Below are 71,144 nucleotides of genomic sequence, written 5' to 3' on the forward strand. Positions count from 1 at the left end.
CAGACCGACAAAAGTTATCCCTACTCAACGAACCAGGCGAATTCACACATTTCCCCAGGAACAACAACAGACCGACCATCATCGATCTGACATTTGTGAAAGGACCAGTACTGGACCATGATATCCGCTGGAACATCGACCGACATGGAGCAGGTTCTGATCACGGAAAAACAATCCTGCAATTACGAATAGAGAAACCCCCCACATCCCCAAGAGACTATGGCACCGAACGAACTGGGAGAAACTGGAAGAAAACATCTCAGGCCTCCATTTCCCCTCCGAAGCATGGGAAAGTCAGAACCATACAAAAAAATCGGTCGATTTCATCCTCGAACACATAGATAACCTAATAGATCAGGTCACCCCATGGAGCCAAGGACACCTCAAGTCCAAGAAGTGGTGGACCCCAGAGCTCAAGAAACTCAAATCCTCCCTCAACACCATAGAAAGGAAAGCCAGAAACACCCAAAAGGACGAAGACAGAGAAACCTTCAGGAAAACAAGCAGGAAATGGACCGCAGCGATCCGCAAAGCCAAGGCAGAACAAAGGGAGAAAGAACTCACAGAGGCCAAGGGAAGCGTCATCTGGAAACTAGTTAATAAAGGGGAAAAGAGGGATATTACAATCCCAACTATACAAGGTGAAGAAACGTTTGCGGGGAAGTGCCAAGCTCTAAGATCCCAACTCTTCCCCACAAATTGGACGTCCCCCAACAACCCTCCACTCCAAATCAGACCCCCCTCCTTTGACCTTAGTGACGATTTCCAGGAAGTAACAACAGAAGAAATTACATCCGCAATCAGATCATGCCCAACACACTCGGCCACCGGACCAGATAAAATCCCATATCCATTCATACAGGCAACTATCAAGGCAAACACCCAACTTTTCCAAGACATGTTCTCGGCCATGCTCCGACACGGAGTACAACCGGACAGATGGAAAGTGGCGAAATGCATACCAATCCCGAAACCAGGAAAACCCGACTACTCCTCGGCCAAAGCCTACCGACCCATCGCCCTGTTACAATGCTTCGGCAAAGTACTGGAAAAAATAGTGGCAACAAGACTATGCACCGCCGGAACCATCCTGGAAACCCTTAGCAAAGACCAATTCGGAGGCAGACCAACAATCTCGGCAATCAATGCCTTACTCCGTACCCTCACGCCCATCCAACAGAACCTCCTGATCAAACGGACCACAGGAGCCGCCACCCCGGACAAACCAGCGCTCCTCACAAACGACATACAAGGAGCCTTCAACTGTGTCGACCACCTCCTACTCGCCGAGATCATGACCCAACAAAGATTCCCAACATACCTAACGAGATGGTGTAAGGAATTCAACACCAACCGCAAACTCCAATTCCAATTCAACCACGAACTGGAATCACCACAACCATACACCTCCGGGCTGCCCCAAGGGTCCCCCCTATCGCCATTACTATTCATGATATACGCCGGGGTAATAACAGATCCCACCAACTCCCCCAAAGAGACAAACACCACCTACATCGACGACGACGCCCTTGTCCAACTAGCAAAGTCCCCCCTCTTTATTACCAAAAGACTCAACGAAAGAATGAACGAAAGAGTCAGGAAAGCGGCACCCCTTAACATCAAATACGAACCCCAAAAATCCGACTTAGTCTTTTTCAAACCCACAACATCGAACGCCCCAAACCCCAAGAACTCGGTAATAATTGCAGAAGAAGAAATCCACCCCAAAGACAGACTCAAATATGTAGGAGTCTGGCTGGACTCCAACCTCTCCTTTCGACCACACATCGAAGAAACTATCGCCAAGGGCCTCAGAACCCTAGGCAGCATCAGAAACATCGCCCACCTCCCCGGATCAAAAGTCAAATGCATTCACCACCTCACCGTCCAAGGTTTCCTCCCCACTATCCTATGGGGATCGGAGGCATGGTGGACGGGAGCCGACCACATCCTCCGATCACTATCCCCACTCTATAACGAAGCTGCCAGGATAATAACAGGCCTACCTCGCTGGACAAAAACCGAAAGACTACTAAAAGAGGCAGCACTCCCCCCACTTGAACTCCTCCTCAACTATAAATCACGAAAATACGGAACGCGCATCCTCTGCCACCCCGCAGACCACCCACTCAATGAAGAACTCATACAGCTCCTCCCCACCAGAATAAAAAATACCAAAGGCACAGGCCTACACCGGATCACATCACTCATGCTACCCTTCCAGGAACCAGGCAACCGCAGAGAGCGATGGATCCAAAACGATACTCTCACCAAACGAATGCTGGAAGAATGGAACTCCATCCCATGCACCAACTACCACGAACCAGGAGCCCTAAAAATCCAACCAAAGCGAGCAAAACTCCTCCGATCCAAAGCAAAACTTATACACCGCATACGATGTCAAGCTACCAGGATAGACAGACACGCAGCATTCACGGAACCCGAACCCTGCCAATGTGGCTTGGAACAATCCTCCAAACACACAATGATCGACTGCCCGTGATGGGCTCAAATACGAAGGCCACTTATGGATAAAATCCCAGGACCGCCCACGTGGGAAAACTGGCTATTTACCAACCTCAACGTAGACATGATTCTACAATTCGCAGCAAAAACAAACCTACTCGACTGGTACGAAATGGACGAGGAGGACCCGGAGGAATGATATTTCTTTCTATCTTTTTCTCCTTTTCTGTTCCGCCTTATGATTCTTCACGATGTCTTTCCTTTCCTTTCCTTTTTTTCGCTTTTCCGTTTTTCTTTTCCTTTTGTCCTTTCTTATGTCTTAGGCGGAGGCGTCGGCGTGCGATAAGTCATGTACTTCAAAGCGATATAAAACTATCTATTTATCTTCTGTACTCCTCGCAACACTAAAACTTTCGAACAACAACAATTTTTGGCCTGCCTTTCCGATAAAACTTTTACTCGAACACGATCCTGTATGTCAATAGACCGCGTAATCTATTGGTATCTTATCGCACATCTGTTCGTACGCGAAGTTATTCACGCTCTAGTCCCTGAGTTGTGATCTCCTCACCCCTCAACCCTCGCTTAAGCCTCGCGACCGTAGTGAAAAACAACAACCTGGCCTCACCAAGCCCACCCAACCCACCAAACATTGCGGGCAGAAAGAGGACTCTATCAGAAGTCTCTCCTAACCCAATCCGATCCGGAACATCAGTGATGTCCCAGCAAGCCTCGTTGAGCTCCTGGTTCCCAGGGGCCCCCCCTCCAGGAACCCCGGCACCCCCCCGTTTCCCCGACACCCAATCGACCCAACAAATACAATCCACCACGGTAAAACAGACCCAACTCGGTAACGAACCTTTTTCCATCTTCGCCGAACATACTCAATATAAGAACCATACGCCCCAAAATATGATTATATCCACCCCAGCATCGTTCCTGAAGAAACCCACGCAAGAATGGACTTGAACTACATCTCTTGGGTAGTTAGAAACGCCCTCACCGTAGTACTCGAACCCCTCAACCAAACGACCGAACAAATAAAAAGGGACCTAAAAGCCACCATTGAAGTCCTATCTGTAGAAATAGGGCATTGCGACATCGGTTATGTATGGAATTACTCATGTATAAGGGATGACTCATAGAAGGAACAGGGATTCAGACAAGGCTTAGTGTCAGGGACTATGTAATCAGGGGATCACGTGGTATTAGAATATCTGTATATATAGAGCGCTCAAACACCCACATTGTCGCTGGAACCTTAGCGGCGCAATAGTATCTTCTTCGCACTACAAACCTCATCCTCCCTCAAGGTCACGTGTTCAAACCACACTCAAGTCATTTTCTCCCACACTACAAACTTCAGGTTATGAGCCCGGGTTTTGCCAAATAAAATCCGCACAACACTCGCCACCGTCGCTTAACTCAATTACACTTCATACAACATCATGTCTGATGCTGGAGAATCATCCAAGGCCGTGGAGGTTAAGTCCTCAGACAACACGAGCCCCAGTAACATTCGCATCAAGTTTGATGGACTCCCAAAATTAAAGGGACAATCCAACTACCAAACTTGGGCGTCTGCCTGGAGGATTACATTCGATGCAGCAGACTGGTGGGAAGCATTGAGCATCGAAAACCCCTCAGAAGATGACACAGACCTCACCAAGGCCGAAATCAAAAAGGCCCGAAAACAAATGCACAGCCTTCTCATCGGAGCTGTAGCCGAAGACATACAACCAACAGTCGTCTCCGCCGAAAATGCATACCACGCATGGAAGGCGCTCAAAGACCTCTACGATCGCGTATCACCAAACACGACGATCACCCTCCTCAGCCGTGTTATAGACACGAAGATGCAAGACAACGGTAACTTAACCGAGCATCTCGAGACCTTCAACACGAACTGGAACACTCTCAAGACCAGGTGTCAGAGCGGCGACCACAAACTCGCTCAGGCCCTGCTACCCCTCACCAAATCCAACGAAGCAATGGCAGCATTCCTACTTGCCTCACTGCCGAAGTCGATGAGCAACGTCGTCGATAACATCCAGACCAAACAGGATGTTACATACGAAGATGTACGCCAACGGCTACAAAACCTACAAGAGGAAACCCCTCTCACTGGCAACAACAGGGTACTTCATACCAGGAGTACCCCAACACCAAACGGCAAGGAATGCACCTGGTGCAAGAAACGGAATAACCCGTACCAGGGCCACGAGTACAAGGAGTGTAGAAAGCTCAAAGAACAGAACAAGACAAGGGATTCAAACAGAAGGAGACCAGGCAGAGATAACTCAGCGTCGGTAGTTATCAACGAATCACCCACAACAGTATGCATGGTACGCACCGATACTTCACCCTCTCTGCCCCTTACCTGGATCCTTGATTCTGGAGCTACTTCTCACGTAACACCTTTCAAAGACCAACTCTTCAACATCCGTTCTCACACCAGCACAGTCCGAACAGCCGACGGCACCATCCACGCTGTCACCGGATTGGGAAGCGCTAGTTTCGAATGCTACCTTCCGAATGGAGATAAATCCACCGTTGTCCTCACCGACGTGCTGCTGGTCCCAACCATGGGAAATGTGGGATTGGTCTCAGAAACAATACTCGACGAAAAGGGGTTTAGAACAGAGTCAGGAGGAGGAAACAAATTGGTCACGAAAGAAAAGAAAGGAATAATTTGGGCGAAATTGGATAAGGGACTTTGGAATGTACAAGTAGTTAGCAATACAGTTCGCTTGACCACTTACTCTGAATGGCATCAAGCACTAGGCCACCCTGCGACACTAGAAAACTTGTACGAAGACATCCATAAGCTACCCCCCAAACCAGAAACATTCCATTGCAGTCAATGCGCACTATCAAAAAGTGTGCACAAGAAACCTGCACCAATTAGTACAAGATCCCAGCGAGCATTCGAAATAATCCACTCTGACCTATCTGGAAAATTCGGCACACAATCGCAAGGAAAAGCCCTGTACTATATGTCCTTCATTGACGACTATACCCGCTTCGCCTGGATATATCTGCTAAAACAGAAAGACGATGCGATAAAAGCCATCAAAGACTACGTCACGAAAATCGAGAAACAGTACAATACAACAATACTGAGATTTAGAACGGACGGTGGTGGTGAATACGTCAACAAAGACACAATGGATTACTTCAACCTACAAGGAATAGTCCACGAACAGACTCCCCCATACACTCCTGAATCAAATGGAGTTGCAGAACGATTCAACAGGACGATAACAACAATGGTCAGGTGCATGATCATGGACCATCCTAAATCGTTATGGGGTGAAGCATACTCAACAGCTGTCTACCTCAAAAATAGGCTACCCCACAGTACGCTAAAGGGAAAGACCCCCTTCGAAGCCCTGAAAGGTTCAAAGCCGAGTATCCAACACCTTCAACCATTCGGAAAGAAATGCTATGTCCACATCCCAGAAAACTCTAGGCCAGCAGGAAGCAAACTAGCACCCCGAGCACACGAAGGAATCATCGTCGGATACTCAGACAGTACCAAACATTACCGCACCTGGATAGGATCACAAAATAGGTTAGTTGTAAGTCGAGATGTCACATTCCCCCCTCCTGAATCAGGGGAAGTCTCCGTGGAACTCGACTACACCCCTATCCTGAAACCAGAAGCGGCACCTGCACCGACAGACGACGGATATGAATCAGAAGACAGGCCTGATCAAGAACCCGAATCGTCAGCACTCGAAGAAGACCTTGAAACAGACGCAAGTAGACTGGGGGCCGGGCTTACGAGGCCCACTCCTGGACGTCACCTCGAACAAAGTAATAAACAGGAAGCTAATCAGGAAAACACAGAAACACCTCCCCCGGAACCACCAAGGAAATCGAAACCTTGGAAACCAACAACCGAAAAGGAGAAAGAATCTGAAGTCCCGCATCCTGTCACAACAAGAAGATCGAATCGCATCCGTGAAAGAACGGAGAAACAAGCAGCACTTGATATCGAAGGGAAAAGGAAGGAAATCCGACTGAAAATATCGGAATTAGGAACCACCTATGACAAGGAGGTATCAGAGATACTAGCCGATGAAGATATGGACGAACAAACCAAGCAACTAGCAATGGAAGCAGCCAGTCTAGACCACAAAAAGGACAAAGCAAAGCTCCAAAGCCAGTACGACAACCTGGATTCCACCATACATCGGGTACACCTAGTAACTGAACCTACCACCTTCAATCAAGCAATGAAAAGCGATGATCAACACCTATGGAAGAAGGCAATACAGACAGAGAAAGACGCCCTCGACAAGGCCCACACCTGGGACATTGTCGACAGACCAACCAACCGAGCAGTAGTCAGAGGAAAATGGGTATTTAAGGTAAAACACAACGCGGACGGAACAATCGAAAGATACAAAGCTAGATACGTCGCCAAAGGCTTCACCCAAGTACAGTATCAAGACTATGATGAAACCTTCGCCCCCGTTGCCCGATACGATTCCCTAAGACTCCTACTTGCACTAGCCGCACACAACGGTTGGATACCACAACAAATGGACGTCAAGTCAGCCTTCCTATATGGTATACTTAAGGAGGAAATCTACATGGAACTACCTGAAGGCTACAGGCAGGACCACAATGTTTGTAAACTTCGAAAATGCATATATGGACTAAAACAATCACCCCGTGAATGGTACGCTTGCCTAGCAGACTCCCTTCAACGGAAAGGATTTGTCCCAGCCAAATTCGACCCATGTGTCTTCATACATAAGAAACACCAACTATACATATCGGTGTATGTTGACGACATCATGATATTCGGACCCGACTCCCCATTCAGAAACGAAATCAGACAACTACTTAAGGCAGATTTCGAATGTACGGATCTCGGTAATGCGAAATTCCTACTGGGAATAGAAATAACGGTAACAAAGAACGGTATCACGTTGTCACAACTAGCATACATCAACAAAATCCTAGACAAATTTGGAATGAATAACTGCAAACCAGTTGGGACACCACTCGAACCAAATCTGAGTATTCGTAAAGGAGAACCAGAAGATCAAATCGAGAAACCAACTGAGTATCAATCCATAATTGGATCACTCATGTACGCCAGCATAGCAACCAGACCTGATATCACCCATACCGTTACTGCCCTCTCTCAGTACTCCTCATGCCCAACTGAGGACCACCTACGAGCAGCCAAACGAACTCTCCGATACCTCAACGGAACCAAAGACTGGAACCTGTTCTACCCGAAAGGAAACACTAGAATACTCGATGGTTTCTCAGACAGTTCCTACGCTTCAGACTTAGATGACAGAAAATCGTTCTCAGGATACGTGTTCAGACTAGGAAAATCAGCCATAAGCTGGAGAAGCTGGAAGCAGAAATCAGTCGCAGTCTCAACAACAGAAGCCGAATATATGGCTCTGTCCCTAACAGCTCGACAACTGGTATGGATTCGCAACGCCTTATGCGAACTCCAACAACAATACCAATGCAACATCCACGCCGACAACATAGGGTCCATTGAACTCTGTCGGAACCCACGTATCCACGACCGGTCCAAACACATCGACGTTCACTATCACTACACCCGTGAACAACTCGAAGCCGAAACCTTCAAACTCCTCTATGTCCCAACCGAAGACAATGTTGCAGACATAATGACCAAAGGACTACCGAAACCAGCTCACCAAAAATTGTCAGAATTGATACGATGTGGCAAGTGAGGGGAAGTGTAGAAATAGGGCATTGCGACATCGGTTATGTATGGAATTACTCATGTATAAGGGATGACTCATAGAAGGAACAGGGATTCAGACAAGGCTTAGTGTCAGGGACTATGTAATCAGGGGATCACGTGGTATTAGAATATCTGTATATATAGAGCGCTCAAACACCCACATTGTCGCTGGAACCTTAGCGGCGCAATAGTATCTTCTTCGCACTACAAACCTCATCCTCCCTCAAGGTCACGTGTTCAAACCACACTCAAGTCATTTTCTCCCACACTACAAACTTCACTATCCACCCAAAACGATTCCCTCAAACACACCGTCGACGTCCTGGCCAAACAAATGTTTGAAAGGACAAAGAATCAAGACAAAACATCCGAAAAACTGCACCGCCTCCAACATCAGCTCACCAACCTCTACAACAACAGGCCCAATAACCAAGTAGCTGCCGAAGGAAGAGCCGCCGCAATCTTTGCCGCCGCCGCAATCGTTGCCGCCGCCGCTGCCACCATCACCGCCGCCCCCACCACATCAGCCAACCACCCCAACCATGCCCAACAATCAAGAGGGAAAGCTAAAGAAACACCGACTCCAGCTGCACCGAAATTCTATGCATCCATCGCAGCAGGAAATATTAACCCCGAATTCACGACTGTTACAAACAAGAAAAAAACCAAGCCCAAAGCAGATCCCCTCTTCAAACCTGAAATTACTAGACTCAACTGGGAAATCGTAATCGAAACAAACAAGAAACTTCCAGTTACTCCGTCGGACATCAGAGCTAAGACAAATGCAAAAATCCAAGACCCCGACTGCCAACTTATCGCCGTCCGGAAAGCAACCAAGAATAACATAATCCTGGAATCAAAGTTCGCAACCCCAGCAACAAAAGTCCTTGAATACAAAAAAGAAATCGAATCCACCCTAAACGAACTAAAAATACCCTTCGTCGACATCCGAATTAACTCCAGATGGTCAAAATTCATCCTCCATGGCATCCCCACCTCCATAAGCGAAGCCTTAGACGCAGGACAATGCCTAGCATCGGAAATTAGAAACAACTACGGCAACACTTTTGAACTGGCACAAATCCCGAGATGGCTATCAAAACCAGAAGCCCGAATCGGAAAGTCACACTCTTCCATGATCATTGCCCTCCCTGGACAATTCACCAAAGAAAACCTCGGCCTCCGATACCTTACCCTCTTCTACAGGAACTGCAAAATCGACAGTTACCTCCCAGCAAACCCAGAGACCCAATGTGCCAAATGCCTTGAATACGGCCATAGACAGGAACGCTGCTCCAGCAGCGGAAGATGCGGACACTGTGCCGAGAAACACCAAACCAAAGACCACCCATGCACAGAATGCGCCGGAGGTCTCAGATGCTCACACACACCTATCCGATGCTATCACTGCAAGGCCCCCCACAAAGCAACAGACGCCAACTGCCCAGAACGAACCAAAGTCCGAATCACAAACAGACTCGGACCAGACACAAACCCAAGCCCGCTACCAATTCCCGTAGTTATCCCGGCACAAGACCCCCCACAAGAAGATGCAGCCATGGATAACACCCAATGAGTCACACCAAAAGAACCATGGCTATCGCACAGCAACTGAACTGTGCGAAAAACGAGCTCACAACAAAGTCAGTAGTGGAGGAAGCAGAACAGGACCACAACATACTTTTCTTTTGTTACAGGAACCATGGGACAATAAGGACGGCCACCCACCGGAATCCCCCCTTTTCTATCTATTCACAGCCAGCAACAAAGGCACTAAAGCCGCCACATACATCAGAAAACACGCCAACCTAAAACCAAAACACCACTACACGCACAACAACTTCATCGTCTCCGTCACGGTGAAAATCCAGAACCAAAAAACACAAATTCTCAACATATACTCACCAGGGCGGAGCGGACCCTTCGCAGAAATCTCCCGACAAATAACCACCATCCAAAACTGCCTCGTCATGGGGACTTCAACAGCCACCACCAATTATGGTATGGGCATAGATCCCATGACTACACCAACACAATCAGAGCAGACAAACCCGGATCCAAGAAACTAAAAAGATGGATTGACCGACAAAAGCTATCCCTACTCAATGAACCAGGCGAATTCACACACTTCCCCAGAAATAATAACAGACCGACCATCATCGATCTGACACTAGTCAAAGGACCAATCCTGGACCACGACGTCCGCTGGAACATCGACCGACATGGAGCAGGATCCGACCACGGGAAAACCATCCTACAACTACGAATAGAGAAGCCCCCTCACATCCCCAGGAGACTATGGCACCGAACGAATTGGGGAAAACTGGAAGAAAATATCTCAAGCCTCCACTTTCCCCCCGAAGCGTGGGAAAGCCAGAACCACACAAAGCAATCGGTCGACTTCATACTCGAACACATAGATAACTTGATAGACCAAATAACCCCATGGAGCCAAGGACACCTTAAATCTAAGAAATAGTGGACTCCAGAGCTGAAGGAAATTAAATCAACCCTCCACACACTAGAAAGGAAAGCCAGAAACACCCAAAAGGAGGAAGACAGGGAATCCTTCAGGAAGACCAGCAGGAAATGGACGGCAGCAATCCGAAAAGCCAAGGCAGAACAAAGGGAAAAAGAACTCATGGAAGCCAAGGGGAGCGCCATTTGGAAACTAATCAACACGGGGAAAAGAAGGGACTCTACAATCCCAACTATACAAGGTGAAGAAACGTTTGCGGGAAGTGCCAAGCTCTAAGAGCCCAACTCTTCCCCACAAATTGGACGTCCCCCGACAACCCCCCACTCCAAATCAGACCCCCCTCTTTTGACCTTAGTGACGATTTCCAGGAAGTAACAACAGAAGAAATTACATCCGCAATCAGATCATGCCCGACACACTTGGCGACCGGACCCGATAACATCCCATACCCGTTTATACAGGCAACAATCAAGGCAAACACCCAACTCTTCCAAGACATGTTCTCGGCCATGCTCCGACATGGAGTCCAGCCGGACCGATGGAAAGCGGCAAAATGCATACTGATCCCGAAACCAGGAAAATCCGACTATTCGTCAGCCAAAGCCTACCGACCCATCTCCCTATTACAATGCTTCAGCAAAGTACTGGAAAAGATAGTGGCAACAAGACTATGCACCGCCGGATCCATCCTGAAGACCCTTAGCAAAGACCAGTTTGGAGGAAGACCAACAATCTCAGCGATCGATGCCCTACTACGGACCCTTACGCCCATACAACAAAACCTCCTAATCAAACGAACCACAGGAACCACTCCAGACAGACCAGCACTCCTCACAAACGATTTACAGGGAGCCTTCAACTGCGTCAACCACCTCCTACTTGCAGAAATCATGACCCAACAAAAATTCCCGACCTACCTAACCAACTGGTGCAAGGAATTCAACACCAACCGAACACTCCAATTCCAATTTAACCATGAACTGGAACCACGACAACCATATGCCTCAGGACTACCCCAAAGCTCCCCCCTCTCCCCAGTATTATTTATGATATATGCCGGGGTGATAACAGACCCGACCAACTCCCCCAAAGAAACCAACACCACCTATATCGACGATGATGCACTCGTACAACTCGCAAAGTCCCCCCTCTACATCACCAAAAGACTCAACGAAAGAATGGCGGAAAGGGTCAAGAAAGGAGCACCCCTCAACATCAAATACGAACCTCAGAAATCCGACCTGGTCTTCTTCAAACCCATATCGTTGAACACCCCAACTCCCAGGAACTCGGTAATAATCGCAAAAGAAGAAATCCAACCTATAGATAGACTCAAATACGTTGGAGTCTGGCTGGACTCAAAACTCTCCTTCCGACCCCATATCGAAGAAACCATCGCCAAAGGCCTTAAAGCCCTAAGCAGAATCAGAAACATCGCACACCTCCCCGGGACAACAGTAAAATCCATCCACCACCTCATCGTCCAAGGCTTCCTCCCCACCATCCTATGGGGATCAGAGGCATGGTGGACGGGAGCCGACCACATCCTCCGATCACTATCCCCACTCTATAACGAAGCTGCCAGGATAGTAACAGGCCTACCCCGCTGGACAAAAACCGAAAGACTGCTGAAAGAGGCAGCACTCCCCCCACTCGAACACCTCCTCAACCACAGATCACGAAAATACGGGACGCGCATTCTCTGCCACCCTGCCGACCACCCACTTAACGAAGGACTTATACAGCTCCTCCCCACCAGAATAAAAAACATAAAAGGCACAGGTCTACACCGAATAGCATCACTCATGCTACCCTTCCAAGAACCAGGCAACCGCAGAGAGCGATGGATCCAAAACGACACCCTCACCAAACGCATGCTGGAAGAATGGAACTCCATCCCATGCACCAATTACCACGAGCCAGGAACCCTTAAAATTCACCCCAAACGAGCAAAACTTCCCCGATCCAAAGCGAAACTCATACATCGCATACGATGCCAAGCCACCAGAATAGACAGACACGCAGCATTCACGGAACCTGAACCCTGCCAATGCGGCTCGGAACAATCCTCCAAACACACCATGATCGACTGCCCACGATGGGCTCAAATACGAAAGCCACTTATGGATAAAATCCCAGGACCGCACACCTGGGAAAACTGGCTATTCACCAACCTCAACGTAGACCTGATTCTACAATTCGCATCAAAAACCAACCTACTCGACTGGTACAAAATGGACGAGGAGGACCCGGAGGAATGATGAAATGTTTCTTTGTTTTCTCTTTCCTTTTCTGTACCTTCCTTTGATTTTCATTGCTTTCCGTCTTCTTTTCTTTTCTGTCTCCTTTTGTTTTTCCTATGTTTTGGCGGAGGATCCGGCGTGCGATAAGTCCTGTACTTCAAAGCAATATAAAACTATCTATCTATCTTCTATCTACTCGCGCCCGACCGCGCGAGGGTATGGGAACCCCTCCCGTTTCGACATCCTGATTCTCGAATTGCTTCAGGCCCTGAACGAGACGTCCCCCTATCTACCGAGTTGAAGCCTTTCACTAGGAGCCGTCCTTCTTCTTACCCCTCCCCAAACCCGTCGGCGCCCCCGATCGCGACACCCAAACGACCAGCCCTTCGAGGCTACCCCTCTCTGTGTCGTATTGGCACTCTGTCAATAGTCTGTAGGTCAGCGCAGACCTATTGCCAAAGCCTACGATAATCCACGGTGTTAGCGACCTTACGGTCGCGAAACATTCATTCCTTACCTTACGCGAAGTCCCTTCGTTGGGCCTTACCCCGCTTTAAGGCCCTAGCCAGGCAACCCACTTTAACCGAGTCGGCTTCCCCGCTCACCCAACCCCATCGGCCCGGTACTACAACCGAGGCCACCCCATCAAAACACGGTCGGCACCAACGATTGCGACCACCCCATATACTACGGAAATCGAGTTCGAAGGTCACCACTGTAAAGACCACCAACAGGTAGCGGCTCACACTCACCCCATCTACACTTGGCCTCTGTGCCAGTCCTACCTTAACCCCCTGCTGCCTGACGAGCAGACTCCCAGGGACCCCATCGACACCCCCTCCCTATGCTTTCGCACCTGATGCTTCGGCGGTCTCTCGCCTCGCCTTTGTGCAGTACTTCCTATTAGGCATTGGTAATGATCCTGGTTTATGGTGAACGGGTATATAGACGATTGACTTTATGTTTGACGGAGAAGCTTTTGGGATTTCATTTCTACCGTAGTGTTGTTACTTTGTTCGTCGCTTAGTTTCTGTTCATCTACACCATGTCGCGCGATGTTTGTACCTACTTTTCTTTTGTCTTTGGCGGTAGTGTAGGCGTGCGATAAGCTATGTGCTTCTATGCAATATAAAATCTATCTATCTATCTTGTATGTACTCCACGAATACTACTTTGTTTTATGCCTCGTCAGAGGGTACAACTAGTTAGTCATACCAGGTGGGGCCACTCCATAGTCCATAGTCTCGAATACCTATTGCTACGTCTTCGCCTCGGTTGTATTCCTTGGCACTATAGTCTCTACGTCCATAGACCCCGTTACAAATAGGTAGAAAAGGGGGGATTCCGGTGGGTGGGCCTCCTTATTGTTCCATGGTTCTTGTAACAAAAGAAATAGTATGTTGTGGTCCTGTTCTGCTTCCTCCACTACTGACTTTGTTGTAAGCTCGTTTTTCGCACAGTTCAGTTGCTGTGCGATAGCTGTGGTCCTTTTGGTGTGACTCATTGGGTGTTATCCATGACTGCATCTTCTTGTGAGGGGTCTTGGGCCGGGATAACTACGGGAATTGGTAGCGGGCTTGGGTTTGTGTCTGGTCCAAGTCTGTTCGTGATTCAGACTTTGGTTCGTTCTGGGCAGTTGGCGTCTGTTGCTTTGTGGGGGGCCTTGCAGTGATAGCATCAGATGGGTGTGTGTGAGCATCTGAGACCTCCGGCGCATTCTGTACATGGGTGGTCCTTGGTTTGGTGTTCCTCGGCACAGTGTCCGCATCTTCCGCTGTTGGAGCAGCGTTCTTGCCTATGGCCGTATTCGATGCATTTGGCACATTGGGTTTCTGGGTTTGCTGGAAGGTAGCTGTCAATTTTGCAGTTTCTGTCGAAGTGGGTGAGGTATCAGAGTCTGAGGTTCTCTTTGGTGAATTGTCCGGGGAGGGCAATGATCCTGGAGGAGTGAGATTTTCCAATTCTGGCTTTTGGTTCCGATAGCTATCTCGGGATTTGTGCCAGTTCGAAGGTGTTGCCGTAGTTATTTCTGATTTCCGAGGCTAGACATTGTCCTGCGTCGAAGGCTTCCACTATGGAGGTAGGGATACCGTGAAGGATGAATCTCGACCACCTGAAGTTAACTCGGATGTCAACGAAGGGTATTTTTAGTTCGTTTAGGGTGGATTCGATTTCTTTTTTGTATTCAAGGACTTTTGTTGCTGGGGTTGCGAACTTTGATTCCAGGATTATGTTATTCTTGGTTGTTTTCCGGGCGGCGATTAGTTGGCAGTCGGGGTCTTGGATTTTTGCGTTTATCTTAGCTCTGATGTCGGACGGGGTAACTGGGAGTTCTTTGTTTGTTTCGATTACGATTTCTCGGTTGAGTTTAGTAATTTCAGGTTTGAACAGGGGGTCTGCTTTGAGTTTGGTCTTCCTCTTGTTCATGACGGTGGTGAATTCAGGGTTGGTATTTCCTGCTGCGATGGATGCGTAAGATTTCGGTGCAGCTGGGATCGGTGTTTCCTTGGCTTTCCCTCTTGGTTGTTGGGCGTGATTGGGGTTGTTAGCGGGTGTGGTGGGAGCGGCGGTGGTGGTGGCGGTAACAGCGGCAACGGCGGCGATTGCGGCAGCTCTTCCTTCGGCCACTGTTTGGTTGCTTGGCCTGTTGGTGGAGAGTTTGGTGAGCTGTTGTTGGAGACGGTGGAGTTTTTCGGAAGTTTTCTCCTGGTTCTTTGTCATTTCAAACATTTGTTTGGCCAGGACGTCGACAGTATGTTTAAGGGATTCGTTCTGGCTGGATAGGACTTCGATGGTGGCTTTCAGGTCCCTGTTGATTTGTCCGGTCGTTTGGTTGAGGGGTTCAAGTGCTACGGTGAGGGCGTTTCTGACTACACAAGAGATGTAGTTTAGGTCCATTCTGGCGTGGATTTCTTCGGGAACAATGCTGGAGTGGATGTAGTCATACTTTGGGGCATATGGTTCGTTGTATTGGGTATGTTCGGCGAAGATTGAGAACGGTTCATTGGCAAGTTGCGTCTGTTCTTCTGCGGTGGATTGTGTCTGTTGGGTCGATTGTGTGTCGGGAAAGCGGGGGGGTGCCGGGGTTCCGGGTGGGGGGGCTCCTCCAAACCAGGAGCTCAGAGAAGCTTGTTGGACATTACTGATGTTCCGGATCGAATTGGGTTGGGGGAGACTTCTGATAGAGTTCTCTTTCTGGCTGCAGTGTTTGGTAAATGAATGGATTTGGTGAGGCCAGGTTGTTGTTTGTTCGCTGCGGTCGCGAGGCGTAAGCGAGGGTTGAGGGGTAGAGAGTTCACAACTCAGGGACTAGGGCGTAGATAACTTCGTGTAAGAACAGATGTGCAATAAGATACCAGTAGATTACGCGGTCTACTGACATGCAGGATCGTGTTCGAGTAAAAGTTTTATCGAGAATGCAGGCCAAAAGTTATTGTTGTTCGAAAGTTTTGATGTTGCGAGGGTAAATACAGGATTGGATTGGATTTTTATATTGCTTTGAAGTACAGGACTTATCGCACGCCGGACCCTCCGCCAAACATAAGAGAGAAACAAAGGAAACGATGAAAGAAATTTAGAAGAAGGTACAGAAAAGAAAGGAGAAAAACCAAAGAAACCGATCATCATTCCTCCGGGTCCTCCTCGTCCATTTCGTACCAGTCGAGTAGGTTGGTTTTTGTTGCAAACTGTAGCATCAGGTCTACGTTGAGGTTGGTGAATAGCCAGTTTTCCCAAGTGGGCGGCCCCGGGATTTTGTCCATAAGTGGCCTTCGTAGTTGTGTCCATCGTGGGCAGTCGATCATGGTGTGTTTGGAGGATTGTTCCGAGCCGCATTGGCAGGGTTCAGGTTCCGTAAATGCTGCATATCTGTCTATCCTAGTGACTTGACATCGTATGCGGTGGATGAGTTTTGCTTTGGATCGGAGGAGTTTTGCTCGCTTTGGTGGGATTTTTAGGGTTCCTGGTTCGTGGTAGTTGATGAGTGGGATGGAGTTCCATTCTTCTATCATGCGTTTGGTGAGGGTATCGTTTTGTATCCATCTTTCTCTGTGGTTACCTGGTTCCTGAAAGGGTAGCATGAGTGATGCAATCCGATGTAGGCCTGTGCCTTTAATGTTTTTTATTCTGGTGGGGAGGAGTTGGATGAGTCCTTCGTTGAGTGGGTGGTCCGCAGGGTGGCAGAGGATGCGCGTCCCGTATTTCCGCGATTTGTGGTTGAGGAGGTGTTCGAGTGGGGGAAGTGCTGCCTCTTTCAGTAGTTTTTCGGTTTTGGTCCAGCGGGGTAGGCCTGTTATAATCCTGGCGGCTTCGTTGTAGAGGGGGGATAATAATCGGAGGATGTGGTCGGCTCCTGTCCACCATGCCTCCGATCCCCATAGGATGGTGGGGGGAAGCCTTGGACGATGAGGTGGTGGATGGATTTTGTTGTTGATCCTGGGAGGTAGGCGATGTTTCTGATTCTGCCTAGGGCTATGAGGCCTTTGGCGATGGTTTCTTCGATGTGTGGTCGGAAGGAGAGCGTTGAGTCCAGCCAGACTCCTACGTATTTGAGTCTATCTTTGGGGTGGATTTCTTCTTTTGCGATTTTTACCGAGTTCTTAGGGTCCGGGGTGCTTGATGTTGTGGGTTTGAAGAAGACGAGGTCGGATTTTTGGGGTTCATATTTGATGTTAAGGGTTCTGCTTTCTTAATTCTTTCTTCCATCCTTTCGTTGAGTCTTTTGGTGATGAAGAGAGGGGACTTCGCGAGTTGGATGAGTGCGTCGTCGTCGATGTAGGTGGTGTTGATTTCTTTGGGAGAGTTGGTGGGGTCTGTTATTACCCCGGCGTATATCATAAATAGTACTGGGGATAGGGGGGATCCTTGGGGTAGTCCTGAGGAATATGGTCGTGGTGGTTCCAGTTCGTGGTTAAATTGGAATTGGAGTGTTCGATTGGTGTTGAATTCCTTGCACCAGGTCGTCAGGTATGTTGGAAATCTTTGTTGGGTCATGATCTCGGCGAGTAGGAAGTGGTCGACACAGTTGAAGGCTCCTTGTAAGTCGTTTGTGAGGAGTGCTGGTCTGTCTGGGGTAGTTCCTGTAGTTCGCTTGATCAGGAGGTTTTGTTGGATGGGCGTGAGCGTGCGGAGTAAGGCATCGATCGCTGAGATAGTTGGTCTGCCTCCGAATTGGTCTTTACTAAGGGTTTCCAGGATGGTTCCGGCAGTGCATAATCTTGTTGCCACTATCTTTTCCAGTACTTTGCTAAAGCATTGTAGTAGGGAGATGGGTCGGTAGGCTTTGGCCGATGAGTAGTCGGATTTTCCTGGTTTCGGGATTGGTATGCATTTTGCCACTTTCCATCGGTCCGGTTGGACTCCATGTCGGAGCATGGCTGAGAACATGTCCTGGAAGAGTTGGGTGTTTGACTTAATTGTTGCCTGTATGAAAGGATATGGTATGTTGTCAGGGCCAGTGGCCGAATGTGCTGGGCATGATTTGATTGCGGACGTGATTTCTTCTGTTGTTACTTCCTGGAAATCGTCACTAAGGTCAAAGGATGGGGGTCTGATTTGGAGTGGGGGGTTGTTGGGGGACGTCCAATTTGTGGGGAAGAGTTGGGCTCTCAGAGCTTGGCACTTCCCCGCAAACGTTTCTTCACCTTGTATAGTTGGGATTGTAATGTCCCTTCTTTTCCCCGTGTTGATTAGTTTCCAGATGGCACTTCCCTTGGCCTCTGTGAGTTCTTTTTCCCTTTGTTCCGCTTTGGCTTTTCGGATTGCTGCCGTCCATCTTCTATTGGTTTTCCTGAAAGATTCCCTATCTTCGTCCTTTTGGGTGTTTCTGGCTTTCCTTTCTAGTGTGTTGAGGGTTGATTTGATTTCTTTCAGCTCTGGGGTCCACCATTTCTTAGATTTGATGTGTCCTTGGCTCCATGGGGTCACCTGATCTATCAGGTTATCTATATGTTCGAGTATGAAGTCGACCGATTGCTTTGTGTGGTTCTGGCATTCCCATGCTTCGGGGGGGAACTGGAGGCCTGAGATGTTCTCTTCCAGTTTTCCCCAATTCGTTCGGTGGCATAGTCTCCTGGGGGTGTGGGGGGGCTTCTCTATTTGTAGTTGTAGGATGGTTTTCCCATGGTCGGATCCGGCTCCATGTCGGTCAATGTTCCACCGGACGTCATGGTCCAGTACTGGTCCTTTGACTAAAGTCAAGTCAATGATGGTCGGTCTGTTGTTGTTTCTGGGGAAATGTGTGAATTCGCCTGGTTCGTTAAGTAGGGATAGCCTTTGTCGATCGATCCATCTCTTTATTTTCCTGGATCCGGGTTTGTCCGTTCTGATTGTGTTGGTGTAGTCGTGGGATCTGTGCCCATACCAGAGTTGGTGGTGGCTGTTGAAGTCTCCCATGACGAGGCAGTTTTGGATGGTGGTTATCTGTCTGGAGATTTCTGCGAAGGGTCCGCTTCGTCCTGGTGAGTATATGTTGAGGATCTGTGTTTTCTGATTCTGGATTTCCACCGTGACGGAGACGATGAAATTACTGTGGGTGTAGTGGTGTTTTGGTTTTAGGTTGGCGTGTTTCCTGATGTATGTGGCGGCTTTAGTGCCCTTGTTGCTGGCTGTGAATAGGTAAAAGAGAGGGGATTCCGGTGGGTGGCCGTCTTTGTTGTTCCATGGTTCTTGTAACAAAAGGAAAAGTATGTTGTGGTCCTGTTCTGCTTCCTCCACTACTGACTTTGTTGTAAGCTCGTTTTTCGCACAGTTCAGTTGCTGTGCGATGGCCGTTGTTCTTTTGATGTGACTCATTGGGTGTTATCCATGGCTGCATCTTCTTGGGGGGGGTCTTGGGCCGGGATGACGATGGGTATTGGTAGTGGGCTTGGGTTTGTGTCTGGTCCAAGTTTGTTTATGATGCGGGCTTTGGTACGTTCTGGGCAATTGGCGTCTGTTGCTTTGTGTGGGGCCTTCCAGTGGTAGCATCGGATGGGTGTATGGATGCATCTGGTGCCTCCTGGGCATTCTGAGCATGGGTGTTCCTTTGTTTGGTGGTCCTCTGCACAGTGTCCGCATCTCCCGGTTTGGTGGGAGCATCTTTCGTGTCGGTGGCCATATTCTAAGCATTTGGAGCATTGGGTTTCTGGGTTGGCTGGGAGGTAGTTGTCGATTTTGCATTGCCGGTCGAATAGGGTAAGATATCTCAGTCCGAGGTTGTCTTTTGTATATTGTCCTGGGAGTGCGATGATCATTGACGAGTGCGTTTTCCCTGCTCTAGCCTCAGGTCTGCTTAGCCATCTGGGGATTTGTGCCATTTCGAAGGTGGTTCCGTAGTTGCTTCTGACTTCTGAGGCCATGACCTGTCCTGCTTCATAGCCGTCTCCGATTGTTGTTGGGATTCCGTGTACGATAAATTTGGAACATCTGGAGTTGACCCTTATGTCAACGAAGGGGACCTTGAGTTCTCTTAGGGCTGATTCAATTTCTTGTTTGTATTCGAAGACTTTTGAGGCGGGGGTAGCAAATTTGGTTTCTAGCACGATGTTGTTCTTTGAGGTTTTCCTGGCGGCGATAAGCTGGCAGTCTGGGTTTTCGATTTTTGACTTGATTCTTGTTCTGATGTCGGAGGGGGTGACTGGTGATTCTTTATTTGTTTCGATGACTATTTCCCTGTTGATTTTGGTGACTTCTGGTTTGAATAGTGGGTCCACCTTAGGTTTGGGCTTCCTCCTGTTTGTGACCATGGTGTATTCGGGGTTGGCGTTTCCTGCTGCGATGGATGCGTAGGATTTTGGTGCTTGTGGGATTGGTGTTTCTTTTCCTTTTCCTTTTGGTTGATGTTGAGCATGGTTCGAGTTATTGATGGGTGCGGGGGGAGGGGCGGGGATGGTGGCAGCGGTGACGGCGGCGGTGGTTGTGGCAGTTCTTCCTTCGGCGGCCATTTGGTTGTTGTGCCTGTTGATGGAGAGATTGGTGAGTTGGTGTTGTAGGCGGTGGAGTTTCTCGGATGTTTTGTCCTGGTTCTTTGTCATTTCGAACATTTGTTTGGCCAGGGTGTCGACGGTGTGCTTGAGGGATTCATTTTGGACGGATAGGACTTCGATGGTGGCTTTCAGATTCTTGTTGGTTTGTTCGGTTGCCTTGTTGAGGGGTTTGAGCGCCACGGTGAGGGCATTTCTAATTACCCACGAGATGTAATTGAGATCCATTCTGGCATGGGTTTCTTGGGGGACGATGCTAGGGTTGATGTAGTCATACTTTGGTGCGTATGGTTCATTGTATTGGGTATATTCGGCGAAGATAGAGAAGGGTTCGCCGCTGGGTTGGGTTTGCTCGATCGTGGTGGACTGTGTTTGTTGGGTGGATTGACTGGATTGGGTGTCGGCAAAACGTGGGGGGGCTGGGGTTCCTGGGGGGGGGCTCCTGCAAACCAGGAGCTCAGAGAGGCTTGTTGGGACATGATTGATGTTCCGGTTCGAGTTGGGTTTGGGAAGACTTCTGATAGAGTTCTTTTCCTGCCCGCGGTGTTTGGTGGGTTGGGTGGTGAGGCCAGGTTGTTGGTTGGTTTCGCTGCGGTCGCGAGACTTAGGCGAGGGCTTGAGGGGTAGAAAGTTCACAACTCAGGGACTAGAGCGTGGATGACTTCGCGTACGAACAGATGTGCGATAAGATACCAATAGATTACGGAGTCTATTGACATACAGGATCGTGTTCGAGTAAAAGTTTTATCGAGAGTGCAGGCCAAAAGTTTTATCGTTCGAAAGTTTTGGTGTTGCGAGGGTAGATACAGGAGGTTCCGTGAAGAGAAAAGGAAAGGAAGGAAAACATGAAAAGAAACGAAACAACGCTCCCTTATATATCAAACCCTTAGTCCGTTGATCACTAATACTTCGCGTAACGGAAACCAAAAGAACATAAAAGAAAACCCATTACAAATCCTAGTTCGACTGCACAATACCTTCTCGTCACGATCCCATTTATCAACCGAGCCAGAACATAATATTGCTGTTACACAAGTCAAGAGAATCTGATTTAAAACATCATCAGTTTAAATACTACAGAATAATCGTTTAGCGCTGGCAATTTCTCCATACAGTGGTGGTAGAGACTGGCGAGTTAGTCTGCGATAAGAATCGGGAGGGGATTCTAGTGTCAGTTAGGGTCAACGGGGTCAAGGAAGTAGCAGCGTGATGGTCTCCTTGTAAGTGGAGAGGAAATGGTTATTATGGAACAATAGACAGCGTATATATAGAAGACATTGCGTATCAAAGGAAAGGAAAGAAAAAGAACAGAAGCAAGGGCGAAGACTTCTAATATACTGAAGAAAATCCCAATGATAACAAATCCACAGTGTCTCATACCCTTATGACAAACAGAACTCGATAGAACTTGATAGAACCTTTCTGACTAATACAACTCAGGCTCCTTGTAATCCAGTGTGTTAACTAACTTGAATCGACCCATGAAAACCGATGAGAGAGAATAAAGTGCAATGGTCAAACGATGAGACTTTATGGACAAACAACATTTTGTAATATTCAAAATACATAGATTAAAGAAAGAAAAGAGCAACGCTGCATGGTTAATTGGTCGAAATATGGGATCAGATGAACATGATTGGTCAAAATACGAATATATTGATAGAAATTACAACTTCAGTTGTCAGGAGACGAACTAGTCATGAGATATCGAGACGCTATTTTGAAACGAAAATTGTTTTTTGCATCTTCAAGTTGAGTATGTCTTTTGACGAAAAGATACAGGATGCTCGCCGTATACCGCCCAGACATTAGGCTATAGGTAAGCAAAAGTCATGGGGCATCTGGGGCATTTGGGGCATCTGGGGCGCTCATGTGCCCCAAGACGAGACCCGTTTTTTGCTGATGTACAACTTTCTCACTCTTACTATCATACTGTTTCTCTTAACCTGATCCCCAATACTGTACTCGTCTGTAGTCCTATACCCATCTTATTAACTTTCCTTATTTTAATATATTTTGTGTTGGACTTGACCATACCCGGGCCTTGCATAGCTAGGCTCATAGAAAATTTGTTGTTAGTGACACCTGACAGTGTTCATGTGAGAGGCTGTAACACATCCCTTCGTTCGTGCCTGAGATTCACGCTAATTAAGTGAGATAGTGTTTTGTACTATTTGGTAGGTGAACCATGATAGGTAATGTAAAGCTACCGTGACTAGAAAAGGGAAATTTCATGAAAGATGGGTGACAAACCATGACATTGGGGGCAAAAATGCTCCAGGGAGTCAGGGTTGAGTTCACTGAAGCAAGAATTTCTTTAACAGGTATATCTGAACTACCCTGAAAAGGAACGAAGGAATGACATCCCTTTTTTACGATTTAGGAAGTTAGGTAAGCAGACTTCAATTGTTGTAATTTTAGGATATATTAAAAATAGTTATTTGAATATTATTTTAATGTTAAAACAAGACCATTATTAATTGTTGATAATCCTTGAATCTAAGCTCGAGCTTTCCTAATGCTGAATCGAACTGGCTTGAGTGATTCACGTCTAAACCTCGAGTTCAAATCTTGAGTTAGCCCCGCTTGTACCCAACACAAGGCACTAGTCCCAGGAATGTCATTGGTACTGAACACTAATACAAACATTCAATAATTGGAGGATATAATAGATTTTCAGAAAAGCTTTCAGAATCATTTATTTGAATTGAAAATTGACACTTCCTTCCGTTCCACCCTCAGTCCCAGGCTAAGGGTATCAGAGCCCAATCCCAGCCCATCAGTAAGGCCACCGACGCAGTCCCGGCCGGGGTGCTTGAGTCCAGGTGCAGCCCAAGAAAGCGTGGGCCTATTGGAATCTCCGCGAGTACGAACTACGTGTAACCATGAAACTATCTCTCTCCCTCCGCTCTTTACTTTGGTTTCGCTCAGCCTGACCTACCAACTCTCACTCCCCTTAAGTATCTTGCGACTTGAGGCAAGCGGCAAATATAAGGACTTCCAGGAGTGCCGTGACCAGTTGGCTTAGAAGCAGCCAAACAAGCGCATAAACTAGGCCAGCTCCCTCCATTACTGTACCCTGTGAACGGCGCATACCAAGGTAGAAACATCGAATTATCAGCCTGGAAGATTCCACGAAAGCCCACGACTTATCTTCTGGACCACATATATGGCCTTTTCATGGGGTGCTTAATCATGATTTTAGATACTCTTGATACAACCCTAAAGATGATTATCAGCTACGTACGCTACGATGCCCTTCCTTAGGCCATTTGTCCTATATATTGATGAAATGGAGGCAGGCTCTTTTATAAGGCCTACTGTGTAGCTATCATAACGCTGCAGCTAACCCTCTGTGGAACAGACCTTTAGAGCTTCCTATGTCAACTTCGTTAGAACTGCATAAATGCGCACATATGCATCCTTTGAGCCTTTAACATATCTATCCGTATGTTTGAGACTGATGAAGCTACAGGCGAAAACATAAACCTACCTCTTAATTCGTAGTATAGCGGCATGTGATTCAAACCTACTCGTAAACCCTCTTACCACGTATCGGGCAGGCCGTTAAGTTAACACTTGAGTATCTAATTTCCACAGTAACAGTTGCCAAAACCCATCCAGCCCCGTAAAAACAAAAATTAATAGCGCCTTGTCAAAACAAAATAAATGGTTCATCAAGAGTATAAGAAATGTAGGATGTATAAAAATAAGGAAATAGAGTTTTGAGAGACATAACAATGGTGGGGGAAACTGTACAGTCGTACCAGCCAAAAAAAAAGAGGGGGGGGGGGGGGGGGGGAGTGTGATACGGTAAAAATGAACAGATGATTACAGGTATATGAATGTAAACTCCAAAATATAGACCGCATGAAACTGTACGCCAGACTAGCAATATGATAGGTTTCACAGCAGCTGAAAGAACTAAAGTATTGAGGTAGTGAGCTCAAAACAGAAGTGTGGATTATTCCAACATTAACATTTCCAATACTATGGCAGAAGCCATAAAACAAGCAGTACGACTGCAATAGTTACCCAAAAACAAGTCCAGAGGTTTCTGTGTTGAGACCTACAGAAACCGGTGTTACTGTAGTTACTCATTATTATCGCTTACCTCAATGCATTTCGGACATTTCCATTCGTCAAGAAGATTCTCTAGGTTAAAACAGGATTTGTGGAACCAGCGCCTGTCGCAAGTCTAGTTTGAAAGTTAGTGAGGCAAAACTAAGTCCGAGTGATTCAGGGGTAAAATAAGAGGCTACTATCCGCTTACCGAACCAACACAAAGAACCATCTGAGATCTCTCATACGGCTTCCCACAGGTACAAAATCCCAAATCTCGAGCTCCCCGCACAAATATTAATTGTTCATCATCGGGATCCCCATCAGAAGTTTCACCATCTAGGTCCATCGGGTCCTCCGATGGTGGCACGACACCTGGTGAGCTATCTAATGCAATAGGGCCAGCAAGTCCAAGCCCAACAGTAGAAATACCGGCTGAAGACCATGGGTTATTGCCCTTCGCGATAGCCATGCAAACTTTTAAACATTCTGCATCAATAACCCGATACTGCACCAGATTCAAACAATGCTTCCAGAATTCGACAAGGAGATTTGAGCTTCTAAGAATTTCCCCCATATCCCTAGCAAAGCGGACCAAGACTGATGGGACTTGGATATTGCCTTTAGGACTATATTAGGGTCAAGGCAACGCAATTAGCATCAAGATTGCAACTGAGGAAAACGATTGAACTATTACTAAATTATCTTACCGCTCTTCATAAAGATAACGATCCCACAACACCATGAACTTCCGTTCATTTGCCACTACATCACTGAAGTCTTCAACAGTCTAAGGAGAATGTTAGCAAGAATTGCTCCTGAAATATGAGAATATTACGTTAATGTCTTTAGAGCTTACCTCCCCATGTTTCATCTTCAACCATTCTTCGTCCACGTCATCGTCACTCTCACTGAGCTCCTCGCCGGGATGCACAAAGCGTTTACTTTTGTTCCGAACAAATACGAGGCCTCTCACGCCGTTTCTAGCCTCCGGAACAACATATTTTCGCCTTCCCATCTTTGGTAGGGGTTGAACGTCATACAGATTGATTTTTCTCTCGGGAGCACTAATTCCATTACTTGATTGCAATGGCTCTCGGCGATAATTCCCGATTAAAGAGGCACTTTTCTTTTCATTGAGCCAAGCCCAATCACCCTTAAGCATAGTATTAAGATCAAATTTGGTGGTGGGCTTCTGCCAGCGAAATACTCTATGATCAGGAACATGGTCACTGGCTCTGGCAGTCAATTGTTCCTTAGAGAGATCTACAGAGATCTCGATTATGCTCTCCAAACCTTTCGTCTGCTCTTTTGATTTTACCTGAAAATGGAACAGATCGTGGAAAGTAATTAGATGTAAATGCAAAAATTTTAAGTTGTGAAACTTTTTACCGTCGCAAATGGGACAGGTATATCCGGGAATCGAGAACAGATGTTGGTCTCTGAGATTTGGAGCCCCATATTGATTTTGTAAATCCTTCTCATCTACTGAGCCCCGAAAGTAGTAGATAGTCAAAACACTGTACGTCGGTCTGGAGCACGAAAACTGCTCCTTATCCAAGGTAGGTGTCGGAAGCCTAGCCAAATGGTGATCAAGTCCGCTACGTTGTGATTGTACTTGACTCCACCCATAGTCTACTTCGAGACTTAAACCTGAACGCTCGTTGGTAGTCGAATCGAACTTCAAAAACACATCGTACTGCGAAATACCTGAAGTCATCGGCAAAGAGGCAAGGGTGCAGTACAAAACAACGTAAAAGGGTTCCCGCCACTTCCTGCCCTGCGGTCTTTCGCCAGAAAGGAAGGGGGGCCACTTTTCATCAACGTCTATCGCATTCAAAGTAATCTGGGCACTGTAGCTCTCCGCCAATCCCCAGGGTTTTATAGGACCTCGACTCGGCTGTACATAAAGCTGGCTAGCCTTGATATAAAAATGGTCGTCCATCTCTATGGCCGCGGATTCATCAGAGTCGTAATTGATCGTGCAAAGCTCGCTTGATTTGTAGAGAACTGGAGGAGGGGATGTTTTCTCGGTTGACGAACTATCTCTCTTTTCATATATGGTGAGTTCGCATTTGCAGCGGACTGATATCATGCTATTCAATTTGCTCGATTGGCGTTGAGGTCGGTTTAGTTTTGAATTGGCTGGAACCTTTTCATCTGGTGGAAAAAAAGAAAAGAAAAGGGCATGATCAGTGATCAAATAACGATAGAGAGCTATGCAGGGTTTGAAGTCTCACTTGAATTACCTGTCCCATTCGACCTAGGTCTGGATCCCCGTTTTGACGGAACTTTCCGTTTCAACGTTCTAAGCTCAATCTTCAACTGAGGTTCATCCTTCCCAGTGGGAACTGAAGGTCGCAATTTCTTCATAATATCATTGATCCTCACTTTGGGACGCGCCGCAAAGCGCTTACACGCCCGAGCATCTGCATCTGTCGTCGGTGGTGTTGAGTTGCCCGGTAAAACTAATTTGGTTGCTGAGCTATCTCCGCGAACCTGGGCGAGCTCGTTCTCGCGTATTACGGTTTCTATGTTACGCCATAAAACAAGTGGTTGCCGGTAACGCGCAATGAATGTGTAGAAGCAGACATTGCCTGTAAACCTTGACCGAATATTCTCTGGTGCTGGCATCTCGTGAGCGACCGCGGTGTGTTATGGCTTCCAAGTGCAGCACCAGAGGACAACCTAAAGAAATGGGCCACAAAGGTCAGAGAAACGCGGTGGTAAGTGGTAGGTGCAAGCCGGTACCTACCTTTTCAGTGCTTCCAGGAGGATATGGATGTATGGAGGTATAGAGATAGATACTGTGTACCTGTCGTGCAAACGAAAGAAAGGGGTTGTAAAGTGACAGTGATATAAATGAAGAAAACAAAAAGTTGCAAAAAAAAAAGGGTTTTCGGGGCTCGGAGGTTTGCGCAAGCTGTCAGGAATGAAGGGTAGCGGGTGAAGAAATTGGAGGGGCGACGTGGGTTAAGTGTCAAGTAAGGGCTCATTCGGGCCGCAGCCACCCCCCAACAGCGATTTCAACTCTTGCCCACACAAACTCTCACCCGAATAGATCGACACAGTTAACCAGTTCATCTCGCGATCACATCCATCTTTGGGCCTGATTCTATCGATTCTATCTTCTTCATTAGAGCCCACTAGTCCCACTCGAACATTTGAAACGAAACATGTATAACCACCCTCGATGACGAGAAGAATCCTAGTATCTAGTTGCAGCACCTAATCCGTATCTTTGCTAGACAGGACGCACGACACACCTTCGCCAGGAGGGCTAGACAATTATCAGAGAAATAGATGGATTACTTTTAGTACCGGATTGGGCCCGTATCATAAGGGCTCATTTTTGTGACTGTCCTACACATACGCCCAATCTAACCCTAAGCACCAGTCTGGCTTGGATGCTTTTCCTTCGTCACCTGCCGACCAAACATTACGACTGCTCGTAAATCAGCTTCTATTAGAAACAACAATAAGCAAAGCTTCCCTTTACCTAAATGGATGGCTTCAATAGTATTTGCTCTCCTACATTTCATATTCATCAGACAGGCCTGACACTGGATATGAAAGGATTTAGCTTACAACTTCAGCATAATCCCACTAGTTATTTGCATTACAGGAGTGCAGTCCTAGAAAGCACTGATATTCCACATTAAGAGCCTCTCAGAAGGTTCTCAAGAATCTTTGATTTTCATCTAGCATTAACATGAATTAAATCATGGTAGGCCTCCATATCGTTCACCGTCTCAGGCTGATGAGTTATAACTCAGGCCAAGCCAAGTCAATTCCCTTAACCCTAATGACTACACTAGAGATCATTCAGATAATCTTGATACAGATATTACTAAGATCCATCAAGATTCTGTAGAACAAAAGGTCCGATGTGTTATTTATCGTGGGTTGGAGCGCCCAAGTATTATATGGTTACATCTAAACGTATCCCACACGCCACCTAGTGCTCTATTAAAGTTTATATTTTAGGACCTAAGTGGAGTAGGCCTTTTTACTGGTCACCCCCTCCCATATTATCCACGCCTAGAATCGAATGGGACATATCTGGCTGATATTATAGTGGATTCGATTCAAAAGACCCTAAATGATTAGTGTGTGGGTATCTATTGCCTGATTAAACTCCAAAAAAATAAAGGCAACCAATGCGCTGTTTCCACAGATAAAAATCGCTGTAAAAACAACTTCAAGCCTGGAAAACTTGAAAGAAGCTACTGTCATAACAATCATGTTCCAAGCGAGCGTAGCAGGTTCTACCAGGACGGCAGAGCCTAAGATTAAGCTAGCAAGCGAGCCTGCGCAGGGGACAGCTTTGATATGCAGCTTACCTTCGCTCCACAGCTCCCTGGCCATCCTTGAACTGAATTACAGGGTATTATATACGGGTTCACCTGAGTTTTGCCCAAATCGCCGGAAGACACTTCGTTGGGAACGTAAATTAAGGTAGGGTTGGCCATGTCCAACATCTGAGGAAATTGGGCACTATCTTGCTTCAATTGAGGATAAACCTCATCCTCATTCGGAGATCTCGTCTTTCTGGGGGTTATGTCTCGGTGTAGCGGAAACTGTTTGGGTAGCTATTAATGGAATTCTCTTGGTTGTGGTTCTCCAAAAGAAATCCTAAGTAATATGTCTACCGAATGCTTTTCAGTAGAAGCAGACTTATAATGGCGTGTAACAAGCTGACTGAGGCTTGGGCCTTTTATCAACCACCTAGTTCTTTGATGAAAGTTCGGTGTAGAGCCAGCTCCCGACTAACTGACTATCCATCGGAGATGGTCAAACAAAAGAGTCGGCCTGGATTACGTGGTATAGAGCTTTTTTTAAAGAACCTAAATCACACCTCACACCTTAAAAATTGGATTCATAAGTTCACTCCCACCGTATATAACCCCAGGTCTAGGTCTAGACTAGAGTATGAATAGACTCGGCCGGGTCTCTTCATTAGTATAAACTTCTCCTGGACCGCAGGGACACTTAGTAATAGGCATTCTAGATCTATACGATACCCCAATACTGAACCGCGGACCACAATATTCTGCAGTAATTGCAAGAGTAGACTGAAGTTGTGATTACCTGCGCAGCTGTATAAAAGGACAAGCCCACATGCGAGCAGAAGAATAGACACTCTTAGTTTAGAGGGCCAGCTTTTAAAGTAGTAATTATCCTTAGATAAGTACTAACGGCGTGCTTTTTAAGTGCATCTATAGGCTAGGCTGCTCCCTCTGCGGTGGCCAGAGGTTTGTACACCAGCGATGCAGCAACATGCCTATACAAACGCCCCCTTCATAGAGGATTAATCGTCACTACTCTCGAACATTTATCGATATTCCATTTTAGTGAGAAAAGAGATGCTAACCGCATGAACAGTGAGGGCTAAGTTCCTGAGCATTTATCGTCGATAAACGAACCCGTATAGAAGTCCTCCTTTACCCACCTCCAGCTCAAGGCAGTACGCCACGAATAGACAGATTATTCTCCCAACCAGCTTAGTTTTAAAACATCTGGGTTGACAGAAGGGACCCGTCCGGGAGTTCTTATCGAAGAGCTCGATCTAGAAGCCACCACTGTAGGGGAGCTACCCGCCCACGGCTGTACAGCCATCCTGGGACATTTCAATGCCGTCTCCAGTCTTAACTTGCAATTGAGTCCTTTTAGAGAGTTGGCCTTCATCACGTTAGACATACCAGTATCTCATGGGCCACTGTTCAATTCTACTTGAACTTGTGGGACTCCAACTCATCTTTATCTTAGAACTAGAGATATTCTTACCTTTCGATAAGATTATTATAATCATAAATTGAAGTTTGCTGCCCTCTGTGGCGCACTTATAAAAACCCACTCTCTTCTAGGCTGGGGAACCTAGATGCTCACTTTCTGAGCTGAAAAACGCTTAGTTTGAAGACCTTCGAAATAGACATATCAGTGTAGTAGGGCGGGTAGAGTTATACTCCGTTAAGACTTCTATACATATGCTTGAGATTCTCCGTTGCAAAGATTTGATAGAGTAACTTTGAGCTCAAATACTTCATTGAACCCTAACAGCAAGATGGGCGGACGATAGATTCCTAAATTAAAGCAGGACAGCGAGTTGAAATCTCAAGTGCCTGTGTCGAACCAAGCTCTTCTTTACCTAGACGGATACACGGCTATATGTATCCATAGACTGTATATGGAGTGAGGCTCGGATACACCGGAACCTTCCAAGGTAGTACATGAACCTCGAGATACCAGCTAGATCCTTGGCCTTTTGGTTTCCCTTTAGAGATTGAATTTTCCTACTGTCACTCCCTGCGACCCACTTCTCGCGGTGTGTACGGTGTTTCGCGTGGTACGCTTATCTACTGCGCACGTAGGCTTGTCCCCAACCCGTCTACTTCCATGCTTCCAGGGCAGCTTGCTGCAAGTAACGGGCTGGGTACGAGAGTACTGCGCACGCAACAACAACATGTACTTCTACGAACAGCTGGCTATGGTTCGCGCGCCGCTACGACTACTATGCTCACAGGTTTCTGCGCACACAAATTGTTCCGATCATATCGCTAAATATAACATAGCGGTTTAAGCTCAAATACCTAGTATTAGACGGGTGTAACTTAACTTTGGCCATATCTACGTTCTACCATTAGTCTACGTGCTGTTACTAATCCACATACACAAATATAGCAAATGTCTTTATAGTCAAATTTACGAAACAAGATATCTCATATTCCGAGCTCTCCTCAAAAAAAGGCTACGAGGAATATCCACATCAAGTCCAGCGACGGACCATGCATTTAATCCAAATGATTAATGCAGTTTTACGGCTGACAGGGGCTGATAGAAGAAGCCGCTGTACTGATAGACGGTTATCTGTGAATCCTCACTAAAGTTTCTGCTAAAGAGATATTGTAGGCTCAGTGAGAAATACACCATCTATGCAATACTTATATACTCCTTTCTATAAGCTGGCGGGGAAGCGAGAAAGATGCAACATATCTCTACCCCTCTTCTAAAGCCGGCTGAGAAGAAATCATTCCTATTAGTCGAGCTGTGTCCAGGGATTGCTCAGAGGATACCTGGATAATAGCTTAATGTTTTACCTGAGATTCCATGGGCAGCACCATGTCTCAACCATTGCGTTCCTGTGATGGGTTGTTTGGTGCGGGTACACATTTGCTGACTCGGCCCTCTGCTGCTCTGGCTTGCCCCCGACTGTTCAGAACAGCGCGCTCAAACCAATGAGTGTAACCTCGAGCCGATAGCGAGTCTACGTTGCAGACAGGTGGCTACATGTCGGTACTTAAGTAGTGTTTCGACTGGGCCATCAAACAAATATATGGGATCAATATCATCAAAGTCTAGGGAGCTGGTGTGACTTGTTGACACATAATAGGACTTAGAAAACCTCTATGATACCCATTGCAGTGACTTGGCAGATCTCAGAATGTAGTAATTTTATTCATCCCGACTAAAGCAGGTCTAAACGCGCAGCAGAAGAGATTGCGCAGATCTAGTTGGTATCTGACCGCATCACTGGGCTGTTGTGGTTAGGCCAGCGCTTGGCGCTTGGCGTGCTCACTCACACAGCTGCCAACTGGAGATGGCTTTTTTTATTCTCCCAACCCTAAATAACCCTAAATAACCCTAAGTGACCATACATGATTCTGATAACCAATGTTTTCATCGCCAAAACCCTTAAAAGTCCAACAACCCCTGGAACCAAATCTTTTGAGATAGGTTTCATAGGCACCTCGAATGTATAGCGAAACTCGTTCAATAAGGAACAGTGAATCCTTCAATGACCAAACAGTACACTAACCCCTTTATCTCGTCTGCCAAACCCTTGAAGTTAATTGTCCCGTAATTTTCTACCTACCCGCTATGGGCATGTGGGTGACTATAATCGACACGATCCTAAGGAACCTTCTCGATGGCATCAAAAGGCAGCGTCTTTACTCTCACCACGCCACTCCATAGTCTTTCACGCTTAAAGGATACTCTATCGCCGATCTATCACGTCTAACAGTCTTCTTTCCCGCCTTCAACCCACCCGAAAGCTGGAGAAATCACACTAAACAAGACCAGTAGCTATAGCAATGAAGCTTGACGGTGCATACACTATTAATGGCCCACACCATGTGTTAGTGGTGTTTGAGAGGATAAACTAGAGATTACTTAGAGCTGTTTGGCTGAGCTTTGGTTTAAAATCTGCGTTGTGACGAGCATTTCATTTTTCGATAATTCGCTTTGCAAAAGCTTTACGGCTTTGTATTGAGTTTTGAGAAGTAGGGTCCTACCTATGTTCTTGTCAACTCTGTTTCGCTTTGCAACCCCATGGCCAAACTCTCATAAATATTCAACACCAACAACCAAAATCAAACCCTCAAAGATATATTTCCCAGCTCATACTCATCTAGTGAACCCTTGATTAGCTAAATAAAGCTTCAAACCCCCAAAATAGCCAAACGGGCTCTTCTAAGCCGAATCTTACTTTGTTACAAGCGTAGCTTGACATTTGCAGAACCATCTAACTGGTATTGAGAGTATGCTATTCGATCCTTTGGTGTGGGATATTTCACACTGAGTAACTGCTGCAGTCTCAACTCATAGATATTTGTTGAAAACCAGATATATAAGAGGGCTTCTAGCCCGCCGACTATACCGATAAAATAGGATTGACATCAATTATAGATTGTTCTATTCATCTTTAGAACAGATGGACAATCGATGCCTGGACCTACTTCTCCCACAATTCTAAGACAAGACAGTGTTTTATGCGCTTGTCGAGGGTCTGTGAACACACAACCATCCATGTTTCTCAACGATATAAGAAGCCCTAAATAATATATAGTCTAATATCACCAGTTGCAAACGAGGGTGCAAAATCAGTAGCCTGGCGCATGTCATTTAAGTCCTACCATCTCGACAGCGGTGAGAATAGGGCAAAGATACATAGATGGAGCATTAATCTCACTGGTTTTCTCAAATCATTTGTGGTGACGCAGAGTAAAAAACCATCTATTGATGATCGAGGCTCCTTATTTGATCGAGCTCGCCAGAGCTCTAGCTCAGCACTTACTTATCACACGCTCTTGACAGGATTCTATTGATTTGTCAGCAATTACGAACGACAAAATTAAATTCGCTCGACGTCTTCAAACTGTCTAAGGACTATCGATCTAATTTACAGTGCGTACTGTAATTTAGCGAGTAAGAAACGTTTGAGGAGCGTTAGGCATGTCAAACATGGTAGAGCAACGGAGTCGTACCTTTATAGGCCTCATGAAGCACAGATAAATGCACAGGCCTAGTAAATTGCTGCGCTTTCAGACTTATAAGCAGTAGTACCACTAATCGTCAATCTATACATCGCAGTATACTACATCACTAGTGCAGATCCTGATATCCTCAGGTACTGTTCAATTACCAAGCTTCTTTGCCCAAAGGTTCAAGCTGCAGCGGCCGCAAAGACTCTCTCTGGCCTCGTTAAGATGGCCCCGAACAGAAACCACCTCCTAGAGCATCCAAGTACGTTGATTCCAGATCAATCTTAGCACATCCTAAGATAGCGTTTTACTAACTTGAAAGATTATATATAAGTATTATATCCTATAGCTACGAATTCAGTATTAATTGGAGAGCAAAACAGAAGTAATAGAGGCTACTGGCCAGTTCTGATCTCCTTCACTACGTTGGCTTATAGATAGATCTACAGTCTTTGAAAACGATCTTAAGATCACGTCCCAGATTAAGACTCCAGTGTCCACAAATACTACGAAACTAGTATTGATTTCCTCGACTTCTCATGCTTAGTCACAAGTACTATCTCTCGATACATATGTATATATGTTCCCTCCCAATGACGAACTACCCTATTCAGGAACATAATGCTATACCGGAGTTTTCACAAACGCAGCCTCCCATTCAAGTACGCCCCAGCTTCGTTATACAATCAATCTTCATTGAACCTAGCTGTCAGTCCTTGAATCTAGCTGGCAGTCATTGAAAATAGTTGGCGGCTAGCGAACCTAGCTGGTGGATGAGCTCCAATCTATTATTTTCCAAGCCCTCGTTACTTGCCACTCGATCATGATCATCTATTATAAAGTCCCTAGAGGGTATTTAGTTGTATAAAACATATTCCAGTGCCCTGAAGCTCGTAATAATACAATATAACTTGCGATTAAAGCACGTTTTAGATATCAATATAATAGTACGTCCCTAGATGGGCGCTAAACTCATACTCCATTTGTGAATAGGCTGTCCATCTACGAGCGCTCTTGAATGGGCGTGTTCGTCGCTGGGAGGAAACATATACAAGAGAGATTATAGATAGAGCTAGAGGCTGGGATATCATATTGTAGTAGGAGTCCCTAGTACTATCCCTTGGACGGATGAAATTTGACAAATTCGCGACCCACCTGCATGAGCGGTTCTGACCAATAATAATCCCAGTTGCGAAGTCATGTGATATCAAGTGCTCAAAGCCTCATAGGGCTCAGGGCTGACGGGTGCCAGTGAGTGATGCCGGTGAAAAGTATAGTTATAGCGAGTGATATTCTACAAAGCAGGTACGACATAATACAAGATTACAGAGTCCACAGGAAGAATAGGAAGTAGGAGCCCGCTGTCCTTTCAAACCATCTCTTCTCAATCTAAAGCGGCAACGCTCACATTCTCTTCTCTTCTTAAGGAGTATCTGAGCATGGGAGCCTGAGACGCCGTCAACTGGAGGAGGTAGGCTAGTTACAGCATGTACTTTACTGTATCGTATGGTAGACGTTTTCCTTAAGTATTGGCGCTTTCTTATTGGCTTTGAAGTACTAGTATATCGTTGTAATAATTCTGAAGCCAAAAAAAGTCGAAAATCTTTGTGTGATATGAAAGTCGAGTCCGCTCAGGCTCTTGGTTTAGAGGAGATTTCGGATCGAATTTTGATAGGCCGTATAGGATAAATGAATTGACAATAATGATGTCAAGTAAAAAGAAGAACAAAGGAAACCAATTCCGCCTCGTTATCAATTGTGTGAAGAAATAGCTCCGATATTGATCAGCAATATCCACACCACCTTTGTGAAAGTTGTAGTCATCGACAAGAGCAGGAATAGGTGTATTTATTGTGTGATTGTCTCTGAACGCAGGTCTGATTAAAGGACCACTCGTACTGGTTTTTCGTGGACGTTTTCTCAAACGTATTACCCTTTCAAAAAGATCGTGGATAGTGGATAGCAAATGCACATGACTATTATCTTGCCATTGCATAGCCAGGACCAATCCATTGCTTCCAGATACACCGCCCCCTGATACTGTATTCCATGGTATATTTTTTGATATATTATTGTGTTCTTCCGGAAACCGGCCATTCTGTACCCGTGCAGTACCACATGCACCAATACCCAAACGACGAAGCTTAATATAGAGCTCTACTGTATTGAAAAAATTGTCCATATACACAACAAAGTTATGTGCTCGATATGGGAGAGATTGTTCAGCTAATTGGTAGACAACAGCTACGCTAGGAGCTGAGATACCAACAGCCTCTCGATAAGTTGATGACAACTCTCCAATACCCTTCAGCCTTGAATGGAATCTCCAGTTGAGTGTATAACCATGATCACAGATTGCAAACACCTTATACCCTTCCATAATCGGTTTGTTTGGTATTCGTACCATATGTTTTGTTTTTCCACCGAATCGTACCATCATCTCATCGATAGTGATGGAAGTAGAAGGCATATAATATCTCATACAACTGTAACGCAGTTGGCTATTCAAGGGTTCAAGCTTTTTCCACCAATTCTCATTTGGGGTATCGGGTGCTGAGATATGGAATTACCGCTTTATTTGGAAAAAACGATTATTCGACATGGCTTTAGATACTGATTTGTTTAACCCAGCTAAATGTATTTGAATACCTCCTGAGCGGCGTCTTTTCCAAAGACCTGAGGGTGATTTGCCTCGGAAAACGCCCATTGCTATCAGAAGTGTAAGAAACAATTGCAATTCTCTTGTTGTAGTTGGCTTCCACTTCCTCCCAACAAATCCACTACTAGTATTGCTATTTTTTGCTGCCCTTTGCAGTCTCGCATATGCATTTGTATTCTCCGCTATTAATTGGAGTATCTCTTCTATCCAAAACAACTCGAAAATGCTCAAGGGCGTTGTCTGTTACTAATTGTTAGTACCACTGACAGCTAATTCAAGTTATCAACCTTGGATTGGATTATTACCTTCACCCGATTCTCATCAGACAGTAGAGCTCCTGCATAATGATATGCCCTCGGCATCGGGTGGTATTCGTTCTCTGTGTTGGATCGCTGCCCAGATTCATTTTCACCGGCCCGTTGGATTGTTCAAGTTGATCTATCATGGGCCCTTTACAATGGCTCAGGTTCTTGCCTAACCCATTTGCAGTTTTTGCTCGGCATCCTCTGCATATGCTACTAGGTGCTTGAGGCAGCTGTCCCAAAGATTTCCGAGTATTTTTCCTCATCATTGCAAATGTCCGACTCCGTCTCAGTTTTCTGTAGCGATTCCGTTAGCTATTGAGCTCTTAAGAAGTGCTGGGCCCATAGACTTGAAATTGCATTGCAGGGATGGCACAGACCAGGTCGTGAATTTGTCAAATTTCATCCGTCCAAAGTATAGTTTCCACCCTTACAGGTATTAATGACTAGCTAATTTATCAACGTAATTATATGTGTTAAGACAACTCCAATCTTTTGAACGTAAATTACGGTACATGTATCTATATGTGCACTATATGCCAGTTGAACAGAAAGTCGGACAGGTTGGACAGAAATTCTAACTATTTTAGGCAAAGACTTGCAGGGATTCAGCCAATAAGAGGTGCAGGACTTTCTGTCCAAGTGCTCGACTTTCTATTCTAATATCAGCTTACATCAAATATCATTAATAAGCGAATTTTAATATCCCTTGATTGGCTTGTAGCGTCGGCGCTGATCTAATTGTTCATTATGATGCTTGGTTCACTACAGCTTGCGGTAATATTATTGTAGAAGTATGGGATAAGTCCTTGTAACGGGGGTCTATAGGCGTAGGGACTATAGTGACAAGGAATACAACCGAGGCAAGGACGTAGCAGTAGGTATTCAAGACTATGGGCTATGGGGCGGCTCTTCCTGGTATGACCCACCAGTTGAACCCTATGACGAGGCGTAGAGCAAAAGTAGTATTCTTGGAGTAAATACAAGATAGATAGATAGATAGTTTTTTATATTGCTTTGAAGTACAGGACTTATCGCACGCCGAAACCTCCGCCTATAAACAGAAGAAAAAGGACGAAAGAAAGAAAAGAAAGAAAACGAGAAAACAAGACACAACGGGAACAAACATCAAGAGATACAGAAACGAAAAGGAAAGAAAGAAAGGAAGAAGTCGGTATCAGTCCTCCGGGTCCTCCTCGTCCATTTCGTACCAGTCGAGCAGGTTGGTTTTTGCTGCGAATTGTAGAACCAGGTCTACGTTGAGGTTGGTAAATAGCCAGTTTTCCCAAGTGGGCGGTCCTGGGATTTTGTCCATGAGTGGCCTTCGTATTTGTGTCCATCGTGGGCAGTCGATCATGGTGTGTTTGGAGGATTGTTCCGAGCTGCATTGGCAGGGTTCGGGTTCCGTGAATGCTGCATGTCTGTCTATCCTGGTAACCTGACATCGTATGCGGTGTATGAGTTTTGCTTTGGTTCGGAGAAGTTTTGCTCGCTTTGATTGTATCTTTAGAGTTCCTGGTTCGTGGTAGTTGGTGCATGCGATGGAATTCCATTCTTCCAGCATACGTTTGGTAAGTGTATCGTTCTGGATCCATCACTCTCTGCGATTACCCGGTTCTTGGAAGGGTAACATGAGTGATGCAATCCGGTGTAGGCCTGTGCCTTTTGCGTTTTTTATTCTGGTAGGGAGGAGTTGTATGAGTCTTCCGTTGAGTGGGTGGTCGGCAGGGTGGCAAAGGATACGCGTCCCGTATTTTCGTGATTTGTGGTTGAGGAGGTGTTCGAGTGGGGGGAGGGCTGCCTCTTTCAGCAGTCTTTCGGTTTTTGTCCAGCGGGGTAGGCCTGTGACTATCCTGGCAGCTTTATTATAAAGTGGGGATAGTGATCGGAGGATATGGTCGTCTCCCGTCCAACATGCCTCTGATCCAAATAGGATGGTGGGGAGGAAGCCTTGGACAATGAGGTGATGGATGGATTTTACTGTTGTTCCGGGGAGTTATGCGATGTTTCTGATTCTGCTTATGGCTTTAAGGCCTTTGGCGATGGTTTCTTCGATGTGGGGTCGGAAGGAGAGGTTTGAGTCCAGCCAGACTCCAAATATTTGAGTCTGTCTTTAGGTTGGATTTCTTCTTTTGCGATTATTACCAAGTTTCTGGGAGTTGGGGTACTCGACGTTGTGGGTTTGAAGAATACCAGGTCAGATTTCTGTGGTTCGTATTTGATATTGAGGGGTGCTGCTTTCCTGACTCTTTCAGCCATTCTTTCGTTGAGTCTTTTGGTAATGTAGAGGGGGGACTTTGCGAGTTGTACGAGTGCATCATCGTCGATATACATCAGCAAACCTGTAGCCTTCGCCAGACGCCCGGGGCGCTCAGGGCGCTCAGGGCGCTCGGTAGGTAAACTACCTCTCCAGAGATACCGCCAGTGCTCCTGGCGAGGTCTGGCGCACATTATTCCGCCCCAGCGCACACTAGTCCGCACAACGGGCCCCGACACTAAATAATAGCGCCCGGTGTAACTAGGACGTCACTCTACCCGCTAGAGAACGCCAGTTGCACGGTTGGATATCCTGACTGCTCCTGGAGCACTCTTCACTGCTCCAGCGGGCTCTGGGGATAGAATGATTGCCCTGACTCCCCCTGACGTTGCCGGATGGGGTGCTTTGAAATCTGGCTCATGCCCGACGTACCGATTCCTACATGTCGGCGCCCCGTTCTCTCTAGGCATACACCTCTCCGCCGTTCCGGCCTCTGGTATTCACAATTCCCCCATGAGATTACAAAAACATCACTCGCACGACGATCTCTACTGTCTCCAGAGCACTCGCGACTGCACTTTGAGAATTGGTGTATTCAACACCGTGATCCTCCGCCTAATACTAAATACAATACGCCATTTAACACCCTAACTAACCCTAATACAATATACGAATCAGAAGAAATCCCCCACTATCTCCCTTAGCACTCGTGATTGTTCTACACATCCTCCTCCCCCCCCCCTTCGTAATCCCCCGCTACAGGTAATTCCGGCTCTTCTTCTTCCTCCTCCCCCTCCTCTTCGGTGTCAATGCCGCGAAGTCGGGCATTAATCACTTCGTCCTGGGCGCTGTCGGAATCAACCCGACCTCCTGGAGCACTCGTGGGTGTTCTCCGAGCATCTCGGAATGCGGCAAGATCCGCAGCCAGAGCTTCATCGTCCTCGCTAAAACCCTCCTCCGGTATAATCTCAATCGTTACCCCTTTTTTGTCTCGTATCTATTAGGGTTAGCATTTAGAATACCACTCGCATTACCGGCATCTAGAAGTATCATACCTTTTCTCGAAGGTTATCTTTGATTACCTCCAAGGTTGCCTCCTGGTTCTGTTTACTTCTCCCCTTCCAAGTGTTGCTCATCCTGTTGAACGTTTCTACTCGTGTTTGGATGTCAGCTTGGCAATCCCGTATAGCCCTAGGAGCATCCGTCATTGCTCCCAAGGCACTCGCCATATCAATGAGGGCATCGGGCCATACTTACTCACAACACTCTCATTCTGCGACTGAAAATTATCAGGCTTCACGTAACTCCCTGTTGACCACGCCCGAATGCCGTGCCAGATCGCCGTCGATATCAGGCAAATAAGGGTAGGGGTTATCCGCTCTAGAAATTCGGGATCCCTAACCCCTCGCATTCTTACCCCATCGAAGTATTTAAAATACAATATATCGATAATTTCCGGAGCCAGGAAGCGCAGTCGGTAGGTCTAGAATCTGTTACCGGCTATCCCGAGTGCTCTCTGGGCATCCACTGGCATCATACCTCGTAATGCTGTTGGGGGCTCAAGAAACGATCATTCTTCAAAAGGTATTCCACTTGAGCCGCCCTCGCCTCAGGCCCCACAAAATTTCCAAGCCCGTATATCGTAGAGTCCGCCAGGCGCCCTTTCACCTCGTGCATCAAGTGGGAACGGACACGGGAGTGCAGACTTCTGACCTATCATTCTCAATTATGCTTCCAGAGCACTCGTAATCCTTTTGGGGGCACTCACCTGTTTAATAACGACCTCATCAAGGTCTACTCTACACCCCACTCGGCGACTAGCAGTTGCCCACATGCTCACTACCAGTACCGAAAGTCTTGCTGCAGGTGGAAAGGGCTCATGTAGAAGAGTATGCTCCCCGATTAACACGCTACACTCCTTCTCAATCCTCTGAGCCTGCACTGACAGCACATTTGCACTCCTAGAGTTAGGGACCACAGACCTCTGAGTCAATTGGCTCGAAGGAATGTCGCCAGTGTTCTCAAAGACGTCGTGAGTGTCCTCCGGAATACTAACCTCGCTTCCCGGAATCAAAATACCCTCGCTTTCCGGCATCGGAGTACTCTCGTCCTCCTCCCTAGATGAGGGAAGGTACTCGATTTCGTAGACTCTTCGCGATCTACCTTGACCGTGAAGTTGGCTTGAAGGAATCTGACGACTGCTCACAGAGTTCTCGCCAATTACCTCGCTAGGCGGTGAAGAACGATATGTCCGGTAAGTGGGGGACGACTCCCCGTATCGAGAGCGCATCGAGGAAAAATCGATATGGCGCGTAGAAGAGGTATACTCATGAGCATAAACAGGTGCAGAGGGCCTAGACTGTGAGGGTGTTGGGGGTGCTCTCTGGGATGCCGGGAGTGCTCTCTGGGATGCATTCTGGCTGGGTGCTGAAGTGGGTGCTGCTCTCCCTTGACCTTGTTTACGTATTACTTTCGCGCCCGGTCGAGTTCCCCTCTGAATCGTTAGCCACTAATACTTACATGTTAAAAAGCATCAATGAGCGAGATAGAGTCGAACCTGTACCACGTCCACCGACACGTTGGAAGAAGCAATGACCTCCGCTACCGCGCCAGTTGGTTTCCTCCGAGCATTGCCCAGTGCTCTGGCAGTAGTCGGCTGAACTGTATGAGGTCTCTTTCCGACAGTCTGAGACTTCTGGGTGTAAGATGGGGGGGGGGCTTGAGGTTCATCCTCCGGTTCATCCTCATCCTCCTCAGAGCTCTCGTGGTCATTCTCCGGAGCATCATCATAGTCTGAGTGGCTAGTATCAACAGTTTCTTCCACCTCTGGCGCCTCAATTGCCTCAGGCTCCTCCTGCGCTTCAAAATTATCAGTATGGTCCTCGGGGAGATGAAATTCTACCCTCCTAGGACTGCTCCTCCCAGTGGGGGTTTCGGAGGAACGGAGAAGACCTTTCCGAGTTATTTGAGCGGCGGTGGTCGATTGACTACTCCGAGTGCGGGCTGGCAGTGGAGTCAATGTTCGGTAAGATATTTCAGACTCGTCAGTCAGTAAATCTTCATGTTCTTCAGGTCGTTTTGGGAGTCGTGGGCGCTTTGGGGCAAGAGGTGCTGAACCGGAGGAGCGCTTGGTGGGAGCCATTCTGATGACTGGCAGGAATATCCGCAGTGCTCTAGGAGCACTCGCGATATCTTCGATTAGAAATCAATTCTTGGCGAGAAAATTTGCGCCGCTAATCAAGAAAAATTTGCACCGCTAATCCTCTTACGGCAGGGATCATCCTATGTTACCACAATTTCTGCACTCAACCGCATCATTTATCATCACTCGTTTTACTGCACTTTCTGAAGCGGTACCGAGTGCTCTGAGAGCAATCTAGGAGTTTGATTCGACTTTGAAATAAAAGCAATGCAATTACTACCTGGAATAATCTAATCTAATCTAATCTAATCCTATCCGATATAACCCATCCATTGATATACTCTCGCAAGACAAAGGGAAATCCAAAACACCAAATCGTACCGCACCTCAATAGCTATCGCGAGTGCTCAGGGAGTAATCCTAACAACTATTAAAAGGTTAGTGACAATTCCGCAGGAAGGGAAGTTAGAGATTATACCAAAGGGAACTAATGATGCCCACCACCATCACCACCATCACCACCACCACCATCACCACCGCCTCCAGCTGGCCCACCACCACCATCACCACCGCCTCCAGCTGGCCCACCACCACCACCACCACCGCCTCCAGCTGGTCCTCCACCACCACCGCCGCCCGGAGGAGGAGGAGGTCCGCCCGGAGGCGGTGGAGGTCCTAGACCACCACCACCACCACCACCACCACCACCACCACCACCACCACCACCACCACCACCTCCACCACCACCACCCCACCACCACCACCTCCACCACCTCCACCACCACCACCTCCACCACCACCACCTCCACCACCACCACCACCACCTCCAGCACCAGCAGCCGCGAGTGCGTCAGCAGCTCTCTTGGCTGCTATCCCGGCAGGTGTCCAGATCGTCCCCTGTAAGAAGTTTGGGTCAGCAACCCCGACACCCAAAGGATACTTCCTAAGGTATTTGGGGTCTAAATCGTCGATAGCATCCTGCTGTCTATCGCGACGCCTAACAAGAGTCTGAATTAGCCTTTGATTACTGGCATCAGTTCTAGGCATATATACCCTCAGTCCTTTGGCATTTATCCGGTGCTTTCCCTCCTCGTAATCCGAATCCTCTGCAGGAATATCGATCATGCTATAATCATCTTCCTCAACGTGAGGGAAAGCCGGGTTCAACGGGGGGGATTCCGCACCACCCAGGTTAGCACCCGCGCCTGCTCTGTGGAGGACCGCCAATATCCTCCGAGGCCTGGCATTGCTGTTCTTCAACCAACCTTCGAGCTCCTCTGAATCGGTAATTTGTACCTCCACCGGCCGAACGGGAGGAACAGCTGCCGGGGGGACATTCTCAATTGCCCCCCAGATAGTCCTGACTGCTCTGCCGGGTGCGGTGTGCTTCAGGATCAAGTTGCATAGCTCGGGGAAAGTTATCTTGGTCAAAATTCCGATGAACGAAGGTTCGTTCAGGGGATCATTCCAGTCATAAGTAGGTGGTGGGACGAGCATAAAGAATGCCCCTAGAGCATCGGGGTCCACCACGGTAACCATTATGGAAGGTCGCACGAGTTCCGGAGGTACTGCACGCTCTTTCCCTTTGCGAGAGCGTCTTCCGGCTGCCTGACCACCGCCGTCATCATCATCATCACTATCACCGGCAGCCTCTTTGAACTGACGGTCTCCCTGTCCCCTTGATAACCTATCCTTCATACCAACATCTGCGATGAGCCACTGTAGAGCACTCGCCAGTGCTCTACGGGCATCGGAGTCACCCCCAGTCCAAATTGGCAGAAAACCGTTGAGGGAGGGCAAGTTCATCAAGTAAAGGCATAGGGCATTGAACGCAGCCATACCGGACGTGCTTTTATTGACCCAACCCACATTTTGCATTTCCGCCTTTAGGCTGTTGCGGATGCTGGTGTACACTTTAGGTAGGTTGAGTAGACCTAAAGTCATCTTCGCTTTGCTTGCTTGAGTCATCTTGAATGCGGTCGAGCTCGGGGATGTCTCTTGAATACTCGGGGATGTCTCTTGAACACTCGGGGATGTCTCTTGGACAATCGGCGATGGCTCGGGTCTAATTCGTCTCTGTCGTACTGGTGAGGGGTGGTCTATTAGTTCGGACGGGCTTGCACTAGAAAATAACCGAGAGGGGCGTCGGGGCTTGAATGTAGGGGTCTCCGGTGCAAGAACCTTCGGTGGAGCACTGACGGGTGCTGGTGAGGGAGTAGTAGAGCCTGCTGGGCCTGTTGAGCGGCCTGTTGCTGGGCCTGTTGAGCGGACTGCACTAGACTTGGACCGAGTGAGAACTTGACTTGGGACTATGGTCTCCCGGGCAACGTTCTTTTGTGGAGCACTAGCGGGTGCTGGTGGGGTAGCACTAACCCTAAGTACGGTCGTCCGTACAAGGGCCTCTGGTGAAGCACTGCTGCGTGCTGAGGAAGCAGTGGAGACTGCTGCTAGTGGGCCTGTTGCTGGACCTGTTGCTGGGTCTTGATCGTCACTTATGTATGGTTCAGAGGGTTCGGAACTAAAGTCGGGAAAGGAGTCGGAATCAGTTAGGGTTGCTCCCCAGTTACTCGGGAAGATCCCTTCAGTGTCCGATGGAGCTAGGTTAGTATTTGGCGGAGTCCGGGTTTCAGTCCGGATTGGTGGAGGTACAGGGTTTTGTTTTCGGCTCTTGTTGATCGGGGTGAACCCGGAAAGCACTGGCGACTGCTTAGGGGGTGTTTCTGGTATCTCCTCCGGGATAGGCTTGACAGTTTTGCGGGACGATTTGCGACCTGAGGAAGTTCGGTGTTTCTTATGTTTTCGGGACGATTTGTGTTTCTTGGTTTTTCGGTGGGTCTTTTCGTTATCGTCTTCGTCTATGTCACGCAAGCGCTTCTTATTGGGAAGTTGATTTGTGTTCTGTGAGCTACCGGGAGTGCTCTGAGCGGTGTTTGGAGTCTGATAATGTTAATGTATCACTGTGGTGAGTATGGTTCTAAAATTAATTGGATTAGGAGAGAGAAATACCATCTTATTTATAAAGATTGCAAAGGTTAAATCGCTTGAAAACGGAGGAACTTGAAGGATGAGATTTCAACAGGTAATGTTGAAAGCAATGGAAAACTTGAAGTGATAGGTAGAGGAGAACTTGAAGGTGGTTAGGAACTTCTCACGAACTTGAAGGAAGGGAGGGGTGCTCTTATACCGAGTACGATCAGCTTTTTTCTTGAGCTTATCACGCTTCCGAGAGCACCCACGAATGCTCTAGAAGCACTCGAGGGTGCTCGTACTCAATGTTTGCTTCAATATATGACGTTGATCTAAATGCTCCAGGCGCACTCGGGGATGCTCTGACGGTACCAATGGTGACGTCGATAACATTCTGGTGTTGGGGTTGGTGCTTGTGTTCTTGTTGGTGTTGGTACTCTGTCCTCTAGGAAGCTGATTCGGAGAGAATGTATTCTTTGAGCTCGTAGTCGATATTAGTGTTGAATTTGGCGCTGAGAACACTGTCTCGATCTGAAGAGACTCCGCGAGTGCTCAGGGAGAGAGTGCAGATGCTCAGGGCGATAGAATCTAGCATAACTGGCCGCCTGATTGGGGTGGTGGGTGTTTCTTCGTGTTGGTGTTGATGTTTGTATTAGGTTGGTGATGTATGACATCAGACTCGTATTGAAAATCAGCCTTGCCGACCGGGGTGCAGGTGAGAGGAGCCTCATTGGCTGACAAATCAAATCATTCGAGCACTCTGCAGCAGCACCTGCAGGAAAGAGCCTCCTCGGCCTTGGCAGAAACCAAATTTTTAGAGCACTCAGGAGTGCTTTGCTAGCATCATGAGACTTCAATGAAATCGTCTTGCCCCTTTTGCAGCAAGCGGTACAGCTCCTCCGCGAACTTCGATAAACATCTTCGAACTACACATCCATTTGAAGCAGATGAATGGCTGGGAAACCAATTTTTACTCCTGGAGCGCGATCAAGAGGCACCCGATGACACTCACGACAGCCCGGAAGGCATTCACGATTCCTATTCAGATGCCCATGACGACTCGGATAGTTCGGAGAGCAACAGTATCAATTATCATGACCAAGATCCCGATAATAATTCAGATCTGGAATCCGAATCATATTTTATGATGGAAGAGACAGATGGAGATGCAAATAGGCATGAGGCAGCGACAACGATTTACGAGGGTGCTGGGGAGCGTCTCTACCGCTCGGAGGACTACGACGAATGCTCACAAAACCTTCTCCGATACCCGTGGCACCCATTCAACTCAGCATACGAGTTTAGAATGGCACGTTATTTCATACTGTCGAAGGCCTCACAAGGAAATATCGACAGTTTCTTTCTACACGCTCCGTCAAGCAGTGGCGAATGCTCCTACAGGACTGGGCGAGGTTTTATAAAGAGGTTGGACGAAATGAATGACATATTGGGAAAGGCGAGCTGGCATCATTCGGAGGTGGATATTGGGGGAGAGAAAATCCCTTACTATTACCGGGATCCAATGGTAATTGTGCGATATCTTCTAGGCCAACGGGCCTTTCGGGAGTCATTGGTGTACGCGCCAGTGGTAGAGCATAATGAATCTGGCGAGAGAATGTACGGGGAAATGCATACGGGAGATTGGTGGTGGGAGACGCAGGTCTGGTAAGCCTCACAAGTGCTCTAGAGGCAGTCGCTAATGCTTTCTGGACAGAATACCTTACCGGAGGGGTCGACTGTGGTACCAATTATATGCGCGTCAGATGGCACACATTTGACAAATTTTAGTGGGGACAAGAAAGCCTGGCCAATCTATCTTACCATCGGGAACATCAAGTCATCGGTCCGGAGCAAGCCCACCGGGCATTCGTTAATTCTCCTAGGGCTACTGCCAGTCCCACCTAAGCTCGGGAAGAACTCACTCGCTAATTCCGCTTTACGACGTCAGAGTCAAATGGCGCTGCATCGCGCCCTTGGGGAGATCTTTCAGAGCATTCGGGAGTGCTCTCAGGAAGGCGAGCTAATCGCATGCGCCGACGGGTACGAACGTCTATGCTTTCCGGTGTTGTCGGGTTGGATCGCTGATCAACCTGAGCATTCAAACTTACAAAATATTAGTACTAGCTCTTGTCCAAGATGCGAGGTGGAATTCCACAGTCTTGGGAGCACTCGCCGGAGCCCTACGCGCGATCACGAGGATTACCGGGAGAGGGTAAAGCTATTCAGGGAGAACCCGGGAAACCTGGGACCGGTGGAATACCTTGTCGCGAGATCAGTAAAGACACTCTTCAATGCTTTCTGGGGTATGCCGAGGGTTAATCCATACGATCTCAACAAACCGGACATTCTGCACAATATCTACCTAGGGATGTTGAAGCACATGATGGAGTGGGTTCAGGCTTTCTTGAAGAAGCACAATCGATTGGAGGAATTTGACAAGGCTTGGGCCTCGATTGCGCCTTACCCTGGACTGGCAGTACCGAACAAGGCATATCGTGCCACAACCCAATGGCAAGGGAAGGAGATGAGAAATCTGGGGCGGGTCGTTCTTGGAGCACTCGCGGCTGCTTTGAGAAACCCGGGGGTGGCTGTCAGGGGCGACTTCGCAAAGGCATTGAAATGTGTACGAGGCTTAATCGACTTCCACTTAATGGCGCAGTATGGGAGTCATACGACGAGCACACTGAATTATATGGAGAGCTATCTCGAGGATTTCCATAAGCACAAGGATATCTTTTTAGAATTCCGGGCGTACAAGAGGACGGTTAAGGATGCGAGAGATCGGACAAAAGCTGTGAAGACCTCAGGCTCCCAGAGCGCTCAGCGAGGTTTGGAGGAGATTCGCGAGATACGGGAAAGGTCTCACTTCAACTTCATCAAATTGCACGTGTTAACGCACTATCGGGAACATGTCGAGCGCTTTGGGAGCATTCCCCAGTACTCCACCGACATCAGCGAACTCGCCCATGTACGTCAGATAAAAGAGGCATACGGAGCATCCAACAAGGTCGATGCTGCAACGCAGATACTGGACTATGGGGGGCGGCGGTTGGCGTTAGAGATTCGAATGCTGAATCTGAAAGACATTGTTGGAGGTCCTGAGAGCACTGACGACATCCTTTGGAGCCATCGAGATAACCTGAAGGAGTTACTTGAGATTTTTAAAATCGAAGACCGGAAAAAAACACCAAATGAACGATCCATAGTAGAAGGCCGACTGCCTCTAAGGCGTCTTTGCAACCCCTCCACGAAATCGGAAAGACTTTTCAATATTGCGGATGGACTGCAAATAAGCCATACCACGTTATATCGCCTGATAAAGGAGTATGCAGAGGATGCGGGATGCTCTCAAAGCTTTGCCGGAAGCTCTGAGAGCATTTTAGAGCGCCGGGTGGAGATGTTCACATGTTTGCAGGTTCCGATACCAATCTTCCAAAGACCTGAGGTGTACGAGGTTCACAATATCAGGTGTACGGGAAACGCGGCTTTTAGGAAAGGGAAAATAAGAAAGGATTGGGTATGGGTGTCGGTAGCGTCCTCAGAGGAGTGGGGAGTGTTTCGGGGACGCTTACCAGGACGTGTCGAGGCTTTGTTCAAGCTGCGGGACAGTGGGGGGCGAGCACATAGACTATGTATAGTGGAGCTACTCGAGGCAAAGGATCGTGGTATCGCTGATAGCTCACATGGGCTCCTGAAGGTTTGTAGGAGGAGGAGGAAGAGGATGTGGGTCGTTAATATTCGGAGTATATTGGGAATGGCCCATTTGTTTGAGGTGGAGACTGGTAATTGGTTGGTAAATACTAGGATAGACTTGCGTACGTGGAATGAATTTAGTTGAATACTTGTAAAGCCGTGAGGGCATTCTTGAGTGCTCTAGGAACGTTAGACCCAATTGGACTCTCTAATTCAAAATTCGTGTCGTTCTGCTAAGCATGCGGATTGGAAGAGGGAGGTAAGTTTCGGCCGCTCAGTATCTGAGTCTGGCTATCCTGCAAGCTCGCCCCAGGAGGACGCGGTAGGCAGGCATTGGTCTTCCGACCAGTAAAGTCATCCTGCACCTTTTTCCAGTCCATGTTGCTGCTTATGCATGGACATTGAGCTTTTCAGACGAGCCGTACCATGGCCTCAACCTCAAGGCTAATTATGCCTTTCACGAATCGACAGAAACATACACGTCCGTCAAAGGTTGGGTAGTCGTCACCAGTATACAGGACAGTGCTCGTATCAGTATCCCGCGACTGACCGTACAGCGGCGTTGAGGATACCCACGTTAGATATCTTTTGAGGGACTGGTGCGGCCTTCCTATCCTTTGAGGACGGTGTATCAATCCAAAGGAGCCCAAGTGAGGGTTGCCTCACCTTGAGTGGGTATGACGAATGCCTCAGCTCTGTGAGCACTGGTGAGTGCTCTGGGAGCACTCGCGGAAGCCCTCGCGGGAGCGTTCGCGGGAGCGTTCGCGGGAGCATTCGCGGGAGCATTCGCGGTGCCGTGAGAGCATTCGCGGTGCCGTGAGAGCATTCGCCGTGCCGTGAGAGCATTCGTCGTGCCGTGAGAGCATTCAAGAAAACTGTGAGAGCATTGGGAAGTGCTCGCGTGTACTACTGACGTAATCAAAAGAAGCAAAAGTTCCTAGGTGCTGTGGGCGGAGTCACTCCATCCTAGCGTCTCCGGAGGGGGAGGGAATCTCATGGCGGCCCAGGCGACCAGAGCATTGGCGAGTGCCCTCCGGACGTGAGCCATATCTCCTGGCGGTCCCAGAGAGTGGGACGGTCCTGCGGCGGAGCCTGGCGCGAAGGTTGTACTCTGGCGGTGCCGGACGCGCTGGGCGCTCGTGGCGCAGAATGCCCGCCAGGACGTAGGGGCTGCGCCCTGGGTAATAGGCGAGCTTGCTGATGTAGGTGGTGTTGGTTTCTTTGGGGGAGTTGGTGGGATCTGTTATCACCCCGACGTATATCATATATAGTACTGGGGAGAGGGGGGAGCCTTGGGGTAGTCCTGAGGCATATGGTTGTGGTGTTCCAGTTCGTGGTTAAATTGGAATTGGAGTGTTCGGTTGGTGTTGAATTCCTTGCACCAGTTGGTTAGGTATGTTGAGAATTTTTGTTGGGTCATGATTTCTGCGAGTAGGAGGTGGTTGACGCAGTTGAAGGCTCCCTGTATATCGTTTGTGAGAAGGGCTGGTCTGTCTGGGGTGGTTCCTGTGGTTCGTTTGATTAGGAGATTTTGTTGTATGGGCGTGAGGGTCCGTAGTAGGGCATCGATCGCTGAAATTGTTGGTCTTCCTCCGAGCTGGTCTTTGCTGAGGGTCTCCAGGATGGATCCGGCGGTGCATAGTCTTGTTGCCACTATCTTTTCCAGTACTTTGCTGAAGCATTGTAATAGGGAGATGGGTCGGTAGGCTTTGGCTGACGAATAGTCGGATTTTCCTGGTTTCGGAATCGGTATGCATTTTGCCGCTTTCCATCGATCCGACTGGACTCCATGTCGGAGCATGGCCGAGAACATGTCTTGGAAGAGTTGGGTGTTTGCCTTGATTGTTGCCTGTTTAAACGGGTATGGGATGTTATCGGGTCCGGTGGCCGAGTGTGTCGGGCATGATCTGATTGCGGATGTAATTTCTTCTGTTGTTACTTCCTGGAAATCGTCACTAAGGTCAAAAGAGGGGGGTCTAATTTGGAGTGGGGGGTTGTCGGGGGACGTACAATTTGTGGGGAAGAGTTGGGCTCTTAGAGCTTGGCACTTCCCCGCAAACGTTTCTTCACCTTGTATAGTTGGGATTGTAGAGTCCCTTCTTTTCCCCGTGTTGATTAGTTTCCAAATGGCGCTCCCCTTGGCTTCCATGAGTTCTTTTTCCCTTTGTTCTGCCTTGGCTTTTCGGATTGCTGCCGTCCATTTCCTGCTGGTCTTCCTGAAGGATTCCCTGTCTTCGTCCTTTTGGGTGTTTCTGGCTTTCCTTTCTAGTGTGTGGAGGGTTGATTTAATTTCCTTCAGCTCTGGAGTCCACTATTTCTTAGATTTAAGGTGTCCTTGGCTCCATGGGGTTATTTGGTCTATCAAGTTATCTATGTGTTCGAGTATGAAGTCGACCGATTGCTTTGTGTGGTTCTGGCTTTCCCACGCTTCGGGGGGAAAGTGGAGGCTTGAGATATTTTCTTCCAGTTTTCCCCAATTCGTTCGGTGCCATAGTCTCCTGGGGATGTGAGGGGGCTTCTCTATTCGTAGTTGTAGGATGGTTTTCCCGTGGTCGGATCCTGCTCCATGTCGGTCGATGTTCCAGCGGACGTCGTGGTCCAGGATTGGTCCTTTGACTAGTGTCAGATCGATGATGGTCGGTCTGTTATTATTTCTGGGGAAGTGTGTGAATTCGCCTGGTTCATTGAGTAGGGATAGCTTTTGTCGGTCAATCCATCTTTTTAGTTTCTTGGATCCGGGTTTGTCTGTTCTGATCGTGTTAGTGTAGTCATTAGATCTATATCCATAACACAGTTGATGGTGGCTGTTGAAGTCTCCCATGACAAGGCAGTTTTGGATTGTGGTTATTTGTTGGGAGATTTCTGCGAAAAGTCCGCTTCGCCCTGGTGAGTATATGTTGAGGATTTGTGTTTTTTGGTTTTGGATTTCCACCGTGACGGAGACGATGAAGTTGTTTTGGATGTAGTGGTGTTTTGGTTTCAGGTTGGCGTGTTTCCTGATGTAGGTGGCGGCTTTGGTGCCCTTGTTGCTGGCTGTAAAAAGGTAGAAAAAGGGGGATTCCGGTGGGTGGCCCTCCTTATTGTTCCATGGTTCTTGTAACAAAAGAAATAGTATGTTGTGGTCCTGTTCTGCTTCCTCCACTACTGACTTTGTTGTAAGCTCGTTTTTCGCACAGTTCAGTTGCTGTGCGATAGCTGTGGTCCTTTTGGTGTGACTCATTGGGTGTTATCCATGACTGCATCTTCTTGTGAGGGGTCTTGGGCCGGGATAACTACGGGAATTGGTAGCGGGCTTGGGTTTGTGTCTGGTTCAAGTCTGTTTGTGATTCAGACTTTGGTTCGTTCTGGGCAGTTGGCGTCTGTTGCTTTGTGGGGGGCCTTGCAGTGATAGCATCAGATGGGTGTGTGTGAGCATCTGAGACCTCCGGCGCATTCTGTACATGGGTGGTCCTTGGTTTGGTGTTCCTCGGCACAGTGTCCGCATCTTCCGCTGTTGGAGCAGCGTTCTTGCCTATGGCCGTATTCGAGGCATTTGGCACATTGGGTTTCTGGGTTTGCTGGAAGGTAGCTGTCAATTTTGCAGTTTCTGTCGAAGTGGGTGAGGTATCAGAGTCTGAGGTTCTCTTTGGTGAATTGTCCGGGGAGGGCAATGATCCTGGAGGAGAGGGATTTTCCAATTCTGGCTTTTGGTTTCGATAGCCATCTCGGGATTTGTGCCAGTTCGAAGGTGGTTCTGTAGTTGTTTCTGATTTCCGAGGCTAGTAGTTGTCCTGCATACTATGGAGGATGAACTTTGACCATCTGGAGTTAATTCGGATTTCGACAAAGGGTACTTTTAGTTCGTTCAGGGCGGTTTCGATTTCTTTTTTGTATTCAAGGACCTTTGTTGCGGGGGTTGCGAACTTTGATTCCAGAATGATGTTGTTCTTGGTTGCTTTCCGGACGGCGATAAGTTGGCAGTCGGGGTCTTGGATTTTTGCATTTGTCTTAGCTCTGATGTCCGACGGAGTAACTGGAAGTTTCTTGTTTGTTTCGATTACGATTTCCCAGTTGAGTCTAGTAATTTCAGGTTTGAAGAGGGGATCTGCTTTGGGCTTGGTTTTTTTCTTGTTTGTAACAGTCGTGAATTCGGGGTTAATATTTCCTGCTGCGATGGATGCATAGAATTTCGGTGCAGCTGGAGTCGGTGTTTCTTTAGCTTTCCCTCTTGATTGTTGGGCATGGTTGGGGTGGTTGGCTGATGTGGTGGGGGCGGCGGTGGTGGTGGCAGCGGCGGCGGCAACGATTGCGGCGGCGGCAAAGATTGCGGCGGCTCTTCCTTCGGCAGCTACTTGGTTATTGGGCCTGTTGTTGTAGAGGTTGGTGAGCTGATGTTGGAGGCGGTGGAGTTTTTCGGATGTTTTGTCTTGATTCTTTGTCCTTTCAAACATTTGTTTGGCCAGGACGTCGACGGTGTGTTTGAGGTAATCGTTTTGGGTGGATAGGACTTCAATGGTGGCTTTTAGGTCCCTTTTTATTTGTTCGGTCGTTTGGTTGAGGGGTTCGAGTACTACGGTGAGGGCGTTTCTAACTACCCAAGAGATGTAGTTCAAGTCCATTCTTGCGTGGGTTTCTTCAGGAATGATGCTGGGGTGGATATAATCATATTTTGGGGCGTATGGTTCTTATATTGAGTATGTTCGGCGAAGATGGAAAAAGGTTCGTTACCGAGTTGGGTCTGTTTTACCGTGGTGGACTGTGTTTGTTGGGTCGATTGGGTGTCGGGGAAGTGGGAGGGTGCCGGGGTTCCTGGTGGGGGGGCCCCTGTGAACCAGGAGCTCAAAGAGGCTTGCTGGGACATCACTGATGTTCTGGATCGAATTGGGTTGGGAAAGACTTCTGATAGAGTTCTCTTTCTGCCCGCGATGTTTGGTGGGTTGGGTGGGTTTGGTGAGGCCAGGTTGTTGTTTTTCGCTATGGTCGCGACGCTTAAGCGAGGGTTGAGGGTTGAGAAGATCACAACTCAGGGACTAGAGCGTGAATAACTTCGCGTACGAACATATGTTCGATAAGATACCAATAGATTACGGAGTCTATAGACATACAGGATCGTGTTCGAGTAAAGGTTTTATCGAGAGTGTAGGCCAAAAGTTATTGTTGTTCGAAAGTTTTGGTGTTGCGAGGGTAAATACAAGATAGATAGATAGATTTTATATTGCATAGAAGCACATAGCTTATCGCACGCCTCCGCCAAAGACAAAAGAAAAGTACATACAAACGTTGCGCGAAATGGTGTAGATGAACAGAAACTAAGCGACGAACAAAGTAACAACACTACAGTAGAATGAGATCCCAAAAGCTTCTCCGTCAAACAACATAAAGTGAATCGTCTATATACCCGTTCACCATAAACCAGGATCATTACCAATGCCTAATAGGAAGTACTGCACGAAGGCGAGGCGAGAGACCGCCGAAGCATCAGGTGCGAAGGTATAGGGAGCGGGTTTCGATGGGGTCCCTGGGAGTCTGCTCGTCAGGCAGCAGGGTGTTAAGGTAGGAATGACACAGAGGCCAAGTGTAGATGGGGTGAGCGTGAGCCGCTACCCATTGGTGGTCTTTACAGTGTTGACCTTCGAACTCGATTTCCATAGTATATGGGGTGGTCGCAATCGTGGGTGCCGACCGTGTCTTGATGGGGTGGCCTCGGTTGTAGTACCGGGCCGATGGGGTTGGGTGAGTGGGGAAGCCGACTCGGTTAAAATGGGTTGCCTGGCTAGGGCCGTAATGCGGGGTAAGGCCCAACGAAGGGACCTCGCGTAAGGTAAGGAACGAATGTTTCGCGACCGTAAGGTCGCTAACACCGTGGGTTATCGTAGGCTATGGCAATGGGTCTGCACTGACCTCCAGACTATTGACAGAATACCAATACGACGTAGAGAGGGGTAGCCTTGAAGGGCTGGTCATTTGGGGGTGGCGATCGGGGGCGCCGACAGGTTTGAGGAGGGGTAAGAAGAAGGACGGCTCCTAATGAAAGGCTTCAACTCGGTAGATAGGGGGACGTCTCGTTCAGGGCCTGAAGCAATTCGAGAGTCAGGATGTCGAGACCGGAGGGGGTCCCGTACTCTCACGCGGTCGGGCGCGAGTAAATACAGAGATTCCGTGAAGAGAAGAGGAAAGGAAGGAAAACATGAAAAGGCACGAGACAACACCCCCTTATATATCTAACTCCTAGTCCGTTGATGACTAATATCCCGCGTAACGGAAACCGAAAGAACATAACAGAAAACCCATTACAAATCATAGTTCAACTGCGCAATTCCTTCTCTTCACAATCCAATCTATCACTTTAGCCGAAATATAATATTGCCGTTACAGTCCTATTGGCTTGCTCAGTCATAGAAACCCTGTATTTAGACCCCTGTTCCTACAGCTATCGGTAGAATTATTGCGTTGGAAAATCGCCCTGCTTTTAGCGTTATCGTCTGTCCCTGTACAGGGTATTCACGGTATGTGAAGAACTCTCTTTCTGGAAATTTTATTATTGACCAGTCTGCGAGGGCTTGCCATTGGTCAAATTTTAAGAAAGGGGCAACTTGGCAGCCAAGCAAGTATTTCAGGTGTGTGTGCCCCAGCTTTTGCAACTCCAACCTCCATAACCGTAATTTGATTCTTTTCCACTCCCGATCCTTTGGAACTCACTCAAAAACCCCTTTGAAAAATTCATAGTACTACTCACATCAAGCAGGGAGCCAGCTCTATCTCATAGTTATTTTTTTGTATTTTTAGTTAAATATTTAAAGTTTTTAAATAAAGATATGTGAAAGTTCTTCAGACTTTTTTTCCAACATACTAATTGTGTGGCTAAGCCCATTGTAATGCGTTGTAACTCTGAAAATTATTGGTCAATTTTGGCTGCCACACGTGGCACCCATAGAATTTCAAACCAATCAATCGATGTACTCGGTATTTAACGTCCATCAGCGAGTAGACCAGCTTGCCCATCAGCGAGCGCTGCCCATCAGCGAGCGTTGCCCGCTATTTTGCCCGCTACCCCCAGGATGCAACGGTTGCCACCCACCAAAGTTTGGTGGACGCTCGTTGATGGGCAGCGCTCGTTGATGGGCAGCGCTCGTTGATGGACAAGCTAGTCTATTACACCTGATTTCACTCCCACTCACATTTATTTCTCGAGTCTCCAATATCCAGCACATGAGTTCTCGCGCATTGATAATTTCTTATCAAGTACAATATTAGGAATTGGAACAATCGGATATATTCGCTGCTTGCCCGATCAGGCCTAGTTTGCTAAATTTGCAGTTGATCTTTTCAAAAACGTTAGGAAATTTTTTTAAGGCAATACTCTCGCTTTATCTAGCAAAACGTCTCTAAGTTCAGGTTAATACCCTCTCATGGAATCCTCCTGACAATACCTTCCATACATGTATTCATATATGGTTTTGAGTGGATAGTTTTTCTTTGGAGCTCTAAACCACCCTCCATATATCATCCATTATCTATCCTGATCATACAAAGATAAGGATATGTACTAAATAAAAGAGCTTTTTTCACAGAGGTCTGCAGTTCCTCAGCCCCTTTCCATTGTGGTCTTCATGGTTCAAGATCCACGGCCAAGAGTTTACCCCTAAGTTAAAAATGCATAATAAGTTGTTCCCAGAGAGAGCATACTGGTGGGGGAGAGAGCAGGCAGAAAACAAAGACTATTCTGTCTATGAACTCATATTTTCAGCCTTAAGCTTGACTCTCATGCTTGATGCTCTTGGGTTGATACGTCCCAAGGCTGCTCATTGAGCCTTTTGACGATATATTTGCCGTTAGAGGCGCTTAAACGATATGTATTTTACGGATATATAGCCCATCTGCACTATCTACGAGAATTTGTGTCTCCTCTGTTAGGGGATAATAATTCTCACGAGATATGCATTATGACAGCTAGTTAGGCGTAAGGTTACAGACGATTTAAAGTACAACATCCTTTAGCTTCAGGTCAACAGCCTATAAACCTTTCCACCACTCACCCAGACACCCCCTCACTATGACAGTTATAACAACAGGAAAATCTACCTTATAATTGGCTTCTATACCTCTTCTCAGCTAATCACCATCAATTGTCCTGGTGAGGTGGTGTCCGGGTGAGTGGTGGAAACGTCTATAGCTGACCTGAGACTAGGAACATTAAACAGACCTTGTTCAACTAGACAACACAATCAGCTTGAAGGTTATATACGTCTACATAGGCCTTATAACAACACTCGGTCTCTGTTGGACAAGCTCACAGAATCCTCAACCTTGTCTCGCTGAATTAGCCATAAGGTACAATCCCGTCCACGCCTAGCTTCTGACTACCACGAGGGAAAAAGCTTTGTCGTCCTGGCCTATTTTAGGCCGAGTTAATTTCATGCTAGGCTCAGCCCAGTAACAGAATATTACTTCTTATCAAAGCTTACGTAGCTATGTCTAAGTCAAAAGGTTTAACCAACACTTAGTAGTTACCGCTCAAATTTCAAGCTCCAGTATCAGCAGAACTAATGAAGCCCGTTATAAGTCTTTTACTTATAGCTCTATCGTTTTGTTCACTCATGGCACCGATGGTAAGTCCTGAGGGGGAAGGAACGTGCTGGGCTGTTCTTAGACTGTGGATGAAAGAAAAGCTCTAGGGATCAATGATGATGAGATGTAATCTTTTCATATGGTCCTAGCCAAATGCTGTATCTTCACCTCGAGAGCAACTTGAAGGCCAGACTGCAAAGTGGAGGACCTTCCTTGACCCAAGGCAACGCCCGTATCTTCTGTCTGTAGACAGAATCCATCTAGCACGGCTCTAAACCCTAGCTCTTTGTCTAGTTAAGATACTTCTGCAGTTGGTGTTGGTAACCCAAATAGAGGCCGTTATGAACCCTATGATAAGATCGAACACTATAAAGGTTCTAAGGGGATGTCCGCAGATAATCGACGTAGGAAGATGCCCGATGTAAAGAGGAGTGTACTATATGCCCTGGTAAGAAAAAAGCTATTCGTTATTGGTGGGTGTTAACCCATGGATTGCATCCATGTTTTGCGGGCGGACTCAATTAGTTAGCAAAAACAGCCCTCATAAAAGCAGGCCAGGAGGATCGGTGGGGTGGCTGGTGTATAATAGACCGAGCCTTTACACGGACCCAAGACTTGGGTGTCCCAAGACTTGGGTGTCCCAAGGCTGGACAGTCCAGGCCTAGTGAGCTGTTGTGGCCAGCACGCTTGTTTGAGCATCGAGCTCTTAGCAAGAAAGACTAATCCCTATCTGAGTGCTCGCTTATCTGTTCCCGTAGGGTTTGCCCTATGTTATTCGTAATCAGGAGGGACACATTGGCCTATCTTCCGTAGTGTCCGCGCGTTGTTTGTTCCTTCTGCTTCGTCACGAACAAGCAAACCAAGGAAGGCCTTCCCCGGTGTGCGAGGTTATTTTTCGGTACTCCCGGCCTCTTCTTGAGTCAGACAATGCCTCCATCGCTTCTTCATGATCAGATTGCCCGCATCCCCAGGTGGCCCGAAACAGTCCCAATCTTGCTAGTGACCTGCGACACACGACCCGCATTTGGAAAGAAGTTAGACGAGCAGCACAGAGTGTGCGGTTGAGTCAGTTCTCAAGCATTTCTACCGCCAACTACAGCTATGGGCTGGGCTTGTGTTCTTGAGAAGGGCCATAGGTTGTGCGCGGCGGCTTCAACTTCTTTGTGGTATTTAACACGGAGAACAATCACCCCAAGGCCACCTCACCCAAAGGTCTAAATGACACAGTTTTCGCTACGACTAAGACAACAAGACATGATGCGGAATGGCACGTGTATAGCTCTATGTTCCAACTGACCTATGTCAACCGCTGTGCAATATAAAGGCTCCCCGCCTTGACACTACCTAATACAACAGCTGCTCAAAAAAAGTATTCTATAATATGACCTCAATCCGCAAAATGGGCTCTAGGACCAAATTTCTCGCCTCTATGGGTTTGATCCCGATGGTATGTGCCGTAACAACGTACAAGAGCCCTTTCGCTGAGCAAACCAACCTTTAGACGGACTAAAGTTATCCATGGACATTAGATACTAGCCATCTTTTACCACGGTCAAGACATTCTGGTAGACTAGTCATGGCCTATGTTCGCGCGGGTCTTAAGATTGCTCATCCAGTATCTTTTGGGTTTATTATCAAACAAGCTTCCAGGTGTCATCCACGAACGTAGTGTCGACCTGAACAGAAGCACTCTTCTCCTTAAAGCCAGGGCTATCGCAATATCAACGCTATTGCTATACGTGTAGGCTCATTTAGCTGAGAAGAGCTATGACAAAACTGCGCCAAAGCTTGCATGCAGGTGGTAGTCGAAACCTAAGTGCCTAGTCATGTTGTCATACGGTATACCTTTTTATCACAAAGTTTAACTTCATATGAATGTTAGCCACGCTGCCTGCTGGGATTGATTCGACTGGTCCAAACGTCTGACATTATCACAACCCCCAGTGGTAAAGATATACGACATTTATTCGGCACAGCGCTAAGCCCACTGTATCATAACCAGTCACCGAAACTAAGTGATGAGTGGGCCCTAGGGTTTCCAGGCACCTGATAGACTACGCAACTCACGACGACCCTATTGATCCAAACCAGAAATATTTCTGTTGATAGCAGCTGGGGTCATTGATGTTCTAAACTTTGATATGTCTTTTACTCTTGAACGAACTCAAGCCAACTATCCAAGGCAGAGATATCATCATTAATGATTATTAATCAACCAGTCGACCAAATATATGTCTCACTCCAGGTGATTCCTTGGCGCGAGTGATATTTTATGATCCCTCAACGCCACTTACTACCTGTTTATGGCTACTTACCAATATTTACCGTGTCCGATATCCTTTATCCTCGTTCAATCACCAGATACCCCATGAGTACCCCGGACCTCCCACACCTAGTCGGATTTACAAAAACGGTCAGACATGACCTGCAGGATAAGGACTTGAGCAAGCATGCTGCCTAGTGGCATAAAGCAACTAGACCTATATCAACTGACTCACAAGGTAGGAGATCTGCTGCTCTCAAGGGTAAACCTAGTCTTACTAGGCCCCGAAGTTGTACCAACAACCCCAATGGTGCTATCGAATTCATGGATTTGGAGACAGTCGAACCCGATGGGCTGTATCATTACTTGTCAAAGGTCCTTTCTGAATGATAGGTCATATACAAAAAAGGCTCACTTACTTCTTTGTATCTCACACATGCGAGACCCTGCATTCGAAGCTCCACGGATCCAGACAGTGAATCATAGAATGTCACTCGGTCTGTTGCCGTCATTTCTTGATAATATCAATTTCATATACCCGACTCATGAAGTTATTGATAAAATCTAACTCCCCTGACTTGACTTGACAAATATTACATTCATTGCTAGGCAATGACGTGGTCTATGAGTCCGCTCGACAGCAGGAAAGATCCCACTCAGCGTGTGATTCCTACTACTCAACTTGACTCTATTTGGAAACGCTCAAGTCTTTAAATAATTTTAGATATCAAGCTTTTGAGCTCTTGATGCTATTTCAAAGGTGTTTTTATTTCAAGTTGACAATGGTAGGGTTAGGGTTTAAACTGCTCAAGTACCATATCAGGCAATATCTAGGCACGCGGGAATATGCATTCCTAGCAATCTGGAGCCCCCAAGCCGAGTAATTATCGCTACCCGAGTCTTAATTCTATGTTAGAACTCGAGCGGACTTTATTTGCCGACTACACTACCATAAAAGAAGAATACTCAGCTCGCTTGACTCAAAATTTGGGTCATGGTAGACAAATACCAATATTAAATAAGTGGAGCATGCTTATCTCTGGGCCAAGGATTAACCCGATCAGAAAGTTACCAAGACATAATATCTTATGTCCTCGTCCTAGAAACCTCCTGGAATACACCCATCGATGGCAGAATTCAAAATTCTCTGAATTAACCTAAAATAGCTTATCAGAGGTCTGCCAAAGTCGATGAACATCTCCAGGCCAAACAAATGAAACCTACGAGCTCAAGACGTTGGGGAAGCTAACCTTCACCTAATTTTACTTCACACAAGCAATTCAGGAATGCTTTTAATCCCATCTTGTATGGCGCCCAGAATGATTTTCCACGGCAAAAGCATCTTAAACCCATAGATCAGGTCTTACTTCCAAGTATGAGAGACTATCTGTCGCCTCTATGTTATCTCATACCCGGAACCTTCACCGGCAAAGTTTCTGGTAGCTCGCTTTACCGAGTGATGAGCCGTGATCCAAACGGTAGGGTTCATGCTAGAGGAAATGTCTCAGTGCGAATACAATTTCTAGCTTAGGCAACACTTCCATGTCGAGCATCTCACTCGCACGTGGCGGTTCTATGCTGTGAGATCTTGGGACATTGTACCGTCACACCCCCTGTGTCTGATGTATCGAACCTTAAGCCCATACACATGATACATATAGATAAAGAATATTATCTGGTCAGGCAGTCGAGGCGGTTATTTACCTTAAGAACGAAGCGTAAAGCGCTGTGGCATATGTGCCATGCACACAATCCTTTGGTTCTGTTACTAGCGGGGGCCCGCACCCGAAGAGCTAAAGGTGCCCGCCCGAAACGGTCACAGATTAGATCAGATCAGATCAACTACCGGGCGGGGAGTTATTTAGGGGCCCGATGGCAGGGCCTCATCATATGCATTCTAGTGTTTCGTGATGAATGGTTGCGAAGTTGTTTATACCTCGTGATTTGGAATGTCTAACGCTGGAAACTTTTGCTATTTTGATATCGGGCACATCGTGTACTTTTGCGTATTAGGTTGTAATGTGGTGCGGGGCGTCCCCTACCTGGGTGCAGTAGGAACAGCCGCCATCGAAGGTGTATATTATCTACGATACGTACCATCATCGTACAGAGCTGGGGCTGATAATCGATCAGTTTGGCCTTTAATTTATAATTTCTCGAAATTTTTTTAAAATGAAGCAGGCCAGAATTCTAGTTGGAAGGTAAAATTGGGCTGGCGCTGACATTTGAGGTATGGAATGAGGCGGTAACTATCACTATAAAAAGAAGAGCATCCCAATTACTACCCGACTCCAACTAAGATTTTAATCATCAATCACTGCTGGCAGCCTGAAAGCCATGGGACAATGCGATCTGACATTGCCCCATATCTATTCGAAAGATAAAATTGCCTCGCTTGGTGAGCTGAGATCTCAATCACAGTGCTCGTTACTGTATTTCTTACAAACTACTATGCCTTACTCACCAACCTCAGGTTCTGCTATCTTTACGAATTGAGAAGTTTGGTATGTTGATTTCTTTAGCAGTCCCTTTCCCACTATGATACATACTACCTACGTTTCAAAGCGCTGTATTAGCCCCCATCAACTAGATTGTATACTCTCCGATTTCTCAGTGCTTCCACCCAAATTCTGGGCGGCAATCTCCCAAGGCTTAAGTCTCCTGGGCTTTGTCGCTTCGCTAGGTGGGGCCGTATTCAGCACATTCGGTATCTCTCTAATCCCCGGAATCGGCTGTCCAGTAGTGATAAGCTCGACAATATGGGCGAAAGAGGTTGGATATGGTGCTTCTGGTTTACCGGGCGTAGGAGTGCCTGTTGCGGAATCCGTGTCATTCTCTTCTAGAGATGGCGAAGGTGCACTAGCTGGGAAGTTCTCGCTGTTGACGAGAGGGTTTGTTGTATCGACAGAAGGGCGGCCAAGGATTGAGGCAGAATCTTTTCGTTGATGAGGGTGGGTTATGGCAGCTGCTGCCGAAACTGATGTTGACTCGGCCTCCGTTGAAGGAACTGCTGCTGCTGGTGCTTTCTGGGCCAGCCAAGAGTTAAAGGCATCATAGTCAATCGGGAGGCCGGATTGTCTACAGCAGGTGAAGCCAGAGTTATAAACCAGAATTTAACAACATGGAATGGGGTGGAGTAACGGAGGAAGCGGACTTTGAGTAAAAGAAGCATTTCGCTCGTATGGTCAGTGTAGCCACCTGCTCGGGAGAAGATGCGGTTGACAGAATCGACTGTAGACCAGCCTATTAAAGGGTTTAGAATAATGAATTACGTAGGGACCACCTTGCGGCTTGGTCTTACAATTGGTTGGAGGGGAGGGTGGAAGGGTCTATTTTACTTGGAATTCGCGGTCAGCAGCCCAGTCGTAAGACTGGATAGCCTCGAAGCTGGCGAGGTCAGCAGACTGTATATCTTGTGTAGTCATGTTTTTTCAGCTGAAATAAGAGAGAGTGGACGGTTTGAGGAGAAGGTTAAACAACTAAAGCCGGAGCTTTAAAGAGCTTTCGAGAGCTCTGTATTTGTGCGCGGAGGCGAAGAATAGTACTAGTGCGGTATGCAGCGGGGGGTGGTGTGTGGCGCGAGTGTAAATGTGAGACCGGACGGGGCTAGTTATTACAGTGGTAAACACCGCCACAATTCTAGCTGCGATCGACAAACCAGGCGCGTGGGGTGCCTGTAAATGCTTGACCAGAGATGATGGATGACCGGGTAAGTCAGGCAGCCTGTAGCCCATCTTGTTCATGGGCCTGGAGGAAGATCCCCCGTCTCACCCTCTGACCTCAACCACTTCCCACTACCTTTCCTCCCTCTCTACAACTTCTCATCATCCCCACCATCTCTACGTTTGCCAATAAGCACCGCATCCCTTCTTGCCACCTCACATCCATCTCATTTGTTCCCAACTGGCAACCCTTTCAAGCGAATAGGTGTACTCTTCCATTGTATCTAGATCTCGTGCTAGGGTGGTCGACCAATTCGTCTCCTGAATGTCTGAATTTATAGGGTTTGTTCTCTTTATTTCGAACTTAATCTTTTACTCAATTCAGCTTAATGCGATCATGTCTGGCTAACTCCCCTGTCCGTGATAGCTCCCGCATTTCCCTAATCTCTAGGAGTGACATTCGGTAAGATTCCCTGCTATAAATCAAATCATGGTTCTCTTGCCTGACATGATTCCATTTAGTTACGTCGGTATTCTTCATGATATCAACTCGGAGAAGCATACAGTTGCCTTAGAGCAAGTCGTCTCTCACGGAACAGAAGGAAGGCGTGGCGACCCCACCAAGGAACTCGCTGGATCCGACAATGTCTACGAATATATCGTCTTTCGTGGTGGAGATGTGAAGGATTTGAGAATTGAGGAAGCGGCACAGAAACCTAAACCACCGCCACAGGTGCTTGATGACCCTGCTATTCTTGGAGTAAGTCATTTCCACAACACTTTTCTCAATGCGGGGTCGTTCTAGTTCAAAGTGCACCTCAATGCGGATTTCGTACTTTGTTTCTATTGCTACAGACTTCTCATAGCAAGTGCTTAGCCCTTCGAAGAGTTTTCGTTCTCTCTTTTTTGATCTAAGAGCTAAGCCGTTTCGTAACGTAGACATCAAATCGTCCCCCACCTTACCCAGCCCAGGGTCAGCAAACTGGTCAATACCAGCCGCCTATGCCCTCATATTACTACCCACCCCCACCACAAAACCAAGGTCGCTTTGGTCCGAGCCCATACCAGGCACCTATGTATGGAGCGTATCCCCCACCTCCTGGGCAACAAGGAATGGGCCAGGCTCCTCCTGGAGCTCCGCAGCAGCAACCGCAACCGCCTGTGCCACAGCAGCAGCCCCAACAGCCCCCACAAGTGGCTCAGCAGCAACAGCAACCACCGCAACAGCAACAGGCACCGCAGCAGCAGCAGCAACAGCAGCCTCAGCAACAACAGCAGCCTCAACAGCAAGCACCGCAGCAGCAGGTTGCTAGGCCGCCACCAAACGGACCTGCTACTGGCCGCCAGCAACAGTTTCAGCAGCAGCAGCAATCAGGCGCCACACCTGCACAGCAACAGCCCCAAGGCCCCGCTGCCCAGAAACCGCAAGCTCAAGCTTCCCAGCAATCCGCTCAAGCACCTTCGGTTGACCCCCCAGCGTATGAAGCTACAAACCAGTCTAGTACTTCTGCCCAAGCAATTGCTACCGCTCAGGCATCCAACAAAACCCCAACTGGTCCTAAAAATCACGGTGGAATTGTTCCAGCGCTTCCTTTGCCGGGCATGAGAGCATCGCGTCCCTCAGCTTCCCCCCCCACTCAGTCCAACCAGACCGACAATGATCCATTGAACCAATCCTCTACACCGGCTCAGCCAACTGATACCTCCGCTGCTGTTCAAGACCTAGCCAACAAGGTTAATCAGTTGGCGATGAGAGCTACGCCCCCAGTTACATCCGGAAGCCCACATCCTACGGCCATTGCTAACCCGACTCCTGGAGTTGGAACTTACAACAACTCTCGCCAGCCCGGCATGGGGGGCTTTGTTGCAAACCGTGGTAACAGGGGCAACCGTGGCGGATTTAACAACCAGCAGCCTCGTAAAGTGGAGGTTCCCTCTACAGATTATGATTTCGAGGGTGCCAATGCGAAATTCAATAAGCAGGATCTAGTTAAGGAGGTGATTGCCTCTGCAGATGACGACAAGAAACCGGTTTCAAGTCCTGTCACCAACGGTGCCAATGGAAACGCGGAAGACGACGAAGAAATTATTATTCCCCCAGGCGGTGGGGGGTATTATAACCGTGGCAGCAGCTTCTTCGACAATATCTCGTGCGAGAACAAAGAGCGTGCCGAGGCAAAGGAGGGCGAACGACCAAGGGGTGGAGCTGTTTGGAGGGGCGAGGAACAGAAGAAGAATCTTGAAACCTTTGGTCAAGGAAGCGTTGACGGTGGATCCGGGCATTATGGCCGCGGTGGATGGAATAGGGGCAGAGGCAGAGGTAGAGGCTTCCGTGGAAGAGGGTATGGATACAGAGGGGGGAATAGAGGCTCCTCGCAGCCGCAGGGCAATTCTGTGGCCGGAGCTAATTAAACCAGCCATCAGTGAATAAAAGTCGTCGGATTTGGTGGAATGGAGAAATGACGACGTGGTAAAGAGTTCGTTTTCGGTTTGTATCTTCGACTTTTCGTCAGTCTGTTTGGGGCCGCGTTTTATTCTTGTGTCCTATTATTTTAAAAAAAAATCTCTTACTTTTTTCTTTCTTTCGGCGCGCTTGGGTTTGGACTGGTGGGATATGAAGAAAGCCCAAAGCGATTGAAAATAGTATCAAAAACCAGAAGCTTATATCAATTGTTTTTACCCTTCATATTTTTTCTTTTCCTTTTTCCTTTTCCTTTTGGCTCAAGGGAACACTTGGAGTGAATGATGCAATGAATGGTGGGGGTTTGTTGTGCATGATAGGTTGCTTTTTGATTTGTCCATGATTTTTGTTCTTGTTAGGAATTGCGTACGCGCACGAGTTTTCTGCTTTATCTTTACTTTTTTTCTTTTCCTTTGCCTTAGTTACATACGTACAGGGCGTAATTAGCTGGCGTGTCTGAAAGAGGATGGGGGAGAGCTCGAGAGATACCATTGTAACTGTACTTTTACCAAGGATGTGATTTGGCAGTGGGAGTTGGATGATAAACTAGGTGAGGGGTTTGATTTATGGTGGGCCATGGCTTGTTTAGCATGGGACACCTACAATAAGCCTAATCCACAATTTATACCCACTCCAAACCAAGACCTGTTCTAGAGCATGCGAGTGATAGAGTGTGCATAGAATGGAATACTAGTAAACAGAACTATCGATAGCTAACAAGCTTGTTCACGTGTCTCGAAACCCGAAACCGCAGCAGAGCCCCATCAGCCCTGCCTGCAACCATGGACCTTTCCAACAAAACAAATACCGTATCTATCCACCACCACCACCACCACCATTTCCCATTTCCCATTTCCCATTACCATTACCATTACCATTACCATTACCATCCCAACAAACACCACTAGCTAGCTAGGTAGCTCCAGTCCCGACCTCCCTCCCCAAAACATGGCACCGCAAAAAGCCTACCCCCGCAGCGTCCTAAAGCATATCGTAAAAGCCCACAGCGACCGTAACGTCTCTAAGAATGTCGATGTTCTGATATACCTTGACTACGCGCTTTTCCTGCAGGAGTGAGTTTGCCGCTCCCCCTGTGATAGCAGCAATTGTTGCAGTCTATATTAACAGTGAATGCCCAGGCTCGTCCGTGAAGCTGTAATCCATGCTCAGACTGAGGCCTCCGCCGACGGCGCTACAAGCACAGCTACAAAAAACAAGAAACCCGTGATTTCGGCCAGAGATGTCCGCAAGGTTTCAAAGGTAATATTTGTTAATCCTTCCTAAGCTTCGCGCTAGTTTTACTCGAAACCTTAACTGACAGCTGGCCAATCACGAACGAAGGTCACACTGCGTAAATTCAAGGGCTAAGTGACTGCAGATACCCAAGGGTTTCTTTTTACTCTAGTTTTTTTCTTCTTTTCTTTCTTTTTGTATTTTAAATATTCGAAGGTTAAAACTTCCAAGCTCACTTCATTACCTCATACCCCTTCCAGCATAGTAACTGGCCATATTTATAGAAGTATTTAAATTGACTTGTGATTCTCAAAGTTACTAAATCGGAAATTGCTGGTGTACTTTGTAATTACAGAAGAAGCATGTGTATAGTCATTTCACGAAAAAAAAACATTGATTATTTCAAGCCACGAAAAGAATTCACATAAGTCAACGTTACAGCCAAACAAGAAATAGGACAGAAACAACCAGGGGGAAAAAAGTACAAACAAAATAACAAAGGACTCCTGGCTTCCCTTCGTTTCTCATTTACCATTGCCAATCCTCAGTCTTCCACTAACTCCTACTCACACACTTCCAATCTGTCCAGCCTTCATCCCAACCCTCATAGCAACCATACCACCATTCCATTAATTCCCAAGTGTCCCCTGTACGATCCAGCAAACCCTTCGCGACTAACAGAATACCCAGTACCCATTTAAGAGGAAGCGAGAAAAGAAAACTGGAAAGCGGAATTATGGCAGGCCAAGACAAAGGATTTCAGTCGGGTCTAGTACAAAGTTGTGTTGAATTACGATTGCATTGTGGAAGAATAGGAAAAAGAATTATTTCGATTAACAGCACCCGCCGGACGAAGCCTGCTGGACACCGGTTCCAGGGCCGACAGTGACGGTAGGCTTGTTGTTGGCAGTGGTAGATCCCATCCGTTCCTGTGAGGAGTTAGCTATACACTCCATTAACATCTTATCAGTATTCTGCCGTACCTTGATCTGTCTAGCCATCGTTAGGAAAGCCTGCTCGACGTTCGTGGCGCTCTTGGCGGAAGTCTCCAAGAATGGAATACCAAGACTATCGGCGAATTCCTAATCATAAGACATATCAGCAAATGACTCCTACTTAGCATGTGATACAGGACAGGGGGCCAACCTTTGCCACGGTGTATTCGACTACTTTCTTGTCTGCGATATCGCTCTTGTTACCGACGAGCAGCTTGTTGACACCCTCGGTGGCATAACGGTCGATTTCCTGTAGCCATTGCTTGACGTTGTTGAAGGAGTCTGATAAATGTTAACGAGACCTAACAAAGGTCGGGTTGAATCGGATAAACCTACCCATATCGGTCACGTCAAAAACGACGCAGATCCCGTGCGCCCCTTCAAATGATGTCAGTTTAAATCTTGAAAATGGAGGGAAACGTTTGAGCACATACCTCTGTAGTATGAGGATGTGATGGTCCTGAATCTCTCCTGGCCAGCGGTATCCCACTACAAGTCCAAAAGGACATTTGTCAGCAACCAGGAACCAGTCAGAAATAAAACCCATCAAGAGAACCTACAATTTGGAGTTTGACGGTTTTGCCATCAAGCTCGATGGTGCGGATTTTCTGTTATCAGGAATGGCTAGGTTAGCCCTATGGCATTTTAAACTGGACTGAAACACGGGGAGGTCCAGGACTAACAAAATCGACACCAATAGTGGAGATGTAGCTCTCGGTGTAGGTATCATCCGCGAATCTGAGCAGCAAGCAGGACTTTCCTACACCCGAGTCACCGATGAGGAGAAGCTTAAAGAGGTAATCATATCTACATGAAATGATTCGTCAGTAAGTCACGATAAGAGACAGCTGCCAAGATTAAGTGTTATTGTTGTTTTGACCCGGAAGCCTGCTTGCCCCCGGGTGGGAGCTGATAAAGATAGGCCAACAGGATTGGGGATCATTTTAGGGCAGAGATAAACTCTGTGAACAAGCTCTAGTTAGCAAAATACCGTGAATGAGGGGGATGTCGTGGGGGGTAGAAGGTTTGGGGGGGGGGGGGGGGGCTCTGGGCAGTGATAGTGGGGGAGGCTCCGAGGGGCAAAAGCAAGGGAGACATACTACTCCGGATTCATGATGGCGTTTGGGTATGAAATGTTATTGGGAAGCTTGGTGATGAGAAGCTGGAAACGATGTGAAGATGAAGTTGTGTGGAGACGGAAACAGGAGATGGAGTTGTGGTCAGGAGCTGAAGAGGGGAGGGGGGGAGTGTTAGCAGGTGAGGTTGGTTGCGGTGAGTAGCAGTAGAAATCGGAGGATTCTGGGGGATGGGGGTATGTACCGTGCTGGGTCTTACTACGGAAGCGGATGCACAGGAACGTGTCTCTTGTTGTTTCTAGGAGGAAGAAAGAAGGATGCTCGGCTGAGCGAGGGCTGTTGTTGTAACCGGCGGCGTCAGCGAAACCTCTTGCTGAAGCCTCGCGCGGGGGCTGTGATTGGTGTGCAGTGGCTTGCGCTTGCCTTTTGTAGTTTGGTGTTGTCGTTACCTATGCTGGTCAGGAGCGTGGTATTTATGGACACGAGGTCATCTACTCTACACCAGACCTTCTTATCTCGACGTCATGCTCTTTATTGAATGCAAATAAATATCTCGAAGGGTGTAGGCAGTGATTGTTTGCTATTATTACTTGAACTCGGTCTGATATCCATAGGGCATACAATGGTCATATGGCCGCCTGAACGCACTTAGGTAAATCTTGAACGGTGATAAGCGGTCCTGACCTCGTTTAAAGCAAAGCAAGATAAGTACAAATAACTCGAATGCCCCACATTCTTGATTGATGCAACTTGATATTAAAGCACTTCATATTCGTGAGAAGCTCAGAGTATACACATTCTACACTACTAAGCAACATGCTCCTTCAACCATTCCTTCACAACCGCGGCGTCCCTTTCGACCCAGTTGGCATTTCCCGTGATGCTATCACGGATGACCAAAAGCCCCTTATCGTACCCGTGGTTGTCCTTGTCCTTAAAGAATTCTTCAATATCCGCCATGACTTCTCTGCTCGAGAACTTGTTCAGCGAGTTCTTGAGGAAGCGGTCCAGGACGACCATGTTTCCGGAGAGCTGGGCGTAAACCGTATCCCAGTTCTTCTTAATGAACTCCCACACCGCACGTCTGGCCCGGTGGTTGTTTGAGAGCGAGATGACGGGGGTGTGCTTGTCTTGGATCTTGACCTTGTCCGTGAATGTGAACTCTAAGACCTTTTGGATAAGCTCGGGCGTGTGCACTCGTCCGAGAGAGGACAGGCAGATTTCTCTTCCGTCGACCGTGGTGGTGGAAAGGTACTCCTTCATAACGGCATCGAATTCCTCCTGCCCGCCCTGGGCGATAGCAATACGGAAGACTGCCAAGCGGAGGTTAGGGTGGATCGCAGCCTTGTCCTCTCCGGAAGTGTAGAGCTTGAAACGACGAAGGGCCTCGTCAATTGTTGGTTGATGGCCGACTCCTCCGGCGGTGCTGATGAGCAACGACCTCAGCCGTGCGGTCAAAAAGTCCTCTCCTTCCTTGAACTCCCATCCGATCTTCTCGACGCAGGGAGTCACAAGCTCCGAAGTAAGTTTCTTCAATCCTTCATAAATCTCCGGCTCGCTTTCCGCAAATACAGATTTCAGCTTCCCAAGCTGTGCTTGGAGCTCTGCCCAGACCAGGTAGCTATCCTCACCCTTCAGCCCGGCAAGGAATGAGAGCAATCCGG

General features: G+C 47.4%; 7 protein-coding genes across 7 annotated transcripts in view; 3 read left to right on the forward strand and 4 right to left on the reverse strand.

The window, feature by feature from the left end:
• Positions 1-24,076: 24,076 nt before the first annotated feature.
• Positions 24,077-27,594, reverse strand: LAJ45_10189 (uncharacterized protein; the record flags this gene model as incomplete). Its single annotated transcript, XM_046119717.1, has 8 exons — positions 24,077-24,086; positions 24,146-24,175; positions 24,432-24,442; positions 25,013-25,096; positions 25,172-25,589; positions 25,671-25,750; positions 25,820-27,120; positions 27,201-27,594. The coding sequence occupies 8 exons, from the start codon at positions 27,592-27,594 to the stop codon at positions 24,077-24,079; spliced, it is 2,328 nt and encodes a 775-aa protein (XP_045967016.1).
• A 15,476-nt stretch (positions 27,595-43,070) lies between these two features.
• LAJ45_10190 (uncharacterized protein) lies at positions 43,071-45,592 on the reverse strand (the record flags this gene model as incomplete). Its single annotated transcript, XM_046119718.1, has 3 exons — positions 43,071-43,258; positions 43,339-45,520; positions 45,590-45,592. The coding sequence occupies 3 exons, from the start codon at positions 45,590-45,592 to the stop codon at positions 43,071-43,073; spliced, it is 2,373 nt and encodes a 790-aa protein (XP_045967017.1).
• Positions 45,593-46,406: 814 nt separating this feature from the next.
• Positions 46,407-49,388, forward strand: LAJ45_10191 (uncharacterized protein; the record flags this gene model as incomplete). Its single annotated transcript, XM_046119719.1, has 2 exons — positions 46,407-47,215; positions 47,339-49,388. The coding sequence occupies 2 exons, from the start codon at positions 46,407-46,409 to the stop codon at positions 49,386-49,388; spliced, it is 2,859 nt and encodes a 952-aa protein (XP_045967018.1).
• A 13,247-nt stretch (positions 49,389-62,635) lies between these two features.
• On the reverse strand, positions 62,636-63,478 carry LAJ45_10192 (uncharacterized protein; the record flags this gene model as incomplete). Its single annotated transcript, XM_046119720.1, has 3 exons — positions 62,636-63,131; positions 63,208-63,296; positions 63,392-63,478. The coding sequence occupies 3 exons, from the start codon at positions 63,476-63,478 to the stop codon at positions 62,636-62,638; spliced, it is 672 nt and encodes a 223-aa protein (XP_045967019.1).
• A 562-nt stretch (positions 63,479-64,040) lies between these two features.
• Positions 64,041-66,127, forward strand: LAJ45_10193 (uncharacterized protein; the record flags this gene model as incomplete). Its single annotated transcript, XM_046119721.1, has 4 exons — positions 64,041-64,057; positions 64,143-64,178; positions 64,238-64,475; positions 64,655-66,127. The coding sequence occupies 4 exons, from the start codon at positions 64,041-64,043 to the stop codon at positions 66,125-66,127; spliced, it is 1,764 nt and encodes a 587-aa protein (XP_045967020.1).
• Positions 66,128-67,124: 997 nt separating this feature from the next.
• Positions 67,125-67,544, forward strand: LAJ45_10194 (uncharacterized protein; the record flags this gene model as incomplete). Its single annotated transcript, XM_046119722.1, has 3 exons — positions 67,125-67,249; positions 67,316-67,436; positions 67,518-67,544. 3 exons carry the CDS (start codon positions 67,125-67,127, stop codon positions 67,542-67,544), a joined length of 273 nt encoding a protein of 90 aa, XP_045967021.1.
• Positions 67,545-68,242: 698 nt separating this feature from the next.
• The window catches only part of LAJ45_10195 (uncharacterized protein), a gene marked incomplete at both ends in the record, with an annotated part of 5,445 nt that continues 2,543 nt past the window's right edge, over positions 68,243-71,144 (reverse strand). Inside the window, 10 exons of the mRNA XM_046119723.1 lie at positions 68,243-68,338; positions 68,393-68,491; positions 68,556-68,686; positions 68,741-68,782; positions 68,839-68,893; positions 68,965-69,012; positions 69,088-69,211; positions 69,508-69,631; positions 69,725-69,929; positions 70,297-71,144. The exon at positions 70,297-71,144 is cut by the window's right edge and continues 394 nt beyond it. Coding sequence (XP_045967022.1) covers positions 68,243-68,338; positions 68,393-68,491; positions 68,556-68,686; positions 68,741-68,782; positions 68,839-68,893; positions 68,965-69,012; positions 69,088-69,211; positions 69,508-69,631; positions 69,725-69,929; positions 70,297-71,144 — 1,772 coding nt within the window. The remainder of the gene's footprint in view (positions 68,339-68,392; positions 68,492-68,555; positions 68,687-68,740; positions 68,783-68,838; positions 68,894-68,964; positions 69,013-69,087; positions 69,212-69,507; positions 69,632-69,724; positions 69,930-70,296) is intronic.

Source organism: Morchella importuna (genome assembly GCF_003444635.1).
Source record: "Morchella importuna strain M04M26 chromosome Unknown Morimp01GS043, whole genome shotgun sequence".
NCBI classification, from domain to species: Eukaryota; Fungi; Ascomycota; class Pezizomycetes; order Pezizales; family Morchellaceae; genus Morchella; species Morchella importuna.